Genomic DNA, 60,948 nt, shown 5'->3' on the forward strand with positions numbered 1-60,948 from the left:
TCAGCACATCACAAGCCATGGGGACACGGAGAAGTGACCTGGGGCTGCAGACAGTGGGGAGCCCTGCGGGCACCCAGGCAGGCTGAGGTTCAACAGAACATCAGTGATCCCAGCCAGAAACCTGGGTTTGAGGGGGATTCAAACAGAGCTACACGGAGCAGCTGGAATATTGATAAGGAGCAAGTTAAAAGAATGCATCTCAGCAGAGGTGTGAGCACATTCTGCCTCCTTAATAATGAGATCTGGAATATTCAATTAAAGGATTTCACCTCAGGGTAGAGATCAGTTCCCATTTATTGGCTGCCCCCAGGACACCACACCCTGGTCCCACACATTGTCAGGAGAAATCCAGACGTTCCCTGAATTCTTTTACCAGCCTTTTGTTTCTCTTAGTGGAATAAGCATAAGCAGGTGGTTATTTCCAAGGATGCTTTTGTTATATAAAAATATTCAATAAAACTGTCCCCAAGCCATTTGCCTGTGATCAGTGACCTGTCCTTGCTGTTTGATGGCTGAGCTGGAGCAGAGCTATGCAAACATCAGCACCAATATCCATACACAGCATTTCACACTCTTGATTTGTATTAATTTAATGTGGGCAACATGAACATTTTGCTTTCTGTTTTAGGAAGGGTTTTTTATAATTCAATTACCAAGAAAGAGGAACAAAATTTGGTAGTTTAAAACTTCAAGGCAAGATTTTTAAGAAATTAGTTTGCAGTTCTGTTCCCTATTCCATTGCATTCATAAATCTCACTGATTTGAAACAAAGAACCAACACAGCTTAAGGAAAAAAAAAAAAAAAAAAGTGATAGCAGCAGGTCTGGATGTTCTCTCACTCATCTTTGTTAACTTTTGTTACCTCTCAGATTAGTAATTAATTATTGAAATATCAACTTTGTATGGTTGAGCTACAAAGAGAAAGGGAATAAATGGTCCATGGGTCTTGGAAATTTGGCAATGGAAAACAGAAGTGTGTAATCACTGCAGATGGGGAATGAGAACAAGAAACAGCAACACAGCAGATTAGGAAATTGTATTATTGCACAAAATTAGAAACTTTTTTGAGGAGGATGAAGGATCCCAAAATAGCAAACCAGAGCCCAGGAAAGCAAAGCCTCTGTGCCCCAACACAGGAGTGAGAGGCAGGAAAACCCTTCCTGTACCAGTGTGGGGAGAAAGAGAGGAAAGATAAAAAAAATCATGGGATGGCAGACTGGTTTGGGTTGGAAGGGACCTCAAAAATCATCCAGTTCCACAGATCCCAGAGCCCATATTTCAGCTTTACCCAACCAGAGCCACACTTAGGGAAGATGCTGTTCCCACTTACCCTCAAGGAGGAGCAGCAGTGGTGGGACACAAAAAACCCCTGCAAGCCCCAGTTCTTCTTCTGGGGGTGGTTTCAGCCCCAGCTCCTCAGGGTGCTGCAGCTTCCCTTCTCCAGGGGAAGCTCCTCACTCACCAAAGGAACCCCCAGGAAAGTGCTGAGATGCCACAGAGATTGTTCCCAAGGCACTGCAGTTTAAAGGGCTGTAAAAATAGCAACAAATTCTCTGCTCCAAAGAGAGCCCCAAGCAAACATCCCGAGCAAAACAAAGCCTTGATGGACACAGATCACACACAACTCCCAACAAGTTTCAATAACTCAGCTCCACACACAAATCTGCTCCCACTTTGCTCCAGTATATCAAATATTCCTCCAGATTTTTTACCTTCTCAAGAGCACAGCTCCCAAGTGAAGGGGAATATCCACAAGCCCTACATGGACCAGGATGGAAAAGGAAAAATCTTCAAACTCCTGGGATTCACAGCTCCACACTAAACCCTTTTATTTCCCCTCCTTGATGGTGAATATGGGAGTGAAAGGTTCATTAGCACCTGGGCACTCATTTACCAAACAACAACTGACCCTCACAAGTGATTTATATTCCCAACAGATTTATGGGATTATCACAAATAAATAAACTCAAAAGAAAAGCAGGCAAGGATTAAATGGTGAGGGTGTTCTGGTAAAGAAAAGAAAATTAGGGTAATTACAATCAAATATCTGGATTGTTGAAATCTGTATTTAAAACAGGAACAAAACAGAGCGGAAAAAAAATCAGTTTTGCCATGCTATGTATAAACTGGTGGAGAGCAAGAAAGAACACTCTGCTAAAAAGTAGATTTCAACCCACTAAAAGTAGTTTAATATTTTACATTTCAGGTGAAAAAATAAGCCACTCAGATTTAGCTTCATTTGTTTAACAGCTTTTTCCTGATTAAAAGAGAGATGAATGAAAAATACAAATATTTGGTGTTTGAGATTTTTCTGACAGTCAGAATTTTTTGTCACAAAATGAAGGGTTTGGCCTTGCAGGCTTTAAGTCTTTCTTTATTTTAACTGAAATAGAACATTAATTGATGGAAGTTGTTGTTCTGCACACCTGGGCATTCTTTTTATGAGAAATAATCCTCCCTCCAGAGAAAGACAGACTTTGAGATTTCATTGCAAAATGGTTGTAAATCCCTGGAAATCCTGACCTGGAAGGTACTAAAGGAAACCACCACTAGATATCACCATTTGACTATTTAATAAATCTCAGAAAAATTGGTAATGTATAAAAATCCTAATTATCCTCCAGGTTGATGAAGTCACTTTCTAGAGGGGTTTAATTCCCACAACTGAGGCAGGCTGGGGAACATCCTGTCTGCAGGATTAATTGGGGAAATGTAAATAAAGAGTCCAGCTTTCTACAGGGGCTGGGTCCCAGGACCTGGTGAATATTCCTCTGTGGGAACAGAGAATCAAAGCTGGATATGAAGGTAAAAATTCCCTGCCAGTATTTCTCCTCCAACATCAGATTTTCTGGCATGGGGATAAAAATCAACTCCAGGCAGAATCTGGCCGTGGATGTCTGCCCTGTAAAATATGGCACTGCTTTCCTTGGTAATGGATTCCAGCTGCTGCCCTTCAGCAGCCTGGAAAAGCACCTTTCCAGGGATTTTCCCCAAGGAATTGGAGTTCACTGAGGCATTTTCCTCCTAGTGAAAATGGGCACAGCTCCAGTGCAGCTGATGGAGTTTTACTCAAAGTCATAATGGGACTTAGCATCTTTCAAATATAAATAAATCCAAAGCAGGTCATGGATTACAACATGTCAATTAAAATAAAATTGAATTAAAACAGTATTTAAGTTAGTAATAAATGTATTTGTCTCATCTTTTTAGAAATTAACAGATTTTGCCCCTAAAAGTATTCTGTAGCAACATCTTTCTTCCTACAGAGAGAAATTAATTTTGAGAAGTTACCTAAATTGTGGGTTAAACCAGTTTAACAAATGCTGGGGGGAAAGAACATGGACAGTATTTTTCCATGGGCAAAACTACATAAAAATGAATAACAAAATACAATGTGCTTTACATTAACAATGTGCCTTTACCTGCACCTCCATTTGTGCTGTAAAAACACAGGTCATTGGGGTGGTCTAAATTACCTATTTTCCTCAAAACACTGCTGTTATGTGGTTTTATTTTCCTTCCAGCTAAAATTACTCACATATTTAATAAAATTAATTTAAAAACAAGTTCTGAAACCAGTCCTAAGAAGGGCTGGGATGAACGCAACTTCCCAGCGACCTCAGGTTTTGGTGAACTCTCATTATTTATGTGTTGTTTTCTCCTGTGCCACTCCATTTCTGTCCCGGGGATGGAGCAGCAGATCCATCAGGGATTGCCCCATGGTTTTATTTTCATACCAGCCAAAATTACCCACATATTTAATAAAATTAATTTTAAAAAAAGCTCTGAAACCAGTCCTAAGATGGGCTGGGATGAACGCAACTTCCCAGCGACCTCAGGTTTTGGTGAACTCTCATTATCTATGTGTTGTTTTCTCCTGTGCCACTCCATTTCTGTCCCGGGGATGGAGCAGCAGACCCATCAGGGACTGTCCCAGAGCAGCAGCTGCTGTTGATCCATCGGTTTTAATCCCTGGGTTGGGGCTGGGGAGAGCAGCAGAGCAGAGAGGGCTCCTCCAACGCATTCCTCAGCGCTGGCAAGGACAGAAAACCACCCCAGCCTGGAGCTCAGGTTTAACCTCCGACTTCCTCATTTCCTGAGGAAGAACCTCGTGCAATTAACTCCTTTCCAGACTTTGGCTTGCCCTGTAAAAGGATCCCAGGGGGAAGCAAGGGCTGGGGCACGGCAGCGCAAATGGCACGGAGCACTTCTTGCTATGGTAATTGCAGAGCCTTTGGCTGCTGCTGCCCTCTGGAACATTTCCCATCCCAGCCTCAGTTAAATTGTTCTCTGCACCTCCACCAAGGAAAGCTGGAGAGCTCTGCCCACCCTGCGCTCCTCTGAAATTTAATGAAGTCATTTGGCCTCTTCCAAAGGACTCCTGGCCTGATTTTGAATGCTGAGGAGGAGATTAATGAGACATACATGGAATTAGGGCAATGCAAGGGAAGCAAATCATCCTTTTCCTGCCATGCTCCTAGAAAGCAAGGATGAGATTCAGTACTGCTCACACTCCTTGCACCAAGGTCAGTGGGAATTTTGGATCAGGCAAGGACCAGTCACGTCTTGGATGTGTATGAGTCTGATTTTATTAATTTGTTTCCTTATCAGGAATTATCTTTCCCTGTCATTTTAATAAAAAGAGAGAAGTCCTTTCATTGCCCACTCAGATCACTTTTCCCTCAGGAGCAGTTTTTTCTCAGTCCTGCTGATATTTTCTTTGAGTTCACAGATGATTTTAAGAAATGCCCAAGAAATAAAGATTAAAACAAACAACAAACAACCACAAGCAAAAAAACCAACAAGAAACTTTATTAGGAAAAAAAAAATTCTGCAGAGCAGGTAACAGTCCAATTCATCTATCATTTTACAGTGGTGACATAATGAATAATTTCCAGCTGAAATATTTGCTGAGAAGCAAGAGCAAAGGGAGAAAATGTGTTTCAGTGCTAAACAGCAGTATTTCCATATGAAAATCTGCATTTAAATTTCCAAATGAAGATGCAGGAATCTTGCACTATTTTTTCAGGAATGCTGCAGTCATCTTTGCTTGCTGATTTTGCAGAAAATTAATGCTTTTATGTGTGGATGTGGCACTTGAGGACATGATTTAGTGGTGCTGTGTTAATGGTTGGACTTGATCTCAGTGGTCATTTCCAACTTCAACACTTCTATGATTCTATATATATTATAAAAACATGATTAACCAGTATTTTTGAGAGAAATTAATTTCAAATTCCACATTAAAAACCAGAAAACAATGACCTTTACCTGTCCTCCTACCAAAGGGGTTTAAGACTTAAAATATTAACTAGAACAAGTGTAGTGTGCAAATGTTTCCATTTCCCAACCTAATCCTCGCAGTGAATCACTCATACCTGAATCCCATCCCTCTCCTGAGCTGAGCAGCTCAGTCAGGATGTGAATTCCACCCTGCAGCTCCATTTTGCAGCCCCTGTCTTGGAGATTTGGAGGTTTGGGGTGCTGAACTCGGAGCTGTTCCTGTTGGGAGCGTTGCGGGAGCTGAACAAAGCCAACGAGTGCAGGAGGGCTCCCCTGGCTCTGGAGGTTTCTATGTTCTGCTCCTGGGAGATCTGAACACTTATCTGGTCCAGGCTGTTCCTTATCCAGCTGCAGGTCAGCAGGTTTGTTATGGAACCACACCTGGCCAGGCTTTCTTCAAAAAACTGTTTGTAGAGCTCTGCCACTTTGGCTTCCATGTACTTGTTGAGCGCGGAGTTGGACAGGGGCTCCTCGCTGAGCAGGAGGCTCCTTTCTCCAGCTTCATCTCCAGGCAGGGACACCCCAGTGGGCTTTCTGGGATGCTCACAGAGAGGGGATTGACCCAGGGGAATGTCTATGGAGAGCAGCACAGGCCCATCAGGGAGCTCATCACACCCGTGGTCCAGGACACAGCCCGAGTCACGCGTGGGGCCCCCCACGCGGTCCCCCCCGATCTGCAGGTCAGGGTAGTTCTGGTAAATGCTGTTGCATGGCCAGGACCTGTACAAATCCACCTCGTCCAGGCTCCCTCCTCTCCTGGGGATGTGTACAGCTGGGGATGCAGTGCCTTTAACCAGCATTCCCTGATCCTTTGCAGGCTCCTTCCCTATGGATCCCCATCGGGGGCTGCTCCCGGCTTCCACTTTGCTGCTTCTGGCAGAGAGCTCCTCCTGCTTCTCACATCCATCAGCAAAGCCTTTAATTCTTGGGATGTCTACAAGTTTCTGTCTCCAGATTCCCTCTTTGGCTTTTTGGGATGCAGGGGATTTTCGAGGCTTATCTTGATGACAGCTTTCTCTGTAGATGAGCCTCGTTAGGATGCCTTCTGCCAGCATGGTGACAAGTGTGAGCAGCAGGGATCACCAGAGTTCCATGGAGCCCTGGAATGGAGAGACAGGCACAACACAACAGCAACAACTATTATTCATCAACTATTATAGAATAATTATATTATTATTGTTGCTATTATTGTTATTTTTACTAATCAGGAAAAATCACTGTCTTTGTGAGAAGTGCACTGATGACCAGTGCACTTCTCACAAAGACAGTGATTTTTCCTTCCCTCTCAAGCATTTATTTTTAGCAAACATTAAGCTGCATGCTTTTCCTCTTTACCATGTCCACAAAAATCATTCTGAAGGTACAGGAAGGGCTTTAATCAGCTGCTTCATCTGTAACATCCCTTCTGCTGCCAGGTCTCTTCCTCATCGTGGCTACTTCAGACAGATTGCACTTTGTAAGCTGTAAAAATCAGCAGAATCATTTTACTTGTCTGTATCAATATCATCAGTAATTAATCAATGTTTTCCATTACAAGACAACCATTTCCAAGATCTAAAGAGGTGACATAGAAAGGAAATAAAGATTATATTTATATTTAGAGGCATTTCTGACTTGAGCACTTCTGTGAGGTGCCAAGGAGCTTCAAAAGAAACTGAGAGTTCTGCAAATAGAACAAAACTGTATTCAAAATGCAGATCAAATGTGTTTAGAGTCCCTCTTAATGATGAACTTAAAAGATAGAAATAGTTAATTTGCCTTCCTCAATAGTGATAATAGTGAAAAGTGTCTCAAAATAATTTACTACACTTAATGGTTCCTTATCATCCCTTTCCAATTCACCTACTGTTAAAATCAATGGGAATCTTCACATTAAGAGTCTGACCTGAACCACTGCTCTTATAAAAGAATGGGAAACATGAACATAAGAAAATCATTCAGTTATTTTAAATATCCTTTAAATCTCTGCATAATTGAAGTATCCACAGACCCAAAGTGTGCTTGTGGCTCAACACTTTTCACCATGCCCCTATACTCTGGTATATTTGAAATTCCTCACTACACTGGGTCACTTTTCAATCCCAATGCTCCTTCCAGGAAATATTCTAAAACTTCAGTTATTTGAGAGATGGAAATTTTCACCTTTCCCCCAAAATTTACACACTGGCACAGCACAACTGTTTTTTTTTTTTTTTTGTTTTTTATTTTTGTAGGGTTCTTTATTTTTGTGATACAGAAGGTGAAAGGAACACAGGAATTTCAGGCCAAAGCAGGCAGGAAAGGCAGCAGACCTGGTTATCTACAGAGTCATTTACATATGCATAAAGCAGGGCAGCACTTTCTTAAGCACTTATGGGAACTTGATAAATCATTTTCCAAAGAAAGAAGAATTGGCAGTCTAAATCTTGCTAAAGATCCATGGAATTTGGAAAGCTCTGTGCCCTGTAGGACATGGGTAACCCAGTCCTTACCCTGCTCTGTAGGACCTCAGGGTACCAGCTCCTTACCTGCTGATAATTTTGGTTTATTGCTTTGAAAGTGCTCATGAAGAGCTAAAACTTGGCAATCTTGGAAAAACCGGTCTCCTCCAAATGAAATAAGTGGTTCCTGTGTTCTGGAACAAAGCATAAGGAAAAGAAAAAGGCACAAAAAGCCCAACTCACCAAGCCCAGCCGGGTCCAGGATGGATTTCCCTGAGCCCAGAGCTGTCCTGCAGAGCTGCTGGGAGGGGGCAGACGGTTCCCCAGCCTTTCCTCACTGCTGCCTGTGCAGAAGAAGCCTGACGTGCTCATGATGCAACTCCCCAGCATTTTGAACTCATAAAACAGAAGTGATCCCGCTGGGAGAGGGCGCGGTTTTTGAACACAAAGAGAGGGCTGCAGCTAAAAGAGGATGTTTGAAAATGAATTGAGATGTTCCTGACCACGGTGTGATGCTGAGGAGCTGCTGACAGCCAGAACGGGGCACGGGGAAGGAGCAGAGAGTCGGGGCTGAAATCGGAACCGAATTCCACCAACACTTCCACTGGCAGGAGCTCAGTGCTGCTCAGCTGACCTGCGGACTTGCACCACTTCCCCTTTGGAAACAGGCAGCTAAATTTAGAGTCTGGTGATGTGCCACTCATGGGGAGGAAGTTGGCAACTTCCTTTCCCCCGGATTTTGATGAGATACCCTGTGTCTGTGACTGGCAAACAGGACAATGAGCCAACCTGAAGGCAGCAGCCAAGGGACAGCCCTGCACAGTTGTGATGCTCCTTGACCAAACCTGCTCTTTAGGGGTTAAAGAATTACCTCTGGCACTTCCCATGGTGGTTTTAGGTGTCCTCTTCAAGCTGAAGCCAAGGTCAGGCACTGAGCCCTCCCCTCAGCACAGGATCCAGCCCACAGACAGTCTGGAGAGTTTTCTGTTGGTGACTTTTCTAAATTTCCTTTTTCTCCGAATTTAAAAAAACCCAACGAAGCAGAAGCTGAATCTGGTCTAAGTACAAGACAAAAGATTCTAAAAATACACTGTTTAATGACAGGAGCAAGACACAAATTATCATCAATGCCATGGGCAGGGACATCCTCCACCATCCCAGGCTGCTCCAAGCCCTGTCCAACCTGGCCTTGGACACATCCAGGGATGGAGCAGCCACAGCTTCCAGGGCAACCTGTGCCAGGGCCTCCCCATCCTCACTGGGAAGAATTTCTTCCTAATATCCAATCTAACCCTGCCCTCTGTCAGTGGGGAAATCATGTTGTGCCTTGGAAATTAGGTTTGGAGTAATTCTGGCCATACAGGTTCAATGAAGTCTGTAAAGTTACCTCTCTCCCCTCATTTTCTCCTGCATTTCATGAAAAACTTCAGGTTTTTATGGAGGCAAAATGAAAGCTATTTTTACTCCCATCAATTTGATATAAAACTCATTTAATATTTAAAAGCTGTTCAAAATTAGCTGATTTTTTAATCATGTTACATGAGCAATTTCTGCACAGAAGGTGTGGCTGGGACTCCAGCAGAGTCACTGCCCGCAGCCCTTGGGGGCAGGAACCAGGGTGGATCAAATTCCAACCAGTTTTAAAGCTCACCAAGCTTGCAATTAGTGCCAGCTGCAGCTGGAACTTTTGTGCAGCTGTTTCAACAAGACACAAAAGTAACAGAGAGGAAGAAATCAAGTCAGGTAATTTGTGTGGGGTGATTAAAAGCAAATCAACTTCCATTTCATACCCAGCAATGTGATCTATGGAATGTGTCCCTGCCCATGGTGGGGGTGGAATGACATGAGCTTTACCATCCCTTCCAACCCAAACCAGTCTGGGATTCAGGTGGTAGATGCATCAATAGCCAAGGAAATCAATGTGTTCTCTCAATTAGATCTCACCAAAAAGTAATTCCCTTTTATTTACAAAAATAAAGTCAGAATGAGATAGAACCAAAGTCAGTTCAGAAGCCGAGCACAAATTGCACTTAGGATAAACAGCAGACAAGGATATCAGAATTTGGAGCTGACTATACATTGAAAAAGAATAAACAATTACTCATATCATTCATATATGGAGAAAATTCTACTACACTGAATGATACTATATGAACTATGGCTGCATGTAAATGAAGTCTCCTCTTTCAGCACAGGCTGTGCACTTTGCACGCACATAAACATGACACAGATACTGACTGGTTTGAAAGGTTTCATGTGAGAAATCGTGTTGTATGTTGTGGTTTTTCTCCCAAGCACGGCGGCTGCGGCGCTTTATTTCCCATTCCAAAGGAATTTCATTCCAACACCGCCTCCCCCCCCCCCCCCCCCCCCAGAGGAGCTCCTCCCACACAACCCCACCGCACCCGGCGCGGCTTAAGTAGAAGAGAGGCGGGGTTTAATGCTGACTGACAGCTGTACCACCCAATAGGAAGGCGGGACGGGCCCGCCTCGGCCGCTGGTTGCCGCAGCAACGGGGCGCGCGGCGGCGCTGCGGGCCCGGGCGCCATTGCGGCCCCTCAGAGCGGGCGGGCGGGACTCGGGCAGCTCCTGGCTGGGAAATGTGCGTGCGATCCACATCGCTCCGTGTAAATAAAATAACCTTCTCTGCCTGCTGGGAAAGGGTTCCGGAAAGAACTGAGGCCATGTGGGAATTACAGTGCTGCTGACAGTGGATTAATGATGTGCTGGTTTCCTTTTATTAAGGATTTTGAAATAGTGAGCAAATTAAAATGGTGAAATGGACGAGTTCCTGATGATATCTACAATAAACTAACCTTTAAAAGAAGGAATCACAGCAGAAGAATTTTATATTACTTACTATATTCTGTATGTGTATAAATATTTATAAATATATATAAAATAATACACATAATGAATTACTGTATATTCGTGTTACAAGATATACAGGGCCAAGTCTGATACCGCATGAATACAACACTTATATTTTCTACTAAATATGTGTGTTTTCCACTAAATATATGTATTTTGCATACTCAGTACTCACTATTGTGCTTACCTGTAGTAATCCAGCAATTTCAACTTCATCACCTTAACTTTTAAAATTCTTTTTAATTTCTGCAAGTTTACCAATGCAGTCTAAAATTTTTAATAATAAACTTCAAAACCATCATAACGAACCCTTCAATCTAAAACATTCTACCAAGATCCCAGAATATGGATAAATCACAGAATATTTCTGCAGGAAACTCAGTAAATGGTAACGATTGAGAATGATTTATTTGTGCCATGGGATCAGGATCTGAGCAATGTGGTGTAGGGAAAGTTGTCACACATTGCATGCACATGTGTAGCTTGGTTTTTAAAGATTTTGGGAAATTATTTTCATTGAACTTTACATTAATGAATACCAACTGGGTTTTTAGGATTTTTTTAATTAAAAAAAAAGCAAAGCAGCGATTTTTCTGAGTTGCATGAGTGGAGTGGATACACGGAGGGTAAATGGGATTCATTACAACTTAGAAATGGCATTGCTGGCCCTTTTCCCCTGTGCCTGATGGTGCTTGGCTGTGCTTCAGCTGCTCACACAGAAGCTGATCCTGCACAAATTACCAACCACTCTGGAAAAAATCAGGTTATTAGTTTTCACCAGACAATGCAAACTGAAGTCTGGAGTTTGGGCAAAGCCCAGGGCAGGTCAGAGGCAGCGAATGTGGTTTCTGTAACTCTGCAGATCTCGCAGGTGGTGCAGAACTTCAGCACATGAAGCGGGAAGCTGATCTACCTGGCAAACAGGGAAGGTGCAAGTGAAGTTTTAGTTTAAAATTTATCCTGCACTGCCCTGTGGCAACACAAATAGAAAACAGCACAGCTCCCTGCTGGGAGCAGCACAAAGCTAATTAATTACAGTTTGTGAATGAGCAGGGGAGGCTGGGTGAGCTCTGAGTGTGGGAGCAGCTGCTGTGTCCCAGCCACTTCCGACTGTCCCTGCCCTGGGGAAGGAGTGGAAAAGCAGAATGAGGAATAACCCAAACCTTGACACACTGCTTTGGGTAGGTGCATCCTCAATTAAATCCCATTTAGTAATTAAATCCCATTAGCTGCAACAGGTGAGAGATCCAAACATCACTCTCAGCAGCAGATCCCTGATGTTCACCTTGTATAAATCCTGAGCTTTTAAAAAGCAGTATTTCCATCTGAAAAATTCACTTATTTCAGCTTCAAATTGTGAACAAAACATGCAAACAAGTCATGGAGTGAGAAAGTGTTCTAAACCAACTTTATTGGAATGATACAGGAATGGTTAACATACAGGTTAAATCCTCAAGGCCTGCTTTCTACATAGGAAAAAAATAAGAAAGAAAAGAACAAATTCAGTTCTTGCACCCATGGAAACAGAAAACCAGCACAGAGGTAACAGATTCCTGGCACTCCTAAAGTCATGCAAGAGATCTGCATCAAAAAACTCAAGTTTTACACACACAACAAAGAGATTTTGGGTATTTTCAGTTTGTGTTGGTGCCTTGTTCCCCGGACAAAGGAATAATTCAGCCTGGCTCGCCAGAGCTGCCTTAGGAATGCTGATACAGTTTGAATGCTCCCATATGGCAAGGGGGGGACAGACGAGGGCAGTGACTTTGCTTTCTTAAACTTGGCAATTCTCTTGACCGTTGAGACAGGAATTGACCTCGTTTCAGAATGTTTTGGGTCGCTGAACTGACAGAATTTGGCAGCTACTTTTAATTACAGCTTCTCCAAAATAATGGCTGGAATTCACCAAACGTGCACAGGAAGCACAGCAAACTGCTGTGGGTACAGAGACTTGTGTGTCAAATCCCACTTTCCTCACCACCCTTCACGTAGTATTCCACAGTTCCCAAAAACCTGAGCAGGAATTTAGACACAGAGAAAGATTTTGGCCAATATTAAGAAAGAAAAACAACCTCGTTCAGAAAGATGAAATCATAGTGAACAACAATAATCTGATGCTGGATTTAAAACATAACGAAACTTCCATCCCCAAAAGGCCTTAAATTTCACAGAACTGCAGTAACTCCTGACAAAAGGTGTTAATAAAAAGCACAGTTTTGTGTGTGTTAATCTTTAAGGTAAGGCAGCATCCATCCATCCATCCACCCATCCCTCAGCCTTGTGATGCTGTGCTGCTTTGTAAGCACAAGCTTCCACCTCCTTCCCAGGCTCCCAAAATGATAAATCAGGAATTAAAATATGGTCAGGAATTACAGGCTCCCTCATGAGCACTGGGAGAACACACAGGTTAATATTGCACGTGGTAAATTCATCCACACAAGACTCTGAGAGATTTGAAATTCCTATTATAGTTTTATGATATGGCAATAAGAATGGAAATTAAGTTTTTATACCTTAAAAAAAAGAAGTCTTGTTTAATTACAATAACTTTTTGCTATTCAAACATTTATTTCTTCATTTGAAAAAATACTATATGAACCTAATGGCTACTTGAACATGCAGTGAGATGTTTAATGCTCTAAGCAGTGTGAACTGGTATTTTTGTAGAGAAATACATTAAAGGCTTTCACCCTTACACAGGTAAGGAAAGGCCATTTCTGGCTGTTTTGGCTTGTTTGCAACATTGAATCTTGCCCCAGATGTGTCATTGCTCGTGCTCAGGCAGCTGGAGGGACCTGTGTCCATTGCCCTTTCTGTCCAAAGAGCCCACACAGATCCCTTAAATGAGAGTACATGGGGTTTGTGGGGGGTTTATCACCTGTACAACTGTGTAACAATACAAACCTTAAATATCCATTCTACAGAAGACAAACACAACTTTCCAAAGTGACTACAATGGTTAAACTACACAGTACCACCTACAAATTCATCTGAAACCAGGAAAGACACTGAAAATTTACTGTGTAACTCAGTAACATTTTTGAGGCAACTCAGGCACTGAATTAGTATCTGACGAGGTTTTAGATGCTGTTTTCCATAGTTTAAATAGCTGGATCTCTAGGTAAAACCCATCTGCTTTTTTAGTACTAAAATAGTTTCTTTAAGTTTACACAAAATGGATGAATTGCCAGGACAGTTTAAACTAAATGTAACTCATTCATGTCTGATTGCTTCAGCTTCCATCAGAACCCACTCCTGCTCCCTACCCTGAAATTCCCATTTCCATCCTGTGTTCAATTTGTGTTATGGACAGTGAATGCTGCAAGCACCAATCAAATGTTAGAAATCACATCTACATTTCTTGAAGCAGAGACAGTTGGACTATTTTATAAAAAGCTGTGGAAATTCCCTTTACAGACATTTAAGGCAGTTGAAATTCACGCTTGCTGCTTGGCCAGTGCTTCAGCTTCCTGAAACAGCAAAGAACAATTACATGTTAGTAGTTTCTCAGCATGTTTCCAAAGGAACACCATAAAACAATAACCTGCATTTTTCAATCTTCTTTCAGCCTTTGTAAGGTGATCACAAATGGGAACAGAATGACAACAGAAGAAATGCAGAAGGAATTTCCCTTTGGTTTCTCCGAGTGTACTTTTGACTGCAGATTAATTTAATTACCTGCCAGCAGCACCATGACCTAGAAGGAAATGAATCAGAAATGAATTCCCAGTGCCCTCAGTGCAGCACCTCAGTGGGGACAGCCTGGTTTATTTGAAAGGACAAAGTTCAACATCTGCCAAGATGTGCTGGAGCCATTTGCTTTTATGACTACACACAAATACTCAAGATAACAGATTCAATATCATTGTTCCATGACCCAGCATTGCTACATAAACAAAACAAATGAGGAGAAAGGACTAGGAGGGGAATTTCCAAGAAGTCTGTATGATTTTTTTAGGAGGAGACACAGTGGGTGACCCCAGCCTGCAGGGCAGGAAGTCCCACGTGTATCTCTGTATCTTGGATGTGTGGCTCACTCTGGCTGTCCTGGCTAACTGCCCTCATCCTGCCTTTGAACCCAGGGCGTGGGAAGAGCCTGGCTGGAGCTGCTGTGCTCTGCTCTGCTGGCCTGTGCTCTGCTCTGCTGGCCTGTGCTCTGCTCTGCTGGCCTGTCATGGCTCAGAGAGCAGGGCCAGGATGTCACCAGGGCTCAGATGTCACCGCGCACCCACAGGCCTTGTGTGAGGACATCCTGGCCATCCACAGCACAAAAAGCAGGTGAGCAATGAAAAGAAGATCAAAAAGAGATACAGAGCTGGAAAAAAAGCAGTGTGTTTGATATTCTCTAAAAGACAAGTGGTTCTTTGAATGGTAAGAAAGAGGAGAAGGTTCCCTTGGCTTTGTAACAACTCCCGTAACCAGCCCAGGGCACTGCAATGGTGGCACCTCACTGGTTGGGGTTTTTTTTCAATACAAAGTACATTTCTTCAGAACAGGCACTGGAAAGCTGGAGAGGATTCCTGGTATTTCTCTCAAGCCCAGGAAGGTTGGAACAGGTAACCTGCTAACCTATTTTTCTTGGACGTCAAATTCCATTTCCTTGGGCGTAGGCCTCCAGGTTTTCTGGGAGAGGCTCAGTTTTCCAGGCCTGACACTGTCCCTCTTTCATACTTTTCCTTATTTCTCCCTCAAGGCCCCTCACTGAGCATCCTCTCAGTCCTTAAATCCATAATAAATAAATAATTAAACATAGCTTTTAACTCACAAAACCCTCTCCCTTTAAAATCCACTCATATTGCTAGAAGTAGAGATGTTTAAGAAAAACTGAAGGCAGCCTTTTCCAGAGTTTGTAGATCCAAAGGACAAACCAAACCACCAGGGCTCAGAAAATAGTTACCTGAATTTACCATGCTCATTTCTGAGCCAGTCCTGTTTAGCACTGATATCAAACCTTTGTGTTCAGAGTCAGATAACTTCCCAAATCTCTCCTGATGGCATCCAATGGAGGTTTCCTGCCAAGGCTGCTCCCAGCCTCCTGCCATTTTCTGCAGTTGCCATGTCATTCCCTATAGCATTATATCCAAGCTGTACACAGCTATGCTGGAAACATCATTTTCAGCACCTACAAATCTCTGTACCTGCCTCAGCAGCCTGCAACCAACTTGACTGGACATCCTAATTGTGGGAGGGATTCCCAAAGTCAGCCCCAGAGCAGGACACAAGGGGTACAAGGTCACTGCTGCAAAGATTATTTACTGTCATCAGCCCAACACAAGATGGAAATTCAGCAGGGTACAGCTGTGCTCTATCTCTCCTGTTTAAAATTCACCTTTTCCTTAGGTGAGGACAGAATTGGAGCATCCCTCAGGACAGAAGCAGAGCTCCTGCCAGCCAGCGGGTCTGGAAGCAGCGACGTTCCCAACGTTACTGAGACAGGTGACCTGATTTGTTATGGCAGCAGCTGCTCTCTGGTACCACTGCACTTCCCAGGGGAAAGGCACGAGCTTCCCTGCATCCCACAGTCTCAGGATTGCTCCCTGGTTCTTTGGCTCCATCCTGCACACTCTGCTGAGCAGTGAAGTGCAGATGTTCCAAGGAACTTCACCAGGACTGTGGCACTGTGTGCAGCTGGTTTGATGCCAGCAGTGGGTAATGCTGGGGTGCAGATCCCAGCTGCTCTGGGCAGCTCTGCACAAGGCAATTTTTTCTCATCACACCATCCCCAGTGGAGCTACTGCTGGAAATGTGGCTCCCAAAACTGCTTCAGTCTGCCCCACAACCTGCAGTGCTCCCTGCTCATGGTCACCATCCACCTTTAAAATTAGGTCTCTTAGTGATGTGCCCAGCACGACCTTCGGCTCGTACATGAGTAAAGCTGAAAGGGAGCGGCGTGTTTATCCACTGGAACAGGAAAGCTGGAAGTGACCTGGAGGATCCTGCTGCTGTCAAGTGAAACGTATAAAGCAGGCTTGTCTTATCCTATCAAAATCAAAAGGAGAATTCCAGCCCATTGCATCCACAAAGCAGTAACCCAGTTCGTAATTGGCAAAGGAAAATAAGCTTTGGATAACAAGCCAGAGGAAAAAATTACTCTGAAGTAAGACCATGTTATTTCAGAAACAGTGACTCTGGTTTCAAGGGATTTTCTAGTAGAAAAATCTCATCAAAATTTCACATGAATTAATTTTTTTTACTGAATTGAAAACATTCTTTGATTTTGTGGTAATTTTTTTCAGCTAGGTTTCTTATGCATTCTTCAGTACAAATATTAAGAAACTCTTCTGAAACTGAAGCCTGAGAGCCTCTGGAATATGAGTATCTCCCAGGGAGATTGATGGGGGCAATGACAGCACATGCACCAGATCCTATTGTGAGCAGAGGAGGAGGAGGAGGAAGCCACAGCTCCCTGTGAGGAGGTGCTCACCCACCTTTGAGCCAGGAGGGGCAGTCAAGCCCAGGAACGCGTACACGGCGTTGTTCTCCCGCGCCTCGAAGAAAGCATCGTAGTCCTTCAGCACGGCAGGAGGGAGGGGGAATAAAAGACAGAGGAGTGAATTGTCAGAAATAATCTCAAATCAGTTCAGGGTGTCACCCAACCCACACCAAGCACACTGCTTCCTGTGCCCAAATGCAAAATCCAGCATCAGCTCAGCACATGGCATTAGCACTAACAGCACACAAACTGGTCAGGCTGGAAAGGACAAGATGGGAATTCATTCTGTGTCCCAATAAGATGTTGCTGTGAGGTGCTCCAGCCTCTCCCAAAGGGACAGACTCCACACAAGGCAGGTGTTGTCACTGGTCTGGTGTGGACATTCCCCTAACAGGAGCAGCTGAGCCTGGACCTTGGCATCAGAAACCCTGACGTTCCCAGATGTCATTGCTGACTCCTGATAGGGATGGCAATTGTGCAACTGGGACTCCAGCTCTCAATCTGTCAGAAGTTCAACTGGAACTTTTACACAGAGTGCACCTTTTACACTGAGAGTGCACCTCTCCATCACATTTCCCACTAAGGATTAGTCTGTGCAAGTGAAGGCAATGGGGTGGCACTCTTTGCTCACAGTGCACTACAAATGCCCTGAACACACACAGCCACTTCCCAGGAAAACGAAGGTAATAAATAAATAAATAAAAAGAAATACCAGTTGCCAAACTCCAACTAAAGGAACCCACAAGTTTTGTGCAAGCTCACTGTTGTCCAAGTTACCACACAATTCCCTCACTCTGACTTCTGAACTCAGCAGGGATCAGTCCAATGACTTTCCTGCTCTCCATTTTTGAGTGACTGTAACTTTACCAGCTCCTCCAGCTTTCCTGGGCAATGTTTGGATGCAGAGTCCTGGCTGGGAAGCCCCAGGGCAGGCAGCAGCTCAGTCTCTGATTGGAGTCAGGGAGAGCTGTTTAGGGCATGGTGCTCTGGGTTCCTGACTCTGTGGGAGACAAAAGCCTAAGGAGCAGCAGCTCTAAGGAGAGGCTGCTGCAGCTAGAGCAGAACAAAGTACAGGGACCAGAAGATTCCAGCAGCCTGGACTTCAGGGATATCAAATTATTGCTCCATTTGCACATGCAGCACTTGCAGGCTGGTTTGATAAAAATGTGTGTGATTATGGTAAATCCTCCCTGAAGCCCTTCTGTTGACAGGACTGGGGCTGCTTGATAACAAAGGGATTGTTTATCTGGCTGGTGCACAGGCCATGAGCCTGCTCCACAGCATCTCCCAGGACAGGAATGCTGGGCCTGAGGAGCAGGGCTCATGCCAGCCCACACAGCATCTCCAGCTCAGCCTCTCTGCCGTGCACGGGCCAGGAAGGCCAATTTGCTCTTTGCTCTGCCACTTGTGCTGCATCAGATGGAACAAACAGGGAACTTCATGCTTGAGAGGCATCAGATAAAGACAGAAAGAGGTTCAAATTCTGGGCACAGAATTAACTTTTACTTTCCTGAAAGCTGAACTGTAGCAACTTGAATCCAGCTACAGAAACTGACCAAATTTAAAGAGTTCAACATGACATCAATCAAAATTTTGGCGATGAAATAAAACCATAGCAAGAATCTTGCAAACAACCCCTTCTCAGATAACTACTGATCCTTATGTCTGTCACTCCAAACCAACCATTTTCCTTATCACAACCAGTCAGTAAAATTTTGAGAGACAAGTGGCACAACAGTTCATTGTGGATATTATTTCAAGTTCTGCTTCTATTACAAGCAAGAAAAATTCTTGGCACATTGAGAATAATTTCTTTCAGTAGGCACAGATTTGTCTCACAAAGGTCCAGAACTGGCAGGTCCTGACTTACAGACTGTGCAGGTCAGAAACAGACTTCAAAAGGACCAGAGGAATGCACACTGTGAGCTCTGTTCAGAAGATACTCAGTTTTAAAAATAAAACTAACACTTAATCTAATAATCATTCAAGCATGGCCTGCTGAGTACAAGTACTGCAGGGCAACTTACTTTTGATCAAGCATTAAAATAATTACATAGGATTTTTGTTTGCAACACGAGTTTCAATCTGCACAAGGCACTGGAGTTACTGAACCACAGCAGCACACAGAGCTCATCCCAAGAAGGATCAGAAAACTGATTTATGATCATGGCAGACATCAGTTCATGAGATCTGGGATTCACATGTACTGGCAAACCCCACATGGGCAGAACAGATCTCTGAACTTGCTGCAGAATGTAAGCTTGGACTAAAAGGGCCAGATTTCTTTGAGGTGTTAGTTCACAATCATGGGGGAAGATGAGGAGTAAAAAAACCTGGCAACTTTCAGAGCCATAAAATGGGAAAAAACCCACAGGAAAAGAAAATTAAGTATGTACTGCAAGGTAGGATCCAAATCAAGAGGTCTACATTTAAATCTTTCCTATGGTGTGACTGGAAAACTCAAGAATCAATTATAACTAAAAGCCAAGATGGGAGGAAATGTCCAACACCTCCTACAGCCTCCCCAGTTTGGGCAACTGCAGCTGGGCAAGGCCTGCCTTGCTCCTCACTGCAGTGAGGCACAGGCAGCAGCAGTGAGGAAGAGGAGTGGGATGAGCACAGGAGGCTGGAGGTAAAGGGATGAGCACAGGAGGCTGGAGCTCGGGGACAGGCACAGGAGGCTGGAGGTAAAGGGATGAGCACAGGAGGCTGGAGCTCGGGGACAGGCACAGGAGGCTGGAGCTGAGGGGGCAGGCACAGGAGGCTGCAGCTCAGGGGACAGGCACAGGAGGCTGCAGCTCGGGGGGCAGGCACAGGAGGCTGGAGGTAAAGGGACGAGCACAGAGGAGCTGCAGCTGAGGGGACAGGCACAGGAGGCTGGAGCTGAGGGATGAGCACAGGAGGCTGGAGCTGAGGGATGAGCACAGGAGGCTGCAGCTGAGGGGACAGGCACAGGAGGCTGCAGCTGAGGGGACAGGCACAGGAGGCTGCAGCTGAGAGGACAGGCACAGGAGGCTGGAGCTCGGGGACAGGCACAGAGGCTGCAGCTCAGGGACAGGCACAGGAGGCCGCAGCAGCCTCACCCCCAGGTAGCGGCTGTCGTTGAAGAGCCGGGGGGGCAGCGGGTTCCCGCTCGCTGGCCGGCTGTCCTCGGGGACGTTCTCCCGCATCCATTTCCGGTTCTCCTCGTTAGCTGCGATGTCCTTCTCCTCAAATTCAATTTTGTTGGCTTCCAAGAAGCCTAACACATCTTGCTGCTGCTTTTTAATCTGTCACAAAAGAAGGAGGGAGGAAAATAAGGTAAACAAAATCAGTGAAATAATTTTTGATGCCGCTCTGGAGTTCGATGCAGAAATCAGGGGGTGAAAATCAGGTTGAAAACGGGAGTGGCAAGAAACTTATTAGAACCAAAAAGTATCTTCTGAAGAGTCAGAGCAGGCATCCCACAAAACGGAACAGGCTGAAGCTTAAAGATGCTGTCTCTACACAAATGTGTGTTGTGTACCTTAAAGGCGCCCACCCAAGAGCAGAGGTGTGAGCAGAGCCCTTGTGCTGGTCAGATTTTACATTTAACTACTCAGGGGAACGTTGTTTTTTCAGGTGCAGTGGAGTTTGCTGGAGGCACATTTGAGGTACAAACTGCTTCCTTGTGGCCTTGGAAGCACAGGCTGAACCTCCCCGTTCCTTCCCAGAGTCTTTTGTCCACCTCAGCGACAAAAGAGAAGTGGTTCACACTTCTTTGCACAGACACTGCTCTCCCGTTGTGTCCTTGGTGTCTGCAGGGCAGGCACAGTCTCTGGAGAGCTGTGACCCCACATCCCCATCCTAACTTCTGTCAGGGAAGCTGGGTGAGGTCCCAACCTGATGCCATCCATCTTGTGCACTCACACAGCATCCAAGGGAAAAGCAGGATCTGTGTGGCAAGCACGCTGCTGGCTCTGCACAGAGAAGGAGGTTTTTATTATTGTCATTATGAATTACTGACTTATTGACACAGAGATGTTCTGCTTATGCTCTGCTCTCCCTTTGCATAACTTCAGCACCACAAAGGAGATTATAACGATGCACATACTAACAAACAATAAAAAAACGGAATTTAATGGAAGTTTTGTTTTCTTCAAATTGCCCCCTTCACTGCAAAGCCAATCCAAGGGCTGGCTTTACCCTAATGAGCTGGGAGCCACAGGAGCAGCATTTCACACAGATGTTGCTGGTGCTAACTCAGGTCAGCCGCAGCTCCCGGAGCAGCCGCTCCATATACGGCCACAGGCAAACCCGGAGCTGCCGGGGTCAGGGACAGCCAGCCCGGAGCCAAATATGGAGCCCGGGCCCCGGCTCGCACAGCCCCGCACCCTCGGGCACCGGGCCGGGCCCCGGCTCGCACAGCCCTGCACCCTCGGGCACCGGGCCGGGCCCCGGCTCGCACAGCCCCGCACCCTCGGGCACCGGGCCGGGCCCCGGCTCGCACAGCCCCGCACCCTCGGGCAGCCGGGAGCAGCAGGAGCAGCAGGGAGCGTGATGGAGGGCGCTGCCCTGAAGGATGTGGGCTGGGGAACAGAGCCCAGCACATCCAGAAGGGAATCTTCAGGCACTCCCTGAGGCCTGGAGCTGCTCTACCCATGGCAGGTTCAAGCTGAGCTCGGGAGGGACCCATCCTGCTCTCCCGACACAGGGAAGCTCCTGCTGAGAAGCCAGGGTGATTCCTCCCACCCTGTCAGCACAGGAGCCGCTGGACTCTGCTGGACTCGCTGTGTGAGCACCCTGAAACACAAGGATATTGCTAATTTTCATCATGGCTAAAAATAAATCAAACTGGAGGAGTTAATACTGCCCTGAGGAAATAATTTGTGTAGAGGATGTATAAAAACATTCTCAGCAGACTCAAAGCTCTGGGTAAGAGGTTTCCTTGCCTGCCTCTATCAGCAGCAGGAGGGGAAGCTTTTTCTGTTGTGCTCTACAGGGGGAAAAAAGGGAGCACTCCCTTCATGAACTCTTCTTTAGGGCTAAACTAAGGGAAGGTCTTTGGAATTGTAAACTCTTTGGTCACTATGACCCAGTAGTAAATGTAAATTTTTTTCCTTGAACCAGTTACATGGTTAATTAACCATTTCTTACAATCTCTAAATTTCAGATCCAAATAGTTTTCATTATTCTCGGGTTCTTACCTTGTCCAAAATCCAAAATGCTTAGTGAAAACATTTTGAGATGCTCCAGAATTATAAAGGAATTAGAGAAAACCAAGCCTTTACCCACTCTACCATTAACCTGTACACTCTGCCACATAAAACAAGAGCTCTGAGTTGGACAGGAATCATCATTTTGATATCCTGAGAAGTCACTTCATTTTTTTAATAATCATTTTGACTATTAGATTGTTTTAGCCACACACAGATGCTCACACCCTCCCAGCATCTCACAGTCTCTGGGTTGTTTTTTTCAGCTCCAGGAGGTACAACCACATCCCAGATTGTTGACTGTGGCTCCAAAGGGTGATCACAACCCCCTCTGCTTGTCTTTGAAGAGCTGGCAAAGCTGGAAATGAATTTAGTTTTGCTATAAAAGGCACCATTGTAAGGCAAGCATGAAGTTTGGTCTCTGTTGCTCTCGGGCCGTCTGTAGTCAAGGGAGGTAATTCTCTAGAGAACTCCCCAGAAAAACAAGGATGGTGTTGATGCATGAGGAATATTAGTCTGGAACCCTTGTTTTCTGGCCAGATAAAAGAAGTTGGGAGATGAAGCAGCACTGTTTTCTCCCAGATCCTCAGACAAATCCTCCAGCCATGGTGATGAGCACTTCCACAAGAGCAGTAAATGCTCCAGAGAAACAGGGCACCAATTGCTGGGCAGCAGGGACATCGAGCTGCCAGATCCTGTTATTTTACGGGATTTTATTTAGAAAACTTCCATTAATCACTGGGAGGGAAGGGCTGAAAATAGAGCAAGAGACGTCTGCTGCTGCTTCAGGGTGTTTTGTCTTACTTGAAAGGGCACACGTTCTCCTCGGGACAGAGCTGGAGACGGTTCCTGCTGCCCATGTTTGGGAAGGAGCGAGGAGCCGGCTCAGGATGCGCCTGTCAGCGGCGGCGCTCGCTGCCCCAGAGCCTCCCCCGCGTGGAGAGCGGCCAGCGCCCCCCGGAGCCCGCACCTCGGCCCGAGCACAAACAACTGTCATGTCTGAGACCGCCCTGGCCCGTCAAGGGCAGCTCACTGCAGTTGGCAAACACGAAAATCCTTGTTTATCCCGAGTGCTCCTGACACATTGTGCAGGGCCGAGAGCAGCAGCGGAGCCGGGAACGTGCCCGGAGTCAGAGCAGGAGCTGGGGAGCCCAGCAGGGCCCGGGGCCCGGGACCAGCACTGGTGGGGCAGGAGCACTTATGGGGAGCACAGGAAGACAGAAATGAAAGTAGGGATGGACAGACAGCTGTGAGGGAAGAGGCTGGGGGCACGAGTGGAGGGGATGAGCAAAACGGATGGATAGCGATCAGGGGAAAATCCCTGTGGGATGGAGGCAGAGGGATGGAAGGAGAAGGGGTGGGAGCAGGTGAAACCAGGGCTGCATCCTCTGGTCCCCACAGCCCTGCCTGGTGACAAGGATGCCCTTGGAACAGCCCATTGGGCTTCACCCAACCCCAGAAACAGAAACACATCCTGCCTCAGCACACACTCGGGAGAAAAACCATTCCTAAGGTGAGCAGAGATATTTTACTTCTTGCTGATGTTCCCAAGATAATACTGAAAGGAACATTTAATGAAATAAATCTATTTTCTCTTTGGTTTGGATTTCAGGGTCTGGTTCCAGGACAGAAACAGCTTTGTGGCAGGTTATTGGTGGTTAAGCAAAGTCTCAGCACACACTGTGATCTTGTGCTATAAGATCCACTGGGTATCGAGATTCCCTTCTCTTCCAGTTACAAGCCAATCATGAAACATTAAGCTTTCACCAGAGCATGGGCACAAAATAACATTATAAAAATGAGTGTAGAATTGTGAACAAGTATCACCCCTCACTTGAGTACACATCAGAAATTCAATTTACTGTTCTTAATCTAACTCCCATCAGTGATGTCAGTAACACAAGAGAAACCACATCAAAGCTGCCAAGAGCACAAACAGGTGATGTTTGCCAACAAATCAATCCATCAAAAATAAAATTTTAACCCCAAAGTGCGAATAAACTTTCTAGAAAATGCTGCAACATTTTAGATTCTCTTCCAAATCTTTAATAATTTAGAAAAAAGTTTAAAAAAAGAACTCAGCTAAAAGATAATAAGGAGAAAGGAGGCAGGGATGATGCTGCAGAGCCTTGGTCCAGTGAGCAGGCAGCATTCCAGCCTCAGCTCCAGCCAGGACTGTGATGGCTGTTCAAGAGCCAGCTTCTCCCAGCACCACCCACTGCAGGGAAACACTCATTTTAAACACTTTTTGGAACTGAACTCACAGAGGGTCTATCTCATCTGGTGTACACAGGCACACACACAGCACAGTCCAGTCCACACTGCTGGCCAAGAAGGGGTTTGCGTTGGTTTTTTTCAGTCTTGTTATTTTTTCAGTTTATAAATAAATCCCTGGTTGGACAATAGACATGTTTTGGAAATCTATTTATGGACCACTGGAACTCAAATTAAGTTTACAGTCTGAGTGCTGCTGTTTTGATCCAACACAAACTTACTGACTGCAGCTCTGCCATCCTGGCCCTTGGCAGGGGCTTCTCCAGCACTTCTGTGGCTCCTGTGTCCCAACCTCCATGCAGGGGAAAAACATAGATTTTATTAATTTCTTTCCCAATGATGGGATTAAATGGCTCATGCTTTATTGTGAGGATTTAAAAGAATTATAAATGGATTTCTTATGATGTTCCCAGCCACCATTGTATCATCAGTTATAACATCAGGACAAAAGGAATGGCCTCAAGGTGCACCAGGGAAGGGTCAGATTAGGAATCAGGAGGAAGTTTTTCATGGAAGTGGTAATGGAGCATTAGAACAGGCTGCCCAGAGAAGTGGTGGAGTCACCATTCCCCGGAGGTGTTAAAAATGTGTGGATGTGGCACTTGAGGACATGATTTAGTGATGAACATGGGCTGGTTTATGGTTGAACTCAGTGATCTCAAAGGTCTTTTCAACCATAACAATTCCATGATTCTGTGATTCTCTCCAGCTCCTGCTGTGTGTCCTGAGCTGCCTCTCCCACCCTCACAGCTGGGATCCAGCACCAGGACAGCAGAGAAGCAACACCTTAGAGCAGATCTTACATTTCATCTTACAGATTTCTCATTTCAGTTTCAAGACAACAACACATTTAAAAGGGGAATTTTTTTCCATTTCCAGTTCCAGAACCTTCAGGGTTCCAGATAACCAAAATCAAGTCCAGCTTTAAAGCAGTTGTATTGTGTGCCAATGATGGTTTTAAAGATGCTGCTCCTTCCTTAGTGGAAGTAAACCTTTAAATCCCAGAAGCAGCTGCTTTGTGCAGGAAGCTGAACTCCAAACTCCAGGTGATGCTACTGGTTGTGGCCAGACTTGCAGCCATCAGTTCTCCAGAAGCTTCAGAGTCTCCTGAAGATGGACAAGCTGAAATGTAAGCAGTGAATGGGAAAAGTGCAGTGCAAGAAATGCTGAGCAAACTCCACTGGCAGCCAGCAGCAGCCAGGTGGAAACCCCAGGCAGGGATTTTCCTGGGAGGAGTGGGCAGCATGAGGAATGCCAAGTGCTGCCATGACAAAGGGACTTGTCACAGGGTGTGACCTGTGGTCTGAGCTGGGGCCACACTGCCACAATCCACTGCCACTTTCTGGAATTAGAGTAAAAACTATTGGGGGCTTTGGTTTTTATCTGTCTCACCTAATTTCTCAAATGACCTTGCCTTCCTCACCCAGAGTCCCTAATGCAGAAGCTCATCCTCACAAATGAGCTGCAAAATGCTTAGAATTTCTGCTCCCACTACAGCCTAATTTGTAGGAGTTCAACAGCCCAGCAGCTCAGCCGTGGATTTAAATGTCACAGATTCCTGTCGGCCCCCTAAGCTCATTCCCACCCCAGCACACGGCAGGGCTCCCTTCCCAGCAGCCCCAGTCCTGCCCTCCATCACACTTTTCCTTGCTATTACTCTAATATTCCACAAGATTATTTTTTTTTGTCTAGAGTGATTTTGTTGGATTTATTTATATGAATAAGCCATTTACCCCCCCTATATTAGCTTAAAAATCCAGAGTGCCAGTTCTGGTGGTGCCACTGTAAATGTGGTCAGAGGGTGGGAAAGCTGCAGGCAACTCCAGCCATGACCTGGCTGGATCAGAGCTTTGCCAGGTGTCTCCCAGCAATTCCTGTCTCACTTTTATTTCTCTCTCTCTGGTACAATGTCTGCTTATTTTTAGGTCTGGGTAATTATCACAGAGCTGAAAGCACTCCTTTGTTCTGGTTATTTTAAGCAGAGCATCACACGAGTGGTGCCATCGTTGTCTCTCCCGATGGATTCTGGTCTGCAGGGAATGAGACTGAGGGCAAACACAGCAAAACCACCATGAGCTTACAGCACCTCACTCAAACACAGGAGCCTGGAGAAGTTCACACTGGACTTGTGCTGCTCTTTTTTTACATCTTCCAGAAATTCAGCAGTGTCCAGATGGACTCCATCTGTCCTGACTCTCTCCCTGCAGGGTCCTTTGGGAAAGCCCATGGCAATACCCACATGAATCCTGCACAGCAGAGCTGGTTTGATGTGGTTAGACCCCAACAGCTTCCAACTGGTTTATTTGGAAATGGTTTTTACCACCAGGCACACAATGACCCTGGGCTGTGTCAGCATCACCAAAGCTGGGGCAGGAGGAAAGAGGCTCCAGCTCCCGCTGAGAGCAACACCCACACCCCTGCTGCTCACGTGTGGCTTTGGAAGACACCTCCTAAAAGCAAGAAAAGGTGAGAGGATGCAAAGTGACCACCACTCAAGAGGGAGGCCAGGGCAAAATCCAGGCTACCAAAAGGGTTTTGCAATTTAACCTGGAGGTTACATCATGTCTGGCAGCACACATGGGCTGTCTGCAAAAGGGCTTTAGCCTGGCATAAGGTACCACCCCATAGAGCAGATTTTGGAACACAAGCCAAAAATATAGCTGGGACAAAGGACAAAGTCTGCACTTCCCACAACAAGACCACTACTTGCTCCAGAAACCATAGAAAGTTACATAAATGAAAAAGCTGATTCATGAGAACCAAAATAAAAGCTTCTCTCATGGATTATAATGCCATTGTAACTGCATTCATTCAATAACCCAAAGCCTAAAAACTTGTTAAATCCCACACCAGCAACAGCCAGGTCCAAAGATCCTTGTGCACAGAACAAGTTTTTTCCTAGCAGAACCAAACAGGAAAGTTCACATCACCTCCATGTGCTGAAGTCCTGGGGAATCAGGGTTCTCAAGGGAGCCAAGAGTGCTTAGAGACCAAACTCCCTCTCACTTTTATTTACTCTGACACAGACTGCAAGGAGAATAAAATCCCAGGGGGATTTGGCATTTAGTTCCCTTGGGCTGCTTTGGGAAGTTCAGCCAGCAACACTGGCCTGGCCCCTCTGGTTGGCACAGCCCAGCACAGTGAGCAGGTTCCTAAGGGCCACTCTGCCAACTTGCTCTTGGAGATCAAGGAATTAGTTAAGAAAAAATAAGAAACATTTTCTCTCTTGCTGCAGCAAGGAGGGTTTGGGTTCAGTGTTCCAGCAGAGTTTTTCAGTGTCACTAATTTAGTGTCAGATAGCACAGCCAGCTCCACCACACCTCGACTACAGTCAAATTCTAACAAGATCCTGAAAGGCCCCAGATAAGTCAGAACTGTCTTGCTGCAACATCCAGGGTCTGTTCAGCTGCTTTCCTCCTGCAGTGGCCCAAAGCAGATTCCTCTCCCCATTAGTCAAGCAGGAGGACAAGTAACATTTCCTTATTTATATCTCCCCAGCTCCTGGCACTCAGCAGCAGCAGCAGCAGTGCCCAACGAAGCCCTGATGGCTTTTTAATGTGTTTTAGGTCTGCTTTCCATGAAGGCACCTTAAGGATTAACATTATTATCACAGCTTAAGGCAAATTCTGCTTTTAACAAATGATACCCAAGCACTGGGGAGATGAGTGGGGGTGAATTCATCCTTCAGCACCTGCCTGTCAGGGACTATTGTGGTGTCACCAGGATTCCAACAGAGAACATCTTATCAACAACACCTGAAACCCATGGTTAAAAGTACATTTAATAAACTTCACATTTTGTTCCAGTACATGAAAATGGTTCTGTCAGCTGAAACCCCACCTCTTTTCCTACTGAAGCATCAAATTCAGAAGAAATTTTTCTTTGTTTTTGGCTGCAAGGAAAAGGTGGTGGGGCACTGAAATCCTTTTCTGAAGAAATCCTTTCTTCTCTTCTTTTAGAATAGTTTTAATGTAATATATATCATAAAATAATAAATCAAGCCTTCTGAAACATGGAGTCAGATCCTCGTCTCTTCCCTCATCCTGAGACCCCTGTGAACACCGTCACAGAGGGTGACTTTGGTTTTGGGGTACTGAAGCTGAGTAAGACATCTCTGGCTTCCACCTCCTGAGGAAACAGAACTGAAATGGCTTCCAGGGAATGGTCACAGCCCCAAGGCTGCCAGAGCTCCAGCAGCAATTGGACAATGCTGCCAGGGATTGTTGGGGTGTCTGTGCAGGGCCAGGAGCTGGACTTGATCCTCGTGGGTCCCTTCACTCAGGATATTCCATGATTCCATGAAAAGAAGGGTGACACAGGGCACTCTCCTCAACTCTCCTCCTTCCTGCCTGCTCCCCAACACATTCCAGTTGCTCACTCAGCATCTCCTGGCCTTTCCAGGCTCCTGACTGCACTGGCAGCATCCAGGTGTTCTGCCCAAGAGCCCAGCTCAGTCTCACACCCACCAGAGAGGCACAAAGTGCTGGGAGTGCTCTGGGGCTGTGCAGATCAGATGCACCCTCCTTTGGTGAGAGTGTCTGTGTTCTCAGCACAGCCAGAAATGACACAGCCCTGTGCTCTCTGCTTAGATGCTTCTGTTCATTCTGTGAAAGGCTTACAGAGGTCACTACTGCCAAGCCAAAGTCATTCACAAGTCAGGATGTGCCAAAGCTCCTCCCCACAGCAATCGTGGCCTGCTCAAAGACTGCCTCCCAAAAAACAGACTCTGTGTGCATCCAGAGACTGACTTGCTGTTTCTCTGGGATTTTTCCTTCCTTTTTTCCTTTTTTTAAAGTTCTGTGAAAAGTGGCAGCAATACCCAATGGGATTATTTGCCTGGATTTCAAAACCAAACAAACCCTACGCAGCCAAAACTTCCATTTGCAGGGATTTGAATACAAGATTTTAACATTTAAAACCTCATTCCATCATGAACCAAAAAACAGAGATGTTTGCTCAGGGGCAGACAGTGAGCCTTTTTTACACTGTACATGGAATACAAGATCCCCAGCAGCTGGGCAAGGGAGAAGTTAAACCCCAAAAGTCCAAGAACTTTTGGCAGCCCTTGAGCTGGTACCAGCAGAGGCACCAAACCTCCCTGCCTACTTTTTGTAGACAACCCAAGAGCCTGAACACAGAAAAACAGTGAATGCAACTGAAGCTTCCATCTGCTGAACACTGGAGGTGTCCCAGGTCCGGAGAGGTGTCAGCTGTCACTTGTCCCCTCAGACAAGGAAGGTTTGATCAGCATGGAGGGTGCTGACCCTTCCCTCTGCTCACGCCGGGCTCCAGCCCCAGGGACAGCAGCAGGAGTCTCCCCTCCCTCCACGTGGCCTCTGCAAACAACCAGGAGCTGTGTTTGATGAGGGATGGACTTTGCACAGAAAGCAGCCTGAGTCTCTGGGCACTGCCTGGCAGCAGCTCCAAACTCCACCAGCCTGACCCCTCCAACATCCAGAGCTGCCCATCCTCCTGCAGGGGCTCTGCCCCCAACCCTGCCCTCATCCAGCCAGGTCTGGGCAGGATTGCCCAGGACAGACGGACAGGGAAGCTCAGCTCCTGTCCAGCACCATACACACTGAACCTGCACAGATCAGGAATATGGAAAGGGGCCTTCTCCACCAACTCACAGACTCACAGAATACCCTGAGATTGAAGAGACCCTCAGGGATCCCTGAGTGCAGCTCCTGGCCCTGCACAGGACATGCCAGCAATCCCATGCTGTGCCTGAGAGCACTGTCCAGGCTGTTCTGGGGCTCTGGGTCTGTGACCATTCCCTGGGGTGCTGTTCCAGGGCCTGAGCTCCCTGTGGATGAGGAATCTGACATCCAGTGTGACCCCTCCCTGACACAGCTCCAGCCGTTCCCTGGGGTCCTGTCCCTGCTCAGAGAGCAGAGGTCAGTGCCAGGCTGTGCCCTGGCTGGGCTCCATGGAGCTCTGGCTTGGGAATCTCCCCCAGCTGCTCTGGGGCCAGCCCAGCTCACGGGGGATCCTTGTGCCATCACAAGCAAAGGGAGGAGATGAGCCAGGGGAGGCAGGACTGCCTCTGCCAGCAGCAGAAAGGACTGAAAGCAGGGATCAAGCCATGGCCTGGGGTCATTCCTGCTGCAGGCTTTTGCAAATATTCACATATCAGGATTATTTTTTTTTTACTTTTTTTAATGACTACTTTAGTTATCCAGAATAAACATCTTGCAAAATCAAGCTTCCAAACCTAGGCTTTCTCTTACTTTCCTTTAGGTGAGGATGTAAAGAAACATTGATGTATGGCAAACCATAGCTGTAACCACTGCTGACACTGCAGTACCCAGGATTGTCATCATCCAAAGGAAAACACCAGCATTGCAATACTAAATAAATTGACCCTTGGCAATTTTCTAAGTCAGTCTTGTGGCATTTGACTTTTATAAGCCTGAAAACTGCTTGTCTGGTCCAAAACCAACAGAGAGCAAGCTTCCTACTGTGGAATACAGGCTCCATTATCTCAGTTATGCACTGACAAAGCATAAGCAGCAGCAGAATCTGAGCTCTTCATTTATTACACACAGTTGTTTTCTGCAGCAGACGTGGAGCTTGGCAGGCTGAGTTTCCCTGGAAGTCTCCATGTGCCTTGTCACTGAACTCAGGGCTGGGTTAAATAAAACCAGACAGATCATCCCTCCCAAAGCCCAGTACAAACCAGCAGCTCCTGCACAGCACAGGGCTGAGAGTGGCAGGGATGGGAGCATCCCAGCCACCAGGCAGCTGCTCTGCTGTTCCTGGGGCCTCACCAGCCTCAGCATCTCACTGGCCTCTCTGACCTGAGCCACAAAACAGAGAAAGGGGAACTTTTGCTATGTGGAAGGAAAAAAAAGTCCATAAGTCCAAGCCACCTCTGTCACAGACTCCTTGAACAATTTTCACCTCAGAGCTCCCTTTCCTGAGTTATCAGGAGTAATTGTTTTTTTCAAATCACTGCTTATTTACTTTCAGGGATCATTTCTGGCTCATTCTACAAATGGCATCAATACACCACAGCCCAGCCCCAGACAGGCTTTGCACACTGTAAAGCAATTTACCACACAGAAAACTGATCTCCAACAGGATAGTGAGGCTCAGTATCACAAGATGCAGACAACTCTCTGACACATGACATATTCCTCAATACTCAAACATTTACCACGTGGCTGAGAGAAGCAGGGAAAGGCCCTGAAGGTGCTGCTTGGTCACCTGAGTGCTTGCTCTGCAAGCTTTAAAAAGTCTGGACTTCACCTCTGTTGTCAGGTTCTGAACCTGTTTATTTCAGCCAGCCTCTTTCTGAAAGCCAGAAGAATTATTTCTCCTCCATCTTCAGCTTCATGGAGATCCCAGGACGGGTCAGTGCAAGGCTGGCAGCAACCCCACCCTGCAAGCACTGCCACAAACTGCCAGGACCCCTCAGTGCCCCTGGCACTCACCCTCCCCACCAGCCCAGCACTCCATGGTGGTCCAGGGAAGCAGCCTGAGGTAGCAGCACACCCAGGGCTGCACTTTGGGGCTTTATTGAAACAGCTGCTCCTGGAATGATTCTCCAGAAGCTGTGGATTTCTGCTGGTGATGAGGAGCCCTGCACAGCAGAGGGAAACCAGGTTTGGTTGTGCTTGAGTGAGGAGCTGAGCTCAGGCTAGGGAAGGAGTTAAAAGCACCGAGAGTTCTGCATGAGGCCCCTGTGGTTTACAATAAAAGCAAAGTTTATTTCCTGTATGGTTTAGCACACAGAGCCTAAATTAACTGACAGGAGTAAAAGTTTACAGCATTAATTGCTGTTTCACTGCCTTTATATTGCCAGGCATTTATTCTTTAAATAAAAGACTACTTTAGGAAGAAATACCACATGGCCTCAGGGATCCAGGTGCCTCTGATGTGTATTACTTTTTATCTTTGAAGAATTCATACACCACAAATCTCAGTTAACAAAGAGTCTCTTTGCTGACTGCTGTTCTAAAACTAAACCAAGTAATTCTTTAAGAGAGAACAAAGCTTTTTTCTTCAACTAAAACACCTAAATATCATAATACAAAGGAAGAGAAAAAGCTATGGATTAAATACAAATATTTCTCCTCTTTGCAAGAAGAGCCTTGAGATAGAACAGCATCCAAAAAGCTTCCTGGAGAGGAAAGATTCAGCAGAGCACAGCACAGCCTGTATGGACAGCAGTTTTCTGACCAAGTAATTAATTGCCCTGGGTAACATTTCAAGTGTGAATAACCCTGCAGGCCCCAGATCCCTGTCTAAGTTACTCGGACAAAATATTGTCTAAAAACTGTGTCTGTAAGTGGGAGAGATGAATTGTTCTCACCAGACCGGGCCACGCTGCAGTTTCCAACACTTTGGGCAGCTGAAACAACACAGGAGTTGCCAAGCTCTGCCTGCCATGGCCAGGAAGGCCAGAGCTGGGGCTGTGCTCTCAGGGCTGCTCAGGAGACACCCTCAAGTGACTCTTTCAGGAATGAACAAATGGAGCATTTCCAACACAGTGAGGTTGTTCCATCACCAGCTGCTCTCACCCACTGCACCCCCACAGCCCCCAGGGCAGTGCCACCTTCACCCCAGAGCAGGAGCACTCACCTGGATGCTGCCCATGCCTTGGACACGACCTGGAGCCACTTTGCAACTCCCCATTGTCTTTTAGAAGTTTTATAGATCCCTCTTGTCACCATGGTATCTGCTTTTTTTTTTTTTTTTTCCTAAACCACAAGCTTCCTTCTGCCTCAGTGCAAGCCAACATCTGCTTACCCCAATCAGAAACCAAGATAAATACACACAGCATTTTATTTTTTCAAAGTTTAAGTCCCCAGCTGTTTATTTGCTGTAGGATGGAGTTCTCCAGGCCTGGGCAAGCAGCCAGATTTGGTTTCATTCCCCTGCTGTTCCTCAGGCTCAGCCCAATGCTGATGGCTGGCAGTGGGAGGTGGTGGCTCCCAGTGCCCTCCAAGCTGCCAGCCTGGGTCCCAAATCATTCCATGGAGGGTGGAGCTGTGTGTCCAGCAGCTCCTCAGTTCCTCCAGGTGTGAATTCCTGAGGGGAACATTCCCAGGTCAGCCTTATGGATTTCCTTTGATCTTTCTACAGCAAGCACAACAGAGCCCAGACCTGTGCAGGTGGAGGGAGGCTCTCACAGGGACCTCCTGGGACACTTTAATGGGATGGAAGGGAACAGAAAATTGGAAAGATTGCTCAGACACAAAGGTTCCATGGACTGAGCTACCAGAACCAAGGGACTTGTTTGTCTGCATTACAGGGTGGAATTTCCAGTTCTTAATCAGGATTACCGGGGCACTAACAAGGAAATTTGCAAACCTGCTCCTTTATATTTCCATTCACATATATTGTGTTTCTTGCCTAGGGAAATCAAAATCCACCAAACATCTACTAGCCATAAATCAGCTTCACTTGGACCTCATTTCTATCCATATCCAGTGAAATGTTTTGGGATATATTTTAATTCAGTCACGGAGTTATTCTGCTCCTTTCCTGCTCTGCCAGTTGTTCTGCAGCTGCTGCTCTGGCCAAATACATTTGCAACATGTGCACAGGAATGTCTTGGATAAGCAGCATTAAGTATTTCCTAAGGAATCAAATCTTGTCCTGCTGTAGTCCATGGCAGAATTCCCAGTGATATAAGCACAGCCAGAGGTTGATCCCATGAGGTGAATACAGATGTGCTGTTTAAACCTGCCTGGCAGCAAGTACTCCATAAAAAACCTGGGTAGATGTGAAAACTGCCTGGATTTTTCCCAGAGGCTTCGTGTTTGCTGTTTCCATCAGGCTTTTCCAGTTGACTTTGATCTGTGCCTAAGGCAGGAGAGGTGTCTGATCCCCTACCCTGAACACGGGCTGATCATGCAGTGTGCCAGCATCTGCACAATGCTGCTGCCCTTGGAATCCCCAAATGCTTTTTTGTATGTAAGAAATGCTGAGACACCAACCCAGCATATCCCAAACACACACACGTGTTTCTTTTCCACCAAACATTTTCCTGGACAACATGGTCTTAATTTTTTAATGCAAACTGTTAACATCATTTTGGGAGCAGAGCCAATTTCATTCAAGAAGAGAAGAAAGCTTTACTGGGTTGCATCCAAGACTTGTCTAGCCCAGTCTCTTGTGTGCACTGGTCCCAGATGCCAGGGAAGAGCACACACCATCAGGCTGAGCACAAAGAGCTGCCCCACATCCAGCTCCCTTCCCAGGCTGCTGTAACTCACAGCTTTGAGTCAGAGGTGTACCAGTAATGTTTAATACCCTTAACAGACTTTTCCTCTTCATTTGTCTCACTGCTTCCCAAGCCCATGCACCTTCTGCTGCACACCAGGTCCTCTGGCAGGGAGCTCCTCCCTGAAATCTGTGTTGTCAAACAAAGCATTTCATTTACTCTGAACCTGCCACTTCCACTCGCTCTCCCTGAGTCGTTCCATTAGGGAAAATTATTAATAATCCCTTCCTGTTTGTTCTCCCATGCCTGACGTGGTGTTATCACATTTCAGACTTTTTCACTCTTTCTCAGCTGCAGAATTCACAGGATCATGGAATGGTTTGGGTGAGAAGGAACCTTACAGACCATCAAGTCCCACCCCCTGCCATGGGCAGGGACACCTCCCCCTGTCCCAGACTGCTCCCAGCCCTGTCCAGCCTGGCCTTGGGCACTGCCAGGGATCCAGGGGCAGCCACAGCTTCCACCTTATCATCCACAAATTCTCCATTATTTGGTTGTTCCTCCTACAGTGGAGGAACACCCTACTTCTCTTTTCTCACCTTCCTATATCATTTAAAGACAACATTTCCAATCTACTAAAGACAGACTCCCACACATTTATACAGTGATTTTTTTTCTTTTGCCCTTTCCCATCCTAAACATTCCTGACATTCTCTTTGCTTTTCATGGCCATGAAGAAGGTATTTTTGTAGAATTACCTAGTATGGCTCCAAGACCTCTCTGCTAAACAGTATTTTAGCAGAGTTTAAACCTCATTCTTGCACAGGACAACCATTGTTGCTTCCTAGTTTTTCAGCTGTTCTTGCAGTGTTTGCTTAGATTCCAGCACAGATCTCTGTGAGAATCTTGTAGTAATTTCTGCAAAAGACTGAAAAAAAGAAGATTTTTTAACCTGGCTAGCACTTGTCCAAAACTTTCCAGAAATCCAGGGATTCGATGCTATGGATGCCCTCCCTGCCATGCTGCAGGCAGCTCAGGTGTGAGGCACAGCTTTCCCCTCTGACCCTGCACTGATTCTCCCTGCTCTCTCTGTCCATGCATTTGCTGGGAGAGAGCCCAGTGAACAATAACTCCCATTTGTGCAGCACTGGAAGATGCTCACAGCTCCCACATCTCCCTGAGATCCTTTTACAAACCACAGCTGCCTCTGGCTCCTCTCCTCACTCCAACACTCCAGCAATCAAACACAGGTAGTAGTTAAAATTTCACACTCGAGCGCCTTCAGAATTTCTAGAGAGGCTGATTCGTGCACAGAAACAGCCCCAGAAAACTGAACTCCAGATCATTAATTAAAGAAATAAATCACCACATCCACATCTCACAGGGGAAACCATGGCCAGGAAGGAGCTGTAAGTCAGGATGTGAAAACAACTTCAGCTGTATCCTGAGAGCACAAACCTCAGTCAGGCCAGTTGGATGCTGACCTTTCACATTTTTTCCTGGTGCTTTAAAGCTCAGTCTCACCCTGCTGCCTTTTCAGTGTTAGGAAATGGCCTTAACATTGAGCTGGAGGTGCTGTCCCAGGAAGGACAAGCTCCTGCATGGAGGCTTTTATTCTGGGACAAACAACAGTAGATAAGAATTACAATCAAAGCTCTTTCAGGCTTGATTAAATACCTGACCAACAAAAGCATTGAAATTTAATCATAAACTGAAATCTCCCCTGTGTAGGGCCAGGGTTAAACAAATGGCATTAACACCAAATGTTCATGTTTGAGCAGAAACATTCCTGAACAGCAGAATGTTGATATAAGATGAGGATTTGGTTCAGGTTTCCAGCTCTGCAGTCAGAGCCAAGAACTGAGATTGGTGCTTCCAAGGCTGGGGAGCACAAGGAACAGGGAGAGCTCCCTTTGGCTATGGCAATGATGCATCCTTAGCTCTTGTTTTCCTCTTAGAGGGGAGTATTTCAATTCTGTTTTGAATTCTGAACAGCTGAATTCTGTCGATGCTGGTGTAGTTCCCTTTGTCTCCCCTCTCCCCAATTCCTCCTTTCCTGGAAGGAGACAGAATAACCTTGCAGAGACAAAAGTCTTGGCACCCTCTGCTCATTAACACAGATGCCAATTCACTGACTTCCACAGGAATTTTGTGAGTGTAACTTTAATGCCCCAGGACAAGGAAAGTTCCGTGCTCAACTCTATAAATATTTCTTTAAACCCACAAGTGCTTGGCTCTGCCATGATGCTGTGTGCATCCTGTCTCAGAATGTGCTGTGGTGCAGGGTTAGAGGGAAAGCCAGCACAGGCTGACAGCATCCAGCCTCTCCCCAAAATCTGCCTCTTCTCCCCAGGCACAGACATAATCCTGATGCACCCCCTCAGAATAAACACTGTCCTACCTGCATATACAACCTAGAAAAATTCTCAGCAAAAAGCCTTTCCTGGCTTTAACTGTGGAGTAGAATTTTCCATCATTCTCCTGCTGTCAGAAACTGGTTTTAGTTAAGCACAGTAGAATGTTTTTTATTTTGATATATTAAAACTACTGCAACAACTGCAGCCAGCTTAATCTCTGGCTCCATTAAAAATTTGAATGCAATATTTTAAGCAAAATATTTGACTTATCTCGAGTTTGGAACAATGACTGTACAGAAAACAACTAGGAAGCAGATGGAACACATCCGAGCTTGAGCCACGTTATGGATTTTGTCTTCCATCCCAAGAGCTCGAACTCAGAACAACTCCTTCCATTTTATTGAGAGGAGCTCTGTTTGGTGAACACTGGGTATCCAAAAAGTCCTTCACACATATAATGCTTCCACAAAAGAGGGGTTTAAAATCAATATCTAGCTTAACAAGTCAGTTTTCACCCATGGCATATAAAGTGCATGAACTGAGTATCATGAAACCACACATACAACGTGAGATTGTTTTTAACTACAGATGCAGCTTATTTCCCCATAATACGTGAGTTTATCTCAACTTGCATCACAGTACCAGACTATTTACCAGAGATTGGTATCAGCGTTTTCTTCCCACAGCCGCTGCCCTGCCAGGCAGCCCAAGAAGTTCCCGAGCCGCTCTGCCCGTCTGTGCCGCTGCTCGGGGTTTCCGCAGCACAAACGCGACCGCAGCGTCCGGGCGGGGACAGCGCCACAAGGGACACTTGTGATCCGCGCTGATGAGGCTGCGTGCACAGAGCCACCCTGCTGTGGCTGCATTTCCCTCTGAGCCACCTCCTGCCACAGCAAAGCCCTTGGACTCCATGAGCTCTGAGGCCTTTCCCAACCTGAACGGTTCCATGACTCCGTGAAAGCCCAGAGCAGCCAAACCACACAAACACAAACACAGACTGGGCTCATTCTCTGGAAGGGTGGCATTATTTGTATTTATTGTGACCATCTGAGAGAATAGGCCCTTGGGAGATTTAAATGCAAAATAACATTTTTAATACAATCTCCATCTCTCCATGTTTTACCTCCCTGGGATTCAAACTTCAGAAGGATGAAGCAGCCCTCCCAAAGCACTGAGCTGTTGAACAGGGACAAGAGCTGGTGTTACACATGCTCTCATCATTTCCAACAGCTCTCCTCCCCTGGAATGCTCCAGGAAGCCCTTGGCACTGGTTATAAGTCTCCAGTAGCACCAGCAAGTTCTCTGGGGTCTTACTGGGAAAAGAGAAGAGTAATTGCAAGCAAATGTTCTCCAGACCATGGGCAACTCTCATCTTCACTTCCTGGGAGAAGACCTAGAACCTTTCCCAAGCAAGAAGACAATACAAGAAAAATACAAACTCCCCCAGATGCTTAACTTTGTGAATGAAAAAGAAATTATAATTTCCTTTCCTCTCTAAAACCATCCATAAACAGCAGCAGGTCTGTGTCACACGGGACTCTGACTCTGGAGATCATCTCTTCTTTCTGCCATGTCTGCAGTCGCAGCAGGAAGCAAGGAAAGAAAACCACTCACACTGCCATCAAAACAAGGGAGGAGAGCAGAGCTGGGAGAGATGGAAATGTGGCTGTAGATCACACAGATGAAGCAATTGGCTCCACAGAGCATCTGGACAGCAGACATTTGATGTGGCAGTTTTCACAGCACACAGCACACAGCACTGGCACTGGGCAGAGCTCAGCCCAGCACATCCAGTGCTGGCACTTCAGTCCCACAGCCTCAGTGTCAGCCATCCCCTGAACTGCAGGGGGATGTTGGATGAACAAATTCTCTCAAAGTCCATACTCAAGACCTGTGCAGTGGTTGGCAACAAATGCACCCTTGTGAGACCCAGAAGAATTTAAGCAGCTGGCTCCCTTCCACATGAGATCAATAAAATGGGCAATGCAGCTGCCTCCAGGAAGAAAGGGATTCTGGTGCTGGGCAATCTCTTGCCCCAAAATCAACAAAATAACAAAATCTTGTGGAGAAAATCACACACTGGATTTGTGCTATTCAGCATTTTCCCTCCTGATATCCTTTTCTACCAAAAGCAAGAGTTTAATGACTCTTAGGCCCCTCTCCCTTTCACCCCTGAAGGACTGGAATGGGAGGTTGCAGTGAGACCCCTCTCACAGGCAGCACAGTCCCTGTTCCTGCAATGCTCCCATTTGTGTCTCATTTCTGTCTGCAGCCTCCAGCACTGTCCCAGGCTGTGGAACACTGCTCCCTCCCCCTGTCTGCCATGCAGGAAGGCTCCTGAGAGCAGCTCCAGGTTCTCCATGACACTCCATTCCCACGTGGGTGTCCTCACCTCATCTTCATCATTACCATCCCCGTGCGTCCCTGCCCAGCCCACAGCTCCCAGCACAGCATCCACGGTGAGGAAGATTAAATACAAGGGGCCTCTTCCCAAGCAAGACTTTCAAACACTGCAGGAAACTGGTGCTGGAACTATCACAATATGGAGTGAAATTCAAGTAGGAGGCCAGACAAGATGTCAATCATCATCTTTCCAGAAATCCCTTGAAACACACTCATAAAATGCCTTTGCTTAGACATGAGCTTCACACAGTGGTTTTTTCCTCACAGATACATCATACTGAATATAAACATTGTAGAGAACAGTGCCTTGGGGAAACATTTTATACACTGTGATGTGGCAAATTATACCTTATAGCAAAGCAGGACTTTGCCAATAAGAGACCACAAAATTTGGGCACCCTGCAAGACTCACAGCCCCAGGGCATGAGGTGTGAAGCAACCTCAACCCTTTTCTGTTCAGTGGGAGACACTTCCAGTTTCACAAAAGCTTCTTCAGCTTACAGAAATGGGGCAGGAAGGAGGAGATTTGATACTTATTTCTGGTTTGCTTCTACTCAAGCAAATTAGCATTTAAAACCCAAAATATCACAGTGCTGAGTGTCACTACAGTACAAAGATGACTTAGCAGGAGTGAGAGCCCTTCCAGGCTGATGTTACCCAGTTCAGTCACTTTGTTGCAAACAGCCTTGTCTCTGTTCCATCTCTCTGTAGCAATCTTCTCTGATGTGGATTTTCCATTCCTGGAGTGGGTTATTTCAAATTCAGCACCCAGAAAGGCTTCTCTGCTCCTCCATGCAAAGCAACCAACACTTTTAAGAGCCACAGAAACAACCCATTCCCATTCCCTCCAAAGAGGTGCCTCTCTGTCTTACTTTAGGTTGAAACATCGATTAAAATTCTTGTACTGGAAAGAAAACATCACCCAGTGAGGTGCTGGGCTGGTCCTGCCAACAGAAACACCCTCAGTGTACGCAGGCATCTAAGAATGTGCAAGTCTTGCTCATTACCACAAGATCCCTTGAGCTGCTCCAGCTTTAGACACAGGCATGAGTGTATGTGCATGTGTGTATATATATATAAATGTACACGTCATAAAACTGGCAATCATGTGCACATTGCACTCGAATTCCCCAAAAAACAGATTACACCAACGCTACATTCAAAATTCCACAGGCAGGGATGCACAAAGGAGCCTGAAAGGCAGCACTTAGTCAGACTGGAGCTTTGTAATGTGTACAACCCACACAAGGACCAGGCAGCACTGTAGAAAACACTAACCTAATAATTAAAAACTTAACTTAAAACCATAAAAACACAATTGGGATTGAGTGCTGTGCTTGCACCCCTGGAGCTCAGTATCACCAGACAGACAGAAATCAATAGGTGCCATGAAGAGAGTGCTGATAAAAATCTATAGCAACTGAAGCAGTCAACTTGAAACCTATTAACAGCTGCATTAGAAAGAAAGGATTACTTTTCCAATCTGCTGCTTTCCTTACAGATGATCATTCTGTAGAACCCAGCAGAAATCCCTTTGGATCCCTTTTATGAATGAACTACTCAGGATTTCAAGACCCTCCTCGGTCAGCATGAAATAAATCCTCTGCTTTTCACCACCAGCACCAGCACTGTCAGCGCTGGCATCAAGTTTACTAAAAATGACCCGGGAAGGGAGGGACAGCAGGGACACCTGAGGCACAGGCTCTTGTGCCATCTGCAGCCCGTCACCCCAAGCTTACCAACTGCTATGTGATCTGCTGAAGCCCACAGACCAGTGGCTGCACTCAAGCAAAGAAGGAGAATGCAGTGAGGGCTTGTTTTTATCTTCTGTACATCACTGTCCTCCCAAAGTTTAGGGACCTGAAGCACGAACAGTGACAGGAAAAGGTCATCAAACAGCCACAGCTCAGACTCTTTATCTCATCGCAGTAAAAGTCACTGATCATTAACTGCAATAGCTGGCATTTTCTGAGTCCCTGGCATTTTGTAGTTCTCCAGCACATCCATACCAAGTGCAACCAAATCCCTCGGATTTCAGTCTCGGAGCATCTCCCACACAGATCAAAGAGAAACCAGATGATCCTGAAGACATAGAGCTACACCTGAATCTAGGCACAAATCCCGCTATTTCTGTGTATCTCTTTATTTTCCCTTTGAAAAACACACTCCGAGCTCTGCCTGTAACACACTGGGGCCACGAAAAGCGAAATCCAGTATTCCCAACAGGGCAAGAACCAGAGGCTACTGGGACAGCGGCCACACACGCCTGCCACAATCAACGAGGAATAAACTCATTAAAACCAAACGACGGACGACACATTTAGAATTGAACTTCAAGAACAACAAAAAAAACCCCAAATAGTGGTGGCTCTGCCTTTCCAGCACAGGGCGAGGGGTGCGGGATCACCGAGGAAACGCCGCTTTCCGTCGGCGGCAGCCGCAGCACCGCCCGCACAGCGCCGGGCGCCGTGAGGGGACCGCGGCTGCCCCGGCCTCTCCCCACCCTGCCCGGCCGCCCCCCGCGTCCCCCGCCCGGCACAAGTTTCCCTCGGGGGCTGCTTACCGCCGTGGAACCGGAGGAAGAAGCGATGTAGACCTTGATGACCATGCTGGGAGCGGCGGGATGCGGAGCCGGGCGGGCGGTGGGTGTGTGAGGGCGGCTCGGGCGCGGGCTGGGGCTCAGGCGGGAGGGCGGGCGCGGGGAGGCGGCGGGAGCGCTCGCCCCGCCTCGCTCCGCAGCTGCCACCGCCTGGGCCCGGAAGGGCGGAAAATGGTTTTTTAAAAATTAATTAAATAATTAAATAGTAAAAAAAGGAAAGGAAAAAAAAGAAGAAAGAAAGGGGAGAGGAGGAGCGTTCTCGACGAGCTGCGCGAGACGTGCGGGGGAGGTGGGGCGGGGGAGCCATGGCGGCGCGGCCGCGCTGAGGGGACGCGGGGGCTCGGGCGGGGCGGCCGTGTCATGGCGGGGGTGACAGCGGCGGGGCGAACCGGGGAACACCGGGGCGGGAGACAGAGAGAGGGAGGAAGCCAAGCGTGGGGGGTCGCCATGGTAGCGGCTAGTTCCCCTCAGCACCAAGTCTCCTCATGGCGGCTTCCCTCACGGCCGGGTCCCCTCATGGCCGCTCCCCTCACGGCCGGGTCTCCGGGACCGCTGGCCCCGTGCTGGGCTCCGTCGTTACCGGCTGCTCTCCAGCTGCCATGGCCATGCCCCGCTCCCGGGCGAGGGCAGCGGCGGCACCGCCAGCCCCGTGCCTTGGCCGCTCACCCCGTCTGGGGCACAAGAACTCGGGGGTGGGCGGCTGTTTCTGGGAAATGGTGTTTAGAATTAAGAATTTCCCTTTAAAATCTATTCCAGCGTGCCCAGGTGATGTGCCAGCCCATGCCAAAGGACAGGTGGCGTCCAGTGGAGTTCTTCACGTTCCTGTGGTTATTGTAAAGTATCGCCCACACACAAAAAAACCCCATCAAATCCCCCACATTTTTAATGGCTATAGTCATGGTGACATGTTATTGAAGGAAATTTATATCCAGCACCTGTCTCCCACTTGCCTCTGGTACTCCAACTATTACCTCATATATATTTTATTATCTGTTCCGATAGCAGGTTCACAACAAATGGAAAATATGTACAGTGATAAGCACAGGAAGCTGCAATTTTACACCTACAAGCTAAGATGAAAGTGAGATGTTTGTTCTGCTCTTGGCAAAAAACAAGGAGGTATTTCTGAAATGAGTTTTCCAAACAAGCTTGCCTGTTTCAAATTATTAGTTTTTCTAACAAAAATTAAAAACACACTTAATAAAAAAGTATTGGATTAAGTAATCTATATTTGCTTTATTAATTTGCCAATAGTAAAAGAAACTGTTTTGAGGAGGATATGCCTCAATTTGATATTACTTTTATACTTATCTGAATCTTTGAAGCAGTCATGAGTTTTAAGCATGTTTGAAAAAGCAATAAACCAAAATTGATTGAGGATGGTGATACGCCATAAAAATTCCCTGGTTCAAGGAATTATAAAATTTAATAAAATAAATGGTGTACTTTTCAATCTGTTTAAAATAAACTGACTTAAGTCCAGGAGATTAAAATTCTTCAAGGAATGTTTCTTCAGTTGTGTTTGTGCAGCCCCTTCCCAGCTGTTTGAGAAACACCCTGGGAATTCCTGTTGGCTCCAGCGTGTAACCTGATTCACGGCAAGGAACGCAGCAGGGAGAAACCCCAGCTTATCAGAAAGAAGGAAAAAGTGCAGGTGGAGAACGGGAGAGGGAGGGTCACTTGAACTTTGGGCTCCCCTGTCACATCCCTGGCTGGCTGCCAGCTCTCCTCTCCTTGGAGAACTGGAATCAGCTCCTCAGAGGTGAGATTCACCTGGAGCGAGCTGCGCCTCGTCCCCCTGCCTCCTCAAAACGCTGCTATCATCATTACTCTCAAAAGTGCTCTCTAGGAGGCATTTTATCTTCATGAAATGAGATTTATTAAGTTAAGAGCAATACACGAATCAGGTATTGTTGACACAGCTTGGTTTTCTTGACTCATAAAAGTAAATTTTCTACTTTATTGATGGGAAAGTGTGATGTTTTCTATTCCCACGCTACTCCAGTAAAATTCATGGTGGTGTTTTTGTTTTCACCGTTAAACACTTGGAAAGCTATGAAATATCCTTCTCAGACAGACCAAAACCTAAAGTAAAATGACCAAATTTTAGGTGCTCCCCAAAGGGGAGCACAAGGGATTGGCCATGGCAGAGTCATCCTGGGATTCCACAGTGAAACACTGCCAGTGATGGCAAGGATGCCCTTGCTTTTTCCTTAGAGCACAGGCAAGGATGGAGCCTTCCCAGTGCTGGCAAATTAAGCTGTTTTAAAAAAGAACTGTAGGAGAATCTCACAATGAAAGATACACCAGCAATCATCTGCAAATTCCCTCTCATCCAAAAGGTCAGGAAGAACACACTCCACATGCTCCACAGCTGCTTTGTAACCACTGAGAGAAATGAGTCCAGAATCCACCTGTGAGTAACGTGAGGCTGTGCCAGGGTCTGCTCTTGGACCTTGTGCCAGAGGAGATGACATGGATGTGTGTGAAATGGAGAAGGTGTGATGGGCCAGGGACGTCAACTCGGCGCTCTGAACAGGAAATCAGAAATCCCTGCTCCATTCCCGGCCCAGCCTGGCAGTGACTGGAGCCAAAGGGCAAACCTGACTGAGAGCCGTGCCCTGCTGCATCCCATGAACTGCTCCCTGCTCCAAAGACTTCGTGGGAGCAGGGGGGGAAGTCCAAGAGATCTTCCTCATCTGGAAACTCAGCAAGGCCGGGTTTCCTTGATTTACGAGTGATTGTGGCGGGCACACGGCAGAGGAGGCACAGAGAGGGGACTCTGAGTGCTGTCTCACCTGAGCAGTGGCAGCAGTGAGTGACATTACAGTGCTGCTGCCTTCAAACCGCCCGTCCCGCTCGGCACTCACAGACTCGGCTCCGCACCCCCAGGCCCGGTTCAGCCCCCTAGGCCCGGCTCAGCCCCCCCAGACCAGGCTCAGCCCCCCAGACCAGGCTCAGCCCCCCCAGGCCCGACTCAGTCCCCCCAGACCCGGCTCAGCCCCCCCAGACCCGGCTCAGTCCCCCCAGACCCGACTCAGTCCCCCCAGACCCGGCTCAGCCCCCCCAGACCCGGCTCAGTCCCCCCAGACCCGGCTCAGCCCCCCCAGACCCGGCTCAGTCCCCCCAGACCCGGCTCAGCCCCCTAAACCCGGCTCAGCCCCCCCAGACCCGGTTCAGCCCCTCCAGGCCCGGCTCAGCCTCCCCAAGCCCGGCTCAGCCCCCCAGACCAGGCTCAGCATCCCCAGACTCGGCTCAGCCCCCCCAAGCCCGGCTCAGCCTCCCCAGACCCGGCTCAGCCCCCCAGGCCCGGCTCAGCTCCCCCAGACCCGGCTCAGCCCCCCCAGGCCCGCCTCAGAACCCCCGGCCCGGCTCAGCCCCCCAGGCCCGGCCCCGCGCTGGCTGCCGGGGCGCGCCCCCTGCTGGCGCTCGGCGGGACCGCGGCCAGGGCCCGACCCGCTCCCCTCGGCCCGAGAGGAGGAGGAGGCGGAGGAAGAAAAGGAGGAGGAGGAAGAAAAGGAGGAGGAGGAAGAAAAGGAGGAGGAGGAAGAAGAGGAGGAGGGAGTTGCCTGGAGCTCTGTGACACGCTGGAGGCCTGGAGACGTCCGCATTGTTGCCTTGGTGGGTGGGGTCAGCCGTGCTTTCAAAGAGCCATGGAATCACTTAGGTTGGAAAAGTCCTCCGAGACCGTGTGTCCTACCGTTCAGCAGCACTGCCGAGGCCGCCACTAACCCATTCCCCGAGTGTCACATCTACACAATCCTGAACCCTTTCAAGGATGGTGACTCCACCACTTCCCTGTTTTGAAGACAATCTCCCATCCACTGGGCCTGGCCACGCACAACTCCTTGCTTAGCATTTAATCCCTGCTTTTCCATGTACTCCAGACTGGCCATGCACCCTCCCAGCCCTGAGCCAGCAGCCAGCCTGGGCTCTGGCAAGAGCTGTGCCTGCTCCTGAAGGCACTGAGTTACCCTGGAGTACCCAAGGATGGACATGGAAGGGAATGCTACAGCTGCAAGGCTACAGAAGCACCCAGGGAGTGACAGCTTCCCACTGACAGAGCGTAATCTAGATTGGGTACTAGGGAGAAACTGTGCCCTGGAAGGGTGGGCAGGCCCTGGCACAGGGAGCCCAGAGAAGCTGTGGCTGGCCCTGAATCCCTGGAAGTGTCCAAGGCCAGGCTGGACAGGGCTTGGAGCAGCCTGGGACAGTGGAAGGTGTCCCTGCTGTGGCAGGAGGTGGAATGAGATGAGCTTTAAGGTCCCTTCCTGGGATTCTGTGATTCTATGAAGTGGAACATATAGATAATTGTGTAAAAAAACAGAGTTTGACAAACAACTTACAAAAACTTCAAACCCATAATAAGTAATTTTTCACTCTTGGCAGGAGTGGGAGGCCTGAAAGATGATTTCTAATACCGGTCTGCCATGGAGGGCTAACAGGAACATGCAGGAAAGACAAAATTGGGGCAGAAAACCCCAGTGAATTTTTTTTGCATGTGTTTGTGGAGGAGGAGGAGGAGGGTGGGGAGTTCCCAGACAGGAACTCACGAGCTTGCCTGAGGATCTGTCTCAGGCTGGGGTAGAATCAATGGACACAGCGAATAACAACAACCTAACCATTGCCAGATGGTCCTGCCTGCATCCCTGGAGTGGCCGAAACTGCTCCCACACACAGCCCCAGGACATGGCTGGTGCTCCCAGCTTTTACAATCCATTCCCAGGGAGACCCAGAACTGACAGGGTTGTGACCAAGAAAGTTTCACAAACCATCCTACCCTTAGCACTGATTTTGAATTTAGTTTACTAGAAGTCTTCCCAGAAGCCATTTGAAGATTCCCAGAGAATTTGGGGTTGAGCAAGTCTGTGAGCAGACCCTTTGAGCAGAGCTGACTCAGCCCTAGGAGAGCCCGAGGCCTCTGCAAAGTCCAAGTCTGTGAATGCAAGGGGCCATCTCCAAGCATGTAAAAAGCCCCAACACCTTCTGGCAGGCAGCAGACACTGATTTGCAGCCCCATTTCCTCCCTTCCAGCTGGCTCCAAGCTCACAGCCAGTGGGAACTGCAGGTTTCTCACAGGATGGGCATGAGAAAGGCAGGATTTAGTGTTCAGAGCACAAAATGTGTTCTGTCCAGCCCAGTGCTGGGCCACAGGGAGCCAGGGCCAGGCCAGGCTGTTGGCAGATTTTGGGGTTCTGTGTTCTGCCTTTCAGGGCAGCCACCCTTGAAGGCCTAGTTGAGCAAAGTGTCCTAAAGCAGCATTAACAGAATGGCTATTCCTGTTACTTGGGCTGAAAACCTGGTGTCTCACAGAATCTCAGGATGGTTTGGGTTGAAAGAGACCTTCAAGCTCATCCAGTTCTATCCCCTGCCATGAGCAGGGACATTTTCCACTGTCCCAGGGAGCTCCAAGCACTGTCCAGCCAGGCCTTGGACACTCCCAGGGATGGGGAGTCCACAACATCTCTGGGCAAACCTGTGCCAGAGTGTTGTAAGTGGAAATAAACATTTCCATTTATTTTAAGCACCAAATCTGTGAATATTCTCCTTTGTGTTTGATGAGGAAATACATTTTCTGGTTTAGAACACCTGATTGAACATCTGTCCTAGAATGGAGTGCACCAGCTCCCAGAGGTACCAGCATTTGTCTGTTGGCTATCAAGGGAGTCCAGACAACTCCAGTGTGAGCTCTGCTTTGGGACAGATGCCTGAAGCTCCCTGGCAGTCATTCTTGTGTCCTGTTATTTGTGTTTTGTGTTTAACACAATTCTGGAGCATGCAGTCACCCCCGTCACCCTCAGGGACCAGGTAAGAAGCTGTAGCTAAGCCAGAAGTTTTACTGAAGCACAGATAAACAGACTCAATGAGAATCCTAAATTCCTCATCCTCATCTTCCCAAATTAATAAACTCTAAATGTTTTATTGCAATCAATACTGAATTTGACACATAAATCAATTTTTACCCAGGACAAACCACAGAATCACCCAGGACAAACTATAAAATTAACCAAGCACAAACCTCTTCTGTAGATCAATAATCCACTCATCCCAAAAGTTATATAAAATAAGGCAGAAGGACACTTCAAACCAGGTACAGAACACAAAAATGTGTTTTGTAGTATTTTGCCACAAAAATATGTATTGATATTACTGGTCATATGTGCCATGACTGCAACACACACAGAATCCTAATTTCCCTTCCTCGGAAATTGTGACTTTTAAATAGTGGGGCTGTTGCACAGGGAAATGAACCAGGCTGAGAGCCAAATGTGTGGAAAGGAATCTCCAACATTCCAACCCCCATTATTTTAGCCCAAAGGAATGAGAAAGGAACATGTATCTGATTGCCTCTTCCAGGAAGGTGAGAAGTCAATCACCCCAGAGTGACTCAGGTGTGTTCTGCCTTTATTCAGGAATTCCTGATCTACTTCAGCTCAAGAAGGTGGTCCGGGAAAACATTCCTGAAGTACTGCAGATCTCTGATAGCAGGAGCAGGCCCTCCTCCTCTGCAGGACATTCCCAATTTTCAAACCACTCCTCATTATTTGAGCATCACTCTCTGAGTTCAGTGTGGGCTGTTCAGACTGACCATCCTGTGCTGCTCACTGCTGGTTTGATGTAGGCCCATGTTTCTGTCTGGATGGTTTTACCTCTGGAGTCAGTGACTCCTTATAGAAGGAGAATTCACATTTCAGCATGGAATTTTGCTCATTGAAACAGTGGCACACAAAAAGGAGATTAATTTCTGATTCGTTGCTTTGATTCCAGATGGTTCATAAATTCAGTTTTAGAGGATTTTGTACTGAATAAAAAATGCCAGTTTGGGTTAAAAAATAAAAAAGTCACATTAGTTACAAACTAATGCTCCAGAATAAACTTATTCTCTTGGCTGCAACCAGGTCTGTAACTTCCTGCATAGTTACAGCCATTTATACTTGCAGCATAGCAGCATCTCACAGCAGCTTATCTTGTCTCTTTACAAGGAAATAATCTTCTCACTAGTCATTATTTAGGTCAGTTTGTGGTTTAATGAATTTTCATTTTCTAAATAAAAGTGTTTGAGAAAATGTAAAGGTGAAAAAGAAGGCAGAGCAAATATAATGCAAAACTCACTTGTGAATTTTAAATCTGTGCTTCACTTGCACATTTTGATCCAAACTGTTCATTGTGCAAGTTCTTCAGAAGGTGTTCACAGACCCTTCAATAAATTCCCATTTCTCTTCCACTAAAACTTTTCCCAGAATATAGAAAGGATAAAAGAGTAACTGCAGGGAGAGAGGAGAAACCTCCTGAGGGGAGTCAAACACAAACCTTGATGGTAATGGAGAGCTCAGAGACCAAGAGCTCTAAATGTGTTTCAGGCCTGTTTAATTCAGAAAATGGACAAAACTACTGAAACACTATTTAAAATCTTGATAAACGCAGGAGAACTTGAAGGAGGTGTGATTGCATGTGGTTACATGTTTACACTGAGGCTGGAAAATGCATTTCCCATGATACAGGAGGCCAGTCAGAGCCATCCTTAAATAATTGGTGTGTTTTAACAAAATAATCATGGCATTGATGGATCAACATTGACTGGAGGAAGGGGGAGAGGGGTGGCTCCGTGGACAGAAAATTGCTCAGCTTAACTGCAAAGTGCAGGAAGATAATAAACTATTGACATCCCAGCCCTTGGAGAGGGAGGTGACGTAAAAAGTGACAAATCAAAAAGTCACCATGAATTTGTCAAGAACGGGGGAACAGCTGTTCAGGGAGCAGCACTGAAAGGGATCTGGGGATTACAGGGGATCAGGAGGAGTCTGAACCAACATGGTGATGCTGTTGCTGACTCTGCAAATGCCACGCTCAGATCTGTTACCTAATTAACCTGATTACTGGATACGGACCTGGGCAGGAATGTGGAGTCCAGAGGAGCCTAAGAATGACAAAAGGTTTAGAAAATATGGCCTATGAGATCATGAGGCCTACAAGAATTTGTTTAGTCTGTATAAAGTTTTAGGGAGAAAATGATAATATTAAGGGAAAGGACACAGTCTGTAAAATGTTATTGGAATTTGATGCTCAGTAATCGTTCTTTGGATCTGCTGGGCATGGCACAAAGAAGCTGAAATTCACAACCCAAGTACAGTTTAGATGCTGGGGAAAACTTTGGGGGGTTAAGGCCAGTTGGGTGCTGGAAGTGGCTTTCTAGGAAGATGGCAGAATCGAGTTTAATGTAGGTTTTAGAAAGGGTTGTCCTGGCCTTGGGCAGGAACCATGGCACCTCAGAGCAGCAGCTGCTGCTTCAAGTCTTAGTGCAAAACGCCAAGTCCTGAGGGTGGTATTAATACACCTTGTGCTTTCCCTATGGAAATACACAAAATAGGTGGCGGAGGCACTGCCAGACATTGCAGCCATGATGGAAACGAGAGCAGATTTTCCTTAATCCGCGCCGAAATCTGAGACTTCACCTTGTGAACAACCTCAGGCTCGCAGGCCCGCTCCGGGGCCAACCTCCCCAGCGTCACCGAGGTTCAAGACCCCAAGAGGCCAAGCCAGAGCCCGAAGCGCTCGGACAATCCCGGGGCGCTTAAACCGCCCGCTCACCCCGCTCGGGGCCGGGCCGGACAAAGGCCGCAGCCCCCTCCCTCCGCCGGCCGAGGCCACGGGCGGGCCACGGCCCTTTCCAACAGGTACCGCAGGGCCGGGAGGCGGCTCTGGCAGGCCGCGGGGCCGAGGCGGCCATGTTGTGGTCCTGCGGCCTGCGGGAACTTTGGGGGAAGTTTGTGGGGCGGCCGGCGGGGGGCAGGGCCCCGGGGGCGGCGGGCGGCGCGGGGCCCCGCGGCGGGCGGGCGGAGGCGGCGGCGCCGGGGCCGCGCTCCGGGCCGCGCACACGCGGAAAGCGCGCGGCGCTCGCGCTACGACGGCCCCGCCCACGCCCCGCCCCCGCGCCGCTCCCCGCGCTCCCATTGGTCGTTGCGGCCGTCAGTCAGCGGCCGGGCCCATCTCGCGCTCCCCATTCATGCAGTTTGGTTGCGTGTTGGTGTATTTTACTGTTTGCAATAAAGAGGGGGGGATTTTTTTTTTTTTGTTCAGTTTCTGCCGCAATTAACTCTTGGTCCCTTAAACATCTTCCTTTTTATTTTTGTTTTTTTTCCTGTCTATTTTTTTCTTTTTTTTTTTTTTTTTTTTTGCAGGACGGTCGGAACAGTTTTTCGCCGCTTCCATTTATTTTTCGATATCTTATCTCTATTAGGTTTTGCAATCAACTATTAAGGTGCAACTATGCCCAAAAGAAAGGTAAGTACGAAAAAAAAATAATTCAAAAACGAGGGAAGGCAGATGGGGAGCGAAGGGGGAGAGATTAAAGCGGCAATCGCGGAAATTTAGCCGTAAAAAAAAAAAATTAGCGCGCGCGCGCGTGTGTGTGGAGTTTTTTGGGATTTTTGGTTGGTTTCTCTTTTTTTGCATTTTTAATTTTTGGTGTATGTCCTAGAGCGGAGCGGGGAGCGGAGGGAGAGGGCTCGGGGCTGGCAGGGCAGCGCGGCGAGTTCACTTTTGGGCTGTTTTGTTTGGGAAGGAGGAGAAGGCTGGAGCAGCAGTGTCTCCATGCTGGATTACAAACAGCCATAGTGCTGTGCTGCCCCTGTGGAGAACGCGGGGCAGCAAAACCCCCCCAAAACCTGCGCCACGACCCCCCCAGGCCCCCCCACCCACCTCCGCCAGCGTTTTAATCCCCATCGCGCCATTCCCGGCTGGATTCGCCTTTAAACGTCGCCTCTTTCTCCTGCGTTTGCCTTTGTTCTCGTTTTTTTTTTTTTTTTGCCTCCCACTTCTTGTCATACCAGATGGTTGTGCAATGGTAATTTGGGGCCATTAGGCGGCGCAGAATTTGAAACTGGCCTTCAAGGAAAGCGGGGAAAAGGGATTTATCGCCGTAGTCGGGAACTTTGGGGCCGCGGGAATATGGGGCGCCCCCCCTCTCCCCTCACAGCGCGGGCTGGGGGGGCGGGGCGGAGACGCGGTCGCCCCTCAGTCACTGGGGAGCACGCCCGAGGGGTTTCGACCCGGTCCGGGCGCCTCACGGCCCCAGACGGGGCCGCCGGGGGTCCGGACTCAGTGGAAACGCTTCGGGCGGGCGCGATCGCCGCGTTCCCGGCTGTCCCTCATTGTCCTTGCGGGGCCCGCGGCGACCTTGTTGTGTGAGGGGAAATTGGCGGGAACTTTTCGAACTCGACGTGATGACGTAGCGGCGGCGGCCGCGGGGCATTGTGGGAGTTGTAGTCCGTGAGGCGGTAGGGATGGGGGCAGGCCGCCATTGCTGCGGGTGGTGTTGGGGGGCCCTGTGAGCCCCCCCCGGCTCCCCTCAGGGCTCAGGGGAGTCACAGGGGATAGTGCTGCCTTCTCACCTCAGTGTCTCTCTCTCTTTACAGGCTCCAGCTGAAGGCGAGGCAAAGGAGGAGGTAGGAGTTGTGTGTGGTCCCCACTCCAGGAATTCCCGTGGGGTTCTGCAGAAATGAGGACGCCCACGCAGCTCATGAGGGGTTCAGCCCCTGGGGGTGGCTTGTGCCTGGTTTTGGGGTGCTCAGGGCCATCACTGCCCTCTGAGGTGGCAGGTGACCCCCCGAGGTGGCGCTGGGGGTGCAGCAGCTCCCCTGGGCTGAGGTCAGGGCAGGTTCCAGTGAGGCCATGTCCCTTTGAGCCTCACAACTGCTGCAAGTACAGAACATTCATCCCTTACCACGTCAGCAGAGTAGAGTGGCAGCAGCAGAGACCCACTGAGCAAAGATGCACTTGTGGGAAATCATAGAATACCCTGAGCTGTGTGTGCAGGGATCATGGAATCACAGCATGGTTTGGATTGGGACAGACCTCAAATATCCTCTGGTTCTGCCCCCTGCAGTGGGCAGGGACACCTTCCACCATCCCAGGGTGCTCCAAGCCCCGTCCAGCCTGGCCTTGGGCACTTCCAGGGATGAGGAGTCATCAAGGTCTTCACTATAACCTCCATAATTTCATAAATCCTAGGATTTCCATGGGGCAATGGATTTTTCAGGATGCCATGTTATTTTGGGTGGCAGTTAGGAGAAAGCTGTGCTTTATGTGCTGTCTGAATTTTACTGACATATCTTTCCTTATGCAGCCAAAGAGAAGGTCAGCCAGACTATCTGCTGTGAGTATCTCTATTTATCCTTTAATATTTTATCACTTGGGATGGGGAGAGTTAAAAATAAACTATTGGGGTTTTTCCCCCAGAATTGGAAAAGGCACACTTAGAGTATTGCAATATTTAAAATTCCCATTCCATGTTTCTGTTGCCTGAACATCCCCACATCCCAGGCTTCTCACATGAGATCCAAGGACTGTGTTAGTGCACATTCCACTTGGGCACAAGTATCCAGAGTTAAGGAATATTGATTTCAGCATGGATTTGTTCCCTGTAGGACTTCTCCATACAAATGCTGGTGGCTCTGTAAATCACCTGCTCTCTCCTTAGCCTGGTAATTTGCCCATTGATTTTTTGCAGGGCCAACAAATAATTTTCAAAAGCTACCAAGATAATGCCCATAAAAATAAGTATTTATTTCTGTATTCACCTGAGTTGTTTCTTGTGTTTTTTGCAGAAACCTGCTCCACCCAAACCGGAGCCAAAGCCCAAAAAGGCAGCACCTAAGGTAAGGCTCCTGAAGTGAAGTGATATTTTCCTTCTCAAGGTATTTACAGGGATTAAACCCCCCACAATTAACCACTTTACTTATTCATAATTATCTTGGAAGTTTTAAGATGGAATTATGTGAGCTAAAAGAATGAGAAAGACATAATTTTATCCAATTTCTCCTGAAGGAATGCGGTAAACTGAGCAGATTTGAAATCCCTTGTGGTGAGGCTTTGCTGCTGCTTCACAAGGCCATTCTGAAGTTTCATGTAATGCATTGTTGGGAAAATGATGCTTGGAGTAGAGATCAGAGACTCAATTAGAGGAGGCATTGAAAATTGTGCTTTTAATTACAGTTTCTTACTACATTTCCATTCTGAGGCCCTCTCTGCAGTTAGTTATCAGTTTATCACATTTTAATCACTCAGAGTCCTAGAGACCCCTTCAGCTGGATATTTTTGGAAATGTCAAAAACACTGGCATGTCTGATTTAAAAATAAACTGTTTAAAGCTCTTTTTTAGTTTGGAGCAACAGTTTGAAATTTCAAAGGGGGCAGTTCTGCAGTCCACGAGGGATTTCTTTCCTTCCCCTTCTTACCAGCCTTCCCAGCCATCAGTTTGCAGTGCCTTTTTGTTAGATTTTTCTGTAAACATTTAGGATTTTGTAGCTAAAAATAAAATAAAATTAAAAAAAAAAAAAACAAACAACATGAACACTCTAGCAACAAAACTTCAGTGATTGTTTTTAACCTGTTCCCATCTCACATTTTCATTGTGGTTTGGGATGATGAGGAGGGCAAAGCACAAGGGGGACACACTCTGGTTGCAGAGGGAGATGATGGGCTGGGAACCAGGAGCTTGCAAAAGGAATTTGCCATTGCCTGTGGCCCAGCAGCCTTCCAGGTGAGGGAACTGTTTCCCTCCACCTCCTGTGTGTGCAGCAGCAGGGATGCTGTGGGGAGCAGAGAGCCCTGTGTGTCACTGTGGGCTCAGCTCTGTAATCTCAGTGCTGTGCAGAGTGAGCTTGTCCCGGTCCATCTTGGCTGCAGCTGGAATCCCAGACCACATTCCTGGCTGGATGCAGCACTGGACACTCTGGGTCACACTTCCCTCTAGTGGCTGGTGCCCCAGGCAGAGCAGGGCCAGCTGCTGGTGGCACCCAGGGCAGGGCAGCACTGCATGATCCACGTTGTTGTATTTAGGTTTTTTTCCCAAATTTCCTTATTTATTTTCATGGAAACATTGTGGGGTTTAAACACTAAAGGTGCTATAACTGAATGTGAAAAGTTGGAGGAATGGGGTGCAGGAGTTGAGGTCTGTAGGGGACTGACAGCTTTGTTTGGGCCCCAGTGCACAGCTGGGTGCTGTGGTCTCCCTTTGGGATCATGCAGGGATTCCCTGGCAGCTGTGCCTTGGAAATTGCCCAGACAGACTGTGGAAGTGTTGGTCCTCCTGCTCCTGAGGTGCTGTTTGGAGCCAGGACACCTGAGCTGTGGTTTGGCTCTCCAGAGCTCCCCAAATTCCATCAACACCTGTGCAAAGGGTGCTGGAGTAAGAATTGTGGAGGCATTTTTAGTTTGTGTCTGCCCCAAGAGATTTCCTTGACAGCCTTCAGGATCTTGGAATGGTTTCCATGTGTCAGAATAGATTTCACCCAGTAAACTTTGCCATATTGAAAAACATGGAGCTGCCAAAGGAGTTTTGTCACTTCTAAAATGCAGAACTTGAATTTTGAACTGTTGTTGCCATCTCTAGAGCAAAATTATTGAGGAAAATGAGCACAGTGCTGTAGTTGAGGACCTGTTGTGTCCTGTGGGACCCTTTCCAGTCAGGGAAGTCCATTTCCCTGGGTTCTTCTCCACTTTTCCAGCACAGAGAATTGGTTTTAGCTCTGTTAATATTTTGTTGTGGGTTTTTTTTGGTGGGATAAGGGAACAGGTAAGCAGTGCCATAGTACAGTTGTAATTCTCACTGCCAGACAGCACCAGGATATTGGGTATTCCCCAGACAGGGACTCCTGACATCACACTGGAGGAGTTTTTAGGGTGGGATGAAATCCCTCAGACTGAGGAGTGAGAGGTTAGAGAGGAAAGAGACCCTCACTCACTGAATGTACTGACCCCACCTTAAATTATCTGCATGATTGGAGGATTAGCTGTTAATTTTGGTGAATTTATAATAATTGAAGAATTAGGTGACTTTACCCCTTAACACTCTTGAGTTTGCCCTTAGCAGCTCGTTCTTAATGTGAATTAACTGTGTGCATTAATAACTGAGGGATTGAAATAAAAAAAAAACTTTTTGTAACCTTTTAGTAACTTGTAGCCACTGAGACAAATCTCCTGAGCAGATAAATGTATATGCAGTAATTTTCATTTATCCTATTGAGCTGTGAGCAGATCCTGCAGGGTTTCTGGTTCCTCTGTGGGAAGTAGGTTAATCAAGCAAGGGGCTGAGCCAGTGCTGTCACTTACTGGCAGCAAGAGGGACATCCTTGGAAGTGAAACTAATGAGGGTCAGGTATTTGGGTCAGGATCTGACCTTGCCTATGGAAAATTATTACTACAGAAGCATCAGGTTTTGAGTTTTGTTTTGATTTAGCCTGATCCACATATAAGAAACTGCACTTAAATAATAAATGCAGCTCTCGTGTGGTTAGCAAAGTGATGCTGTTGAGTCCCCAGTTTTTCTGGCATGGAAATAGTTTATTATCACAAGGAATATTTCTGGCAGGGAAGGGGGAAAGTCCTTTGCCTACAGCTTTGTTACAGTTTTCTAAATAGGCATTAACAGCACATCTGAAGTATTCTGGTGTTTGCACATGTTGGTTTTCTTCTGTGGCTGCCTTTCAGCAGCAGGGCAGAAGTACAGGCCAGGCCAACATTTTTTAGCTAATTTAATTGAATGCCTATTTAAAATGAGAATTCTTTTAACCCCAGCCATGGCTGCTTTTATATTCTGCACTTCCCTGTAGCACATTCAGGACAGACAGAAGGAAAACATTTTTCCTGTGAAACTTCAATCTCACCTTGGACAGTAGGAAGTTTGGGGGGTGGAAGGAGGTTGTGCAGAGTTTTGGAGTGAGAACATGCTGATGTACCAGGTGGAAATCAGGATTTAATATATCACTGTTTGTTTCCTTAACAGAAAGAAAAAGCAGCAAATGATAAAAAGGAGGACAAAAAGGCAGCAACAAAAGGGAAGAAAGGAGCCAAAGGCAAAGAGGAAACTAAACAAGAGGATGCTAAAGAAGAAAACCACTCTGAAAACGGAGATACCAAAACTAATGAGGTACTTGAGCTCCACTAAAGCTGGGAACAGAGCCAGATGTGCAGGAAGCACAGCTGCAGGAGCTCTGCTGGGCTCCAGGGGGTGGGGGTCAGTGCCACACTGAGAGCACAGAGCAGCTGTGGTACCTGCCCAGGGCAGCTCCAGGACAGCCTGCAGGAATGGCCTGCTCCTTGCAGCTCCTTCCTGCCCTGTGCTGGCCCTGCTCCCTCTCAGGGCTGGTCAGCAATGCCCACATTTGGGGCACAGGGACATCACCACCCTGCTGCCCTGAGCTGGCTCTGCACATCCCCTCTGCACTGCTGGGCTCCTCTGCTGCTCAGCACGGCTTGGTGCTGGGCCAGAAATCTGGTTTGGAGTTCTACACAATTCAACAAGAGATTTGCAAAGTAGACTCAGCCTTGCCTCTTATCTGCAGCCCCTTCTCACAGCTCCTTACCTCAGCTGCCTTTTGCTGGGTCCAGCTGCTGAGGATTGGCCCAGCAGAGTCCTTGCTGATGGTGGAGCAGTGCTTGCTCAGGGCTCTCTGCCCTTGTGCTCTGTCACTGACACTCGTGTCTCTTCATGGGTTGAGTGTCACCATCCAGCCAAGGGTCCTGTATTCTTTCATCTCTAAAACAAGATCTGCTTGGTTAGAGCAGTACATGGCTGATGTGCTTCAGAGGGGCTTTGAGGGAGCTTAGCAGGTTTGACTTGGAAAGTAAAAGCACATTTTATAGAGAAAGGTGAGAAATGATTCCTCAAAGTTCAGACAGAGCAGGATTGTGGTTGATGTGGAATTCTTCCACTGCCCCTTGATGGGGCCTTGAACTTCTTCTAATATATCTTTGATCCTAATTAAAATAATAGATTGCAAACCTCTGCCTCTCTGCAGGTACTTACTCCAAAATTCCCTCACTAATTAATACTCCTGTGTTTTTATTTCAAGAATTACCAGCCCATTGTTATATTGACATTTTCTGTGCATTCCTGTCTGTCCACACCAAGCCTTGTCCATGCCTGTGTTAACAAACTGGTTTCTTTTTGATGCTGCTTAGATTGGAATCCAATTAGCATTTACCAATAATATTTCTGTTCTTCCCAACCCCTTTTCTAGGCACCAGCTGCTGAAGCATCTGATGACAAGGAAGCCAAGTCCGAGTAATGTTAACCCTGCCCTATATCTCCATCATTTGGTATCCGTACCTCCATGCTGTATTGTTAACAGAGAGGAATATTTTTATCAACTATTTTATAAATGCAGGTTTTTTTAGCATGAATTTAATTATGGAACATCTTCATCTCGGTTACTTGGGAATTAAATCCCTAACAAACAAAACAAAACAACAAAAAAAAAAAGTCATTGTTTTTAAATTTTGTGATTGTAATAGTTTGTATGGTACATGGAAAGAATAAGTGGTGGTAGCTTTTGACTTCTGTCAGTGTGTCCCTTTTTGTGTAAGTCATGCTTACAGACTTCAGATTTTAATTTTTCCCTTGTATGTGTTGTATGGTTTCTTAAAGTGGGGAGGTCTCAAAACAAATAACCGTGTGAAACATTCCAGTGGTTCTGTGGGTTGCTTTTATAAAGAAGGTGAGCTATTTTCATGAAAAAACCTAAGAGCTGGAAATCTGTTGTTTCCCAAATGTAATTTTATTTTGTCAGTTTTGGAAAAAAAACAAAGAAAAATAAATAAATAAAAGTGTAATCCTGTTTTTAAATGAAATACAAACATTTCTTTTCAAAAAGGGCAGGTTGGTTGTATGTACCCACTGTTAGGAATTTTGCTGGATTTATCTTAATAAAAAAGACTCCTCAAAAGCTGATTGTGGTTTGTTGCTTGTGCTGCTGGAAAGGTCCCAAATTCCAGGAGAGCTGCAGTGGGAGAGGGAGAGCCCATGGAGCTGGAGAGCTCCATTTGTGTGACTTCCCATTGATCCAGGACTCCTCATTCTGGGAAAGAACTGGACCAGAGCACTGACCTGGGGTGAAGTCCCAGTTCTGTTACAGCTTTTTAGTGCAACTTTATCAACTCCTGCTAAAAGCTGCTTTTAGAGAAAGTCTCTTCACATCCAGGATACATCTACAGGATATATTTAATAAGAAAAATGTCTGCAATGCAGAAACCTTTTCTCTCCCATTAAATTGTTCCTCAGCCCAGCAATGGGAAATTCCAAGAGCTGAAATATTTTGTGTCCAAACCTCAAAGAGCACCTCAGTGAGAGCATCCTGGATGCAGTGGGGTTCAGGATGAGTCCCCCAGGGCTGCTAGAAGATGTCTAAATGGGGATTTCATGTTCCAGGCCTGAGGCACTGGGGGTTGTTATTCTGCTGCTGCCCCTGTTCTGTACAAACACCTGGGGTTAACTGGGATCCAGTTTCCTCAGCAGTGAAGATGAGGGGGTTCTGGGGGCCTTTGGCACTCAATTCCCTTAATCCAGCAGAGATTTTGGGCCATGCTCTGGTCTCCAGTGAGAACTGATGGAGCAGTAACTGCATTCCCTGTGCCTGGTGCTGAGATGTGAAAACCAGAGACACTGAACATCCCAGCTGGAACATGGTCCAGCAATAGTTCAAATGTCATCCTGACTGACATCTAAAACTGATTCACTGAATTTCCACTCCACAAAGACAGGCTGGGAGAGCTGGGGGTGTTCAGCCTGGAAAAGAGTTGGCTCTGGAGACCTTGGAGCCCCTTCCAGCCCCTTCCAGTGCCTAAGGGGGGCTGTTAAGAAGGAGGGAGAGTGACCTTTCATACAGGACAAGGGGAAATGGTTTCAAACAGAAGCCAGGGTTAGATGGGATACTGGGAGGGAATTGTTCCCTGTGGGGTGGGCAGGCCCTGGCACAGAGAACCCACAGAAGCTGTGGCTGCCCCTGGATCCCTGGCAGTGTCCAAGGCCAGGCTGGACAGGGCTGGGAGCACCCTGGGATAGGGGAAGGTGCCCCTGCCCATGGCAAGGAGTGGATTAGATGATCTCGAAGTTTCCACCCAAATCATTCCAGGATTCCGTGAGTTTAGCGAGCAGTCAGTGAGAAATCCCAATAGGCCTGCTCCAGGGAGAGAATGCACATTGGAAATATTTTGGAATTGTGTTATTTCCTACCCCAGTGGTTTATGTAAAAGGGCTTTGAACAGGAATCCAGCCCTGCAGGAAGATGGAGCCCCTTCCCAGCCCTGCTGCTGTGGGACCATCTCTCTCTGGCTCCAGTTTCAAGCACTGTGATTTGAGCAGCAGGCACTGAGTACAGTTGATATTTCCTTAGCACAGGATCCATCCATCTGCCAAGGTACAAACACCCTGTGGAATGAGATCACTCTGATCCCAAGTCCTGTCTCTCCATCTGAGTCCAGAGGTTCTTACTCAGAGCACACAACTGAGTGTTTGGTTTTGGTTATTTCTTTTTTCAGTGCCAGGGTGGGAGTTGTTCTTAATTCTATAACTATTGTTCTAATCAAATTCCTCTTTCAAATAAGTACAGAAAATTGCCCAAGAACATTTTGCTCAAATTCATAACTTTTCGGAGCCATGGGGTATTGAGAGAGTTGCACAACTGAATGGATTGTCTGGTTTATGCCAAACTCTCCTCCAGGCTCTCCTGGTGTCTAGACACTGAATCCAAAGGCAGCTCCATGGCAGCTCTCAAGCTTGGCTTATTTTGTCTGAAAAGGAGAAGGTTCAAACTTTCAGGTTTATTTGGAATTTGTGGAGAAAGTGCCTTCCCCAGGTCCTTGGCTGTTCCCTGGGTTCCAGGTGTTACTGGGTCTGATGCTGGTTAGGAAACATCCACAGAGTGCTGTGGATCTGGTTATCATTGTTCATCATAACAACTGGGGACCTTGAAGATGCAAAGTTGAAGAGATTCATGGGTGGGAAGGTAGGGATGGGCCTGAGGTGATGTCATGGGAAGAGATTTGAGTGGTGTTGGCAACACCCTGCCATGGTGAGCTGGTCAGGATGAGAGAAGACAGCCTCAGGGTGCACCAGACAAGGTTTAGGTTGGATATTAGGGAAAAAAGGGTTGTGCAGCTCTGGCACAGGCTGGAGTCACC

General features: G+C 47.1%; 3 protein-coding genes across 3 annotated transcripts; 1 reads left to right on the forward strand and 2 right to left on the reverse strand.

Moving 5' to 3' along the window:
* Positions 1–5,294: 5,294 nt before the first annotated feature.
* On the reverse strand, positions 5,295–8,024 carry LOC131088650 (TLR adapter interacting with SLC15A4 on the lysosome-like). The gene is made up of 3 exons (XM_058032888.1): positions 7,947–8,024; positions 6,619–6,744; positions 5,295–6,383 (listed from the first exon to the last, which is right to left on the reverse strand). The coding sequence occupies exon 3, from the start codon at positions 6,336–6,338 to the stop codon at positions 5,415–5,417; it is 924 nt and encodes a 307-aa protein (XP_057888871.1). The 5' UTR covers positions 6,339–6,383; positions 6,619–6,744; positions 7,947–8,024; the 3' UTR covers positions 5,295–5,414.
* A 3,936-nt stretch (positions 8,025–11,960) lies between these two features.
* Positions 11,961–42,103, reverse strand: SH3BGRL (SH3 domain binding glutamate rich protein like). The gene is made up of 4 exons (XM_058032785.1): positions 41,953–42,103; positions 20,091–20,276; positions 17,003–17,083; positions 11,961–14,044 (listed from the first exon to the last, which is right to left on the reverse strand). The coding sequence occupies exons 1-4, from the start codon at positions 41,995–41,997 to the stop codon at positions 14,012–14,014; spliced, it is 345 nt and encodes a 114-aa protein (XP_057888768.1). The 5' UTR covers positions 41,998–42,103; the 3' UTR covers positions 11,961–14,011.
* Positions 42,104–50,963: 8,860 nt separating this feature from the next.
* HMGN5 (high mobility group nucleosome binding domain 5) lies at positions 50,964–58,720 on the forward strand. The gene is made up of 6 exons (XM_058032355.1): positions 50,964–51,270; positions 52,404–52,433; positions 53,114–53,143; positions 53,595–53,645; positions 56,774–56,917; positions 58,011–58,720. Exons 1-6 carry the CDS (start codon positions 51,256–51,258, stop codon positions 58,056–58,058), a joined length of 318 nt encoding a protein of 105 aa, XP_057888338.1. The 5' UTR covers positions 50,964–51,255; the 3' UTR covers positions 58,059–58,720.
* Positions 58,721–60,948: the final 2,228 nt, after the last annotated feature.

Source organism: Melospiza georgiana, chromosome 12 (genome assembly GCF_028018845.1).
Source record: "Melospiza georgiana isolate bMelGeo1 chromosome 12, bMelGeo1.pri, whole genome shotgun sequence".
In the NCBI taxonomy this organism is placed as follows: Eukaryota; Metazoa; Chordata; class Aves; order Passeriformes; family Passerellidae; genus Melospiza; species Melospiza georgiana.

What these genes read in the sequence shown, in the direction of transcription:
- HMGN5 (XM_058032355.1), top strand. An exon ending in AAGGCGAGGCAAAGGAGGAG is followed by an intron (nt 52,434 to 53,113) that starts GTAGGAGTTGTG and finishes TTCCTTATGCAG; the next exon opens with CCAAAGAGAAGGTCAGCCAG. An exon ending in GGTCAGCCAGACTATCTGCT is followed by an intron (nt 53,144 to 53,594) that starts GTGAGTATCTCT and finishes TGTTTTTTGCAG; the next exon opens with AAACCTGCTCCACCCAAACC.
- LOC131088650 (XM_058032888.1), bottom strand. Translation starts at nt 6,338, where the DNA reads ATGCTGGCAGAAGGCATCCTAACGAGGCTCATCTACAGAGAAAGCTGT.
- SH3BGRL (XM_058032785.1), bottom strand. Translation starts at nt 41,997, where the DNA reads ATGGTCATCAAGGTCTACATCGCTTCTTCCTCCGGTTCCACGGCG. An exon ending in CTTCCTCCGGTTCCACGGCG is followed by an intron (nt 20,277 to 41,952) that starts GTAAGCAGCCCC and finishes CTTTTGTGACAG; the next exon opens with ATTAAAAAGCAGCAGCAAGA. An exon ending in ACGACAGCCGCTACCTGGGG is followed by an intron (nt 17,084 to 20,090) that starts GTGAGGCTGCTG and finishes GCCGTGCTGAAG; the next exon opens with GACTACGATGCTTTCTTCGA.